At 39.1% G+C, this 71,359-nt stretch overlaps 7 protein-coding genes across 8 annotated transcripts in view; 3 read left to right on the top strand and 4 right to left on the bottom strand.

The window, feature by feature from the left end:
* The window catches only part of cracd (capping protein inhibiting regulator of actin dynamics), a 22,628-nt gene extending 22,131 nt beyond the window's left edge, over positions 1-497 (top strand). For both annotated transcript variants that reach the window (XM_054602451.1, XM_054602450.1), the window contains one exon: positions 1-497. This exon is cut by the window's left edge and continues 1,185 nt beyond it. The gene's annotated coding sequence lies outside the window, so the exon portion shown is untranslated.
* A 93-nt stretch (positions 498-590) lies between these two features.
* Positions 591-12,097, bottom strand: aasdh (aminoadipate-semialdehyde dehydrogenase). Its single transcript, XM_054602448.1, has 14 exons — positions 11,815-12,097; positions 8,539-8,659; positions 7,370-7,665; positions 7,096-7,288; positions 6,173-6,411; positions 5,993-6,099; positions 5,733-5,905; positions 5,006-5,297; positions 4,390-4,502; positions 3,622-4,291; positions 3,367-3,530; positions 2,893-3,018; positions 2,677-2,808; positions 591-1,815 (listed from the first exon to the last, which is right to left on the bottom strand). Exons 1-14 carry the CDS (start codon positions 12,051-12,053, stop codon positions 1,420-1,422), a joined length of 3,261 nt encoding a protein of 1,086 aa, XP_054458423.1. The 5' UTR covers positions 12,054-12,097; the 3' UTR covers positions 591-1,419.
* A 1,223-nt stretch (positions 12,098-13,320) lies between these two features.
* On the top strand, positions 13,321-19,701 carry si:dkeyp-117h8.4 (uncharacterized protein LOC572032 homolog). The gene is made up of 9 exons (XM_054603117.1): positions 13,321-13,484; positions 13,588-13,651; positions 14,648-14,703; positions 15,391-15,424; positions 15,513-15,538; positions 15,620-15,695; positions 16,145-17,695; positions 19,318-19,360; positions 19,445-19,701. The coding sequence occupies exons 1-9, from the start codon at positions 13,407-13,409 to the stop codon at positions 19,452-19,454; spliced, it is 1,938 nt and encodes a 645-aa protein (XP_054459092.1). The 5' UTR covers positions 13,321-13,406; the 3' UTR covers positions 19,455-19,701.
* Positions 19,702-19,750: 49 nt separating this feature from the next.
* On the bottom strand, positions 19,751-33,340 carry ppat (phosphoribosyl pyrophosphate amidotransferase). Its single transcript, XM_054602810.1, has 11 exons — positions 32,979-33,340; positions 25,673-25,739; positions 24,959-25,165; positions 23,731-23,843; positions 23,494-23,639; positions 23,216-23,288; positions 22,971-23,122; positions 22,173-22,300; positions 21,857-22,078; positions 21,308-21,428; positions 19,751-21,228 (listed from the first exon to the last, which is right to left on the bottom strand). Exons 1-11 carry the CDS (start codon positions 33,104-33,106, stop codon positions 21,053-21,055), a joined length of 1,533 nt encoding a protein of 510 aa, XP_054458785.1. The 5' UTR covers positions 33,107-33,340; the 3' UTR covers positions 19,751-21,052.
* A 103-nt stretch (positions 33,341-33,443) lies between these two features.
* paics (phosphoribosylaminoimidazole carboxylase, phosphoribosylaminoimidazole succinocarboxamide synthetase) lies at positions 33,444-39,408 on the top strand. The gene is made up of 9 exons (XM_054602811.1): positions 33,444-33,567; positions 33,663-33,860; positions 35,727-35,905; positions 36,704-36,883; positions 37,000-37,113; positions 37,206-37,289; positions 37,595-37,775; positions 37,859-38,017; positions 39,119-39,408. Exons 1-9 carry the CDS (start codon positions 33,552-33,554, stop codon positions 39,283-39,285), a joined length of 1,278 nt encoding a protein of 425 aa, XP_054458786.1. The 5' UTR covers positions 33,444-33,551; the 3' UTR covers positions 39,286-39,408.
* Positions 39,409-42,383: 2,975 nt separating this feature from the next.
* LOC129095107 (GTP-binding protein REM 2-like) lies at positions 42,384-49,823 on the bottom strand. The gene is made up of 5 exons (XM_054603484.1): positions 49,770-49,823; positions 47,629-47,941; positions 47,453-47,526; positions 44,567-44,744; positions 42,384-42,679 (listed from the first exon to the last, which is right to left on the bottom strand). Exons 1-5 carry the CDS (start codon positions 49,821-49,823, stop codon positions 42,384-42,386), a joined length of 915 nt encoding a protein of 304 aa, XP_054459459.1.
* Positions 49,824-52,651: 2,828 nt separating this feature from the next.
* Positions 52,652-61,343, bottom strand: nrl (neural retina leucine zipper). Its single transcript, XM_054602071.1, is given in 6 exon segments — positions 52,652-52,813; positions 53,013-53,228; positions 55,142-55,426; positions 55,531-55,628; positions 55,631-56,343; positions 61,339-61,343. Coding segments are annotated over 6 exon segments (1,479 nt in total).
* Between the last annotated feature and the right edge of the window lie 10,016 nt (positions 61,344-71,359).

Raw genomic sequence — 71,359 nt, 5'->3', positions numbered from 1 at the left:
ACAACCACAAAGAGACACACAACAACTACAAGGAGACTTAAACTGACTACAAAGACACACAAAAGAGACACAAAGCAACTACAAATTGTCACAAAATTACCACAAAGAGGCACACAACAACTACAAAGAGACTCAAATCGACTACAAATAGACACAAAATAACTATAGAGATGAAAAATTGCTTCAAAGTGAACATAGCCACGACCATGAAAAGGGGCGGAACGGCCACAAAGAGACGCCAATAAACTACAAAGAGACTCAAAACCATTACAAAAAGAAACTAAATGACTACAAAGAGATTAAAAATCACTATAAAGACACAAAATGACTACAAAGAGACTGAAAATCATTACAAAGACACACTAAATGACTAGAAAAAGACTCAAAATCCCTACAAACACATTAAATGACTACAAAGAGACTCACAATGACTACAAAGAGACTCAAAATCACCACACAGAGATGCAAAACAGCCACAGAGAGACACACAACTATTAGAGTCTTAACCACTATAAAGTCTTTGTCTGGCTCCTATATATGATAGGTGATGGGGTATCTTACATGTCTGTGCTTCAGGGTCCCGTTGTCTCATAATCCGTCCATGGTTGAAGCGACACTGTATCTCGTCTCTGAGCCTCGTTCATCATGTACAAAGAGAAACCTTCCTTCCTCTGTTTTGTTTTAAACTCTAATCTCACTGTGTCCGTGACGACTGTGAAAGCTGTCAAAGAGGCTATTGTACAATTAAACTGAAGAACCTGTCATGAACCACACGGTGGGGTGCACCTGAACACAGCACTGACGACCACTAGTGTTACGGGGCCTTCACAGTGAACTGCACACTGCTTCCTTTTGCTTTCTCTAACGGAGACCAACACAACACACCTGCTTGCTTGTAACATAACAATTCTCTTAGCTTGTCCTCCCGTAACACACCTGTGTTTGTAGGCCATCACTTCCAAGCATTTCCTCTATGAAAGAAGAAGAAGAAGAAGAAGAAGAAGAAGAAGAAGAAGAAGAAGAAGAAGAAGAAGAAAAGAACAAACCCCTCCAGCATTCTCATTCCCTGTCACTCACTAAATGATCTGTTTGTATGTTTGAAGTCAGAAGGTGAAACCAGAGCTTCGGACAGAAAGAGTCACTTTGTCATTTTGTTTTTTCTAACGTTGCTCGTGCACAATAGTGTCGTGTACGCAGTGTTATGTGTAACGAGAATAATGTTTGGTATTATTTGCACTTTTATTTAGTTTTTGTCCCACTTAAGAGAAAATTCTTAAAGAGACAGAAAATGTTATGAATAATGTAAATTAAATACTGATGTCTGAACTGAAGGACTCATTCTTTGATTAACATTTATTTCCCTGAAGCACCCTCTGACACAGATATAAAAGAGTTTTAATATAAAACCAGAAATACATGTCATGTGTCGTCTTTGATGGTCAGATTTAAACAATACACAAAGTCGTTGCGGCACCCGACTACGAGGGAGCGCTCATGAACCACCGGAGACGAGAACAGCTCCCCCGGCAGACGGAGCGAGGCCAGCATCCGTCCGTCTAGACCGTCCAGGATCCAGACTGCTCCGTCCGTGGAGGCCAGAGCCACCAGAGTCCCCGTCCTGCCCGCCACGGAGCCATCGAACACACACGGACTGGAGTAAACCTTCCCCGTGGTCTGGAAGGTCCAAACCAGAGAGCCGTCGGCGAGGTTCAAACAGTACAGGAAGCCGTCATGTGACCCACACAGAAGCCTCTGACGGTCCGGGGTGACACACGGGGAGGAGAAGACGGGTCCTTTTGTTAGAAACCGCCAAACCTGCAGAGGAACAGACATTTTAAAAAAAACATTTCTTGCTCAATTTGCAATCATTAAAGGGACAGTTCACCCTAAAGTCAAAAGTTCATATTTGTCCTCCTATCTGTAGGGTTGTTTATCAATATAGATTGTTTTAGTGTGAGCTGCAGAGTGATGCAGGTATCGGAGATAGAGATGTCTACCTTCTCTTTAATATGGTGGAACTAGATGTCACTACGCTTGTGCTGCTCAAAGGGCCCAAAAACCCCCAAAACATCTGAAAAACATAACAGCAATGTTTCTTTTACAGAAATCATGACTTTGTTGTGAGCAGTTTCATGTAGGAACTATTTTCTTTCTACCGAACTACACCTGCCAACCGTATCACCGCGCAGAGCGAAGCATCTCCTCATGATTGTGACAGTGAGGGATGTCAATATTGATTTTGTCCTCCATGGTGGAGCTGTAACGTTAGCTAGCTCAGTGGTGTGCTAGCCGTACCAAGTATAGATACAGACTTCTGCTCTGTGATTTAATTGGAGGGTGTAGCTCGGTAGAAAGAAAGTAGTTCCTAAATGAAACTGCTCTTGGTCATGATATCTGGAAAGAGATTTTGCTGTTTTTTTTATGTATTTTTGGCGCTTTGAGCACCAAAAGTGGAGTGACATCTAGTTCCATTATACTTGAGAGAAGACAGACATCTTTACGGCCGATATCTTTAACACTCTACAACTCACACCAAAACCATCTAGATTGATAAATAGCACCACAGGTAATAGGAAGAATATGTATATTTGATTTTGTGGTGAACTGTCCCTTTAAGATTTCACACCGTGGTCACGTGATGGAGAAACGCAGCAGTCTTTAAGTTCTGCCTCTCACCAGTGCTCCTGTGTTACTGAAGCAGCAGATGTTTCCATCCACCGAGCCGATGGCCACCTGACCGGAGGAGGCGTTTGGCGAGGAGAAGAAGGGGATGTCTTGACTGTGCGACCACAGGACCTCTCCACTGTCCTGGGACGGGGAAACAAAAAAAACACTTATCTCAAAATATCCATCAGGTAGCTGAGGTTTGATATTGTGTTTTTTTTTACTCACAGGGTTCAGACAGAGTAAATGACCTCCCAGTGAGGCGGCGTACAGCTGCCTGAGGGACGGGTGGAGGCACGGCGAGGAAAACACAGCTCCACCCCCACAGTGACGCCTCCAAACACACTGCTCAACCTAAAACAAACACACATTTACCTTTATTTATCTACAGTACCAGTCAAAAGTTTGGACACACCTTCTCATTCAACTACTTTGAAGAATCTAAAATATAAAACATATTCTGGTTTGTTGAGCATTTGTTTGTTTACCACATAATTCCATATGTGTTCCTTCATAGTTTGGATGTCTTCAATATTAATCTACAATGTAGAAAATAATAAACCCATTGAATGAGAAGCTGTGTCCAAACTTTTGACTGGTACTGTACATTTACCTGTTTATATAACGTTTATCTACACTTGTGTGTTGCCTTTTAAATAACTCCTGTTGACCCCAAGCGTGTTACATTTAAAAGCGTCCTACCTTTGGGTCCAGGGCGTAGACATGCCCATCGTGTGAGCCCACTATCACCAGACCTGTGACGGGGTCCACGGCGGGGCTGCTCTTCACGGCGTCTCCAGTCTTGAAAGTCCACCGCGTCGTCCCAGACGCAGCGCACAGGAAGTACACACTGCCGTCATAGCAACCTGGGGAAAAAATAAATCAAACCCAAATAAGAATTTATCCCAAATAGAACACAGTCGGATGTATTTCTCACACAGTATTTGGAGAGCTGACCTATAACCACGAGGCTCCCGCAGCGAGTCACGGCGGCCGAGGCTTCGATTCTGTCCCCGAGAACTCGCTCCCACAGGAGGCCTCCGTCAGTCAGGTCTAAAGCCTGGATCCTGTGAGAGTGGGAGCCGATGAACACTGTCGTTTTTCCGCCGTCTGACCTGGGATCGGTTCTGTGTTGCACTAGAAGCACCGGGGAGGCGTCCACACATCGGCCCGTGTCCGAGGACCAGCTCAGATCGAGGCCCAGAACGTCACCTCTGCGTTTCTCACGGGAGTCTTTCTCTCCGAGAGCATCAGCCTGGATGTTTGGATGCTGATTTCTGATTTCTGTCACCTCACCTGCTCGTCTTAAAACTTTCACAGCCCACGACTCCGCCTTCGGCCTCCTTGCTGATGAGCGTTCTCTCTTGGCGAGCACCAACAAGGGCTCTTCGGCGTGGCGTTTCTGTGTCGTCGACGGCTGGCTCTTCGTCAGTGCTGTTCTCTCTACGTTGCGCAGAACGTCAGAGAACGTCCCGTCGAGTATGACCTCCAGGAGCTCCGGCGAGGTCGTTCCCACGGCAGCGAGGATGTCTTCGTGCAGGCGTAGCGCTTTAAGAGAATCTCCTCCGCCCGACAGGAAGTTGGATTCCTCGTCGACGGCCGCATCCTCAGGAAGAGAAAGAGTTTCCTGTTGTGGAGTTTAAATGGAAGATCAGGAGACGAATGAAACCAGGAAGTATTTAGAAGTTGAGTTCTGTTGATAGAGTAGTGGAGAGCTGAACAAACCTTCCACAAGGACTGCAGGGTTCTCTTTAGTTTGGTGAAATCTAACGGTGAAGACTGTAAACACCGTCTCTGTGTTTGGTAAGTCTTCATTAGAGCCTCCATGTCCACTTTACCTGCAAGGAAACAAACAGAAGGACAACAGTGAAACACAATGTGGTCGATGTTGATTTTCTTTTCTTTTCTCTTTTCTTTGATGTTAAATGGTTCTTTATTATATTCATTTTATTTCGATTTTCATATTGTATTGTTATGTATAGATTTTTTTACTATATACATATATTTAACATGATTCATGTTGTTTTTATTTTATTATATTATTAATTATTTATTTTTCAATTGTACTTTATTTCTAATTATTCAGATATGTTTGTCATGATTTATATTGTATTTACTTTATTTTAATTATTTATTTTTCTTTATTTAATTGTACCTTATTTTTAATTATATATACATAAATATTTTTCTCATTCTATTTTATATTTTCTCATTTTATTTATTTTTTTATATATAAATATCATATTTATTTTAGTTTTATAATATAATTATATATTAAGGACTTCTTCTCCATGCCCATTTGAAATTTACTCTGAATGAGTGCGGTGAGTCCGATGCTCACCATGAGGAGTCAGGCTCAAGGCCGGGACCAGCACCAGCGTGTCGGGGACGCAGTGAGACGGCAGCAGCAGAGACAGCTGGTTCAGGATCAGTCTGCTCAGACCTCCATCTGGAGACGGGAGGTCCTCCCCGAGCTCGGCCGGGGCTGCTGGTTCCGCTCGCTCCTGTGCAGATGTGGGAGGAGAAGCTGATCTCTGGTCTCCAGATGTGGACGCCACGACGAAGGCCAGCAGCCGAGTGGCTCCGTGCAGACCCACGGCACAGGCCTCCACCTGAGGAAGACCGGATATGAGCTGGAGGAGCAGAGAGCAAACATTAATACTTCATCTTCTCTCTACAGTCAGTTAAAACCTCTGAACTTCAGCCCACAAAATACATTTTTTGTTTTACTTTTTTAATCTTTGTTTAATCTAGGACCCCTGGGCCATTACGTCTGAAAGATTCTGGACCTGAAATCTAATTTATATTCTACTTGTACCTTGGAAAATATTCCTAAAGGTTTTGGTAAAAGTGAAACATTCTTTTTTTAAGATTTCTAAGGTGGCAAGTACATTTTTTATTTCACAAAAATCAAGAAGAACCTTCCTTCTTATTAACATAATAAATGTAGAAACTGACTTTCGCTCTTTAAATTCTAAATTGTATATGCATAATGAACTGTACAGATGCTTTGCTTCCTTTTTGTAATATATTCATAAAATAAATAAAACTATTAAAAACTTTCTTACTTGCTGCACGCTGTCCAAGTTCACCCGTTTTCCGTGGCGTTTCACCGTCCTGTCCCTCCGTCCCAGGTAGAACATCTGTTTGTCCTTGACCTCCACCCGGTCTCCGGTGGCTCTCATCGTCCCGGCAACGACCTCCTCCTCGTCGTCAAGGAGACACACTCTGTCCTCTCCACCTGCACCAGGCATCATACGGATTTAATTGGATTTTAATTCAAGGGAAATAAGATTTAATGAGTGTGTGTGAGTGAGATGTTCCTCACCTATGAACACCTGTCCTTCACCCTCGGTAACAACGCTTCCGTGTTCGTCTCTCACTTCCACCGTTGTGTCCATCAGAGGCGTCCCAAGAGGCACAGAGGACGGCGAGCTGAAAGGAACGTAACGTTAAATAAAAGTTAACACGTAGATTTGATGAATAACTTCAAACATGGTTCACTCACGTGTGGGTCTTCAGCAGAGACTCTGGTATTTTGTAGCAGCAGGCCCAGCAGGACACCTCGGTGATGCCGTAGACGTTGTAGATGTGGGTGGTGTTGTCCTGGTGCCTCCAGCTCCTCAGCAGAGCCGGTGAGGGACAGGCCTCCCCGCCCAGAGCCAGCACCCGCAGCGAGGAGCCGGGCGACAGCACTTCCTGTTTCAGGACTCGGCGGCCGAAGCGGCTGAGCAGCGTCGGCGTGACCTGGAAACAAGAAAACGACACATTTAAAGATATAAAACTCCAGATTATCATTATTACTTTCTAATATCATAACATCAATGAAATCAAACTGCTGGAGAAAACTTTTTTATTTGTCCTGTTTTAAAATCATTTCAGTATCATGGGGATTTTTTCTATATATATTATTATATATTTATTATTTTATATATATAATATGATATATATATATATCATATATAAAATAATCATTATACTTAATCTGGATGCATGCATGAACATATTTATGCACATATAAATAATTGTGCACTTACATATGTATCTATATGTATGTGGGTGTACTTTAAGTAATGTTTTTCTTGCCCCTTTTTTAATTTGTATCGCTTTGATGAATAAGATACAATAATTAAAAAAAAAATTTTTTGTTTTGTTTTATAAAAAAATAAATAACAATTAAATAATTTTAATAAAAAAATAAGAAAATAAAAAAAGAATTAAGAATTAAAATTAAAATATAAAAAATATGAATTAAAATTATGAATAAAATTATGAATAATTAAAATAATTGCTATATTATTTTATTATAATAATAATTGCAAATACATGTCAAAAAAAAATATTTGACTTTTTGTGGCTGTACTGATTTATGACATTATTGCAATTTAAGTGTGTAAAAAAAAAACTGGAAAGAAACATCTTCAGACTCGCCTGTAGGACGGTCGTCTTGTTGTCCTTGAACAGCAGTCGAGACAGCCGACTCGGCGTTTTCTTCATCACAGTCGGGATGACGAGGAGCTGAGCCCCGGACGACAAGGCCAGGAACATGTCCACCACCGAGGGGTCAAAGGTTAAGGGCGAGGCGAGGAGAACCACGTCGTCTGCACTCATCTGAAACAAAGATCTGAGCCAAGACAGGGTTGACCTTTTGAAAAACATATCCAATAAAAATGTTTTAGAGACCATTAAAGACACAAACACCCACCTCAGATGCAGGATATTGGGGAGAATACACTTGTGCGGCACCCTCACGATCTTCGGGAGTCCAGTTGTTCCAGATGTGTGCAGCACATACGCCAAGTCCCTGAGCCCGGCCTCCTCTGGCCCTGCAGCTGGATCGCTGCAGAGACCAGCGCCACCTGCTGTCTGAGCTCTGGTCTGTTCTGGTCCTCGTTGCTCGGCGACGTTCAGCAGCTCCGTTCGTACCAGAGTCAGTCTGAACTCTGGCAGCGTCGCACAAACCTCCACGGACGCGTGTTCAACGAGAGCGGCCTGGAACCGCTGGACGGGAGGAAAGAAAAATCATTTTCACACAAAAGAAGAGAGAAAGAGGGAAAACAGATCATAAATTAATGTGTAAAATGAATGCTAAAATACAAGAAACTCAACTATAGTGTGAATGCTATGAACAGACATTATATTCTTATTTAATATATATATTAATTTAGTTATTGTTAGTTTTACGCTTTACTTATTTATTATACCTTTACTGTTTGAATATTTATTTATTATACTTTTTTACTGATGCCTCTTGTTGTTGCACTTTCCCCTTTTTCTGTTATAATAGTGCATATTCCCCGCTGTGGGATTTATAAAGAATAATCTTATTTTGTCTTCTCGTAATTGACTGGGGGAAAGAACTAAATAAACAACAGCAAATCAAATTTTAAAAGACTAAGAATTAAAGTAATAAAATGTAAAAATCAATAAATAAAAGCCAAAGGCATAAAATAAAATAAACACAGGGGATAATAATAATTATAATTATTAAAAATATTAAAGCTAAAGGACTAAGGCAATACTATTACTCCAAATTTAACTTCCTTTTAAAAACACAGAGCTAGTTATTCTTTTTATCCAGAGGCAGTGAGTTCCACCATTTAGGAGGAATAAAAACAGAAGTCACCTTCACCGCCGGCACTTTTATGGGACACACAAGGAATATTTAAATGAACATAAAATGAAAAGACATAAAATGAAAGAAAAGGTCTCTCTCAATTCTACCAGAGAAAGAGAGCCAGTGTGGAGTTTAAAACTGTGGAGTAATGTGAACCATTTACATTGTTTAAAGATTATTATTCATTGCTGTGTTTGCATAATAAATCATGATCATTATTGTTGTATCTTTACATTAATGAGATATTAGACATTAACCTCCAGGACGTCGGTCTTCACAGCGCAGAACTTGAGACCACATCGGGTCATGACTCTGGCTGTGAGGAGTCCTGGAGCTTCTGGGTCCAGAGGGACGAAGGCAGCAGGAGACTGCAGGATGCTGGACGACAACACAGGACCGTTTATCATCCTTCATATCAACACTCACCCAAGACAGCACTCAAAATGTTTAGTCAAGTCATGTTGATTTATATTTGCACATTTTATATATAAGTAGACTTATGAGAATGTGCTTCATAATTAAAGCAAAAAAAAGAGAAAAACAGGCAAAGATCATTCATGAAAGAATCATATAAGATAAGAAGATATTAGATGTATAAAGTCATAAGATAAAGAAGTATTTGTATATATAAAACATATGATAAAAACATATAAGAAAATAAGGTATTATGTGTATAAAAACATAGGAAAAGATAAAAAACATAAGGAAAAAAGGTATTACATATAAAAAGATATAAGATGAAAACACAATAAGATATCAGTGTTTCCCCCACGTTCACACATATAAAAAAATCCTTCTCCTAATAAGAAAAATATAAGAAACGTAATTGCGCAACGCGGCACATCGTCAAACCAACATCAAAGAAGAAAAATACATTCATTCTAGCAGTAAAGTCATAAGATCGAAGAAAGAAGGAAAGAGAGACAGACAGAGAGAAAGACAGACAGACAGACAGATAAAATCAGACAGAGATAAAAGACAGACAGAGAGAGACAAAAAACACAATATAAGAATATAAGTAAGTTATTAAATGTTTAAAATGACCACCAGTGTTAAAAACCCTCTGAGCCCAATCATTTTATTGTATCTATAAATCAAAATTAGTGCCGTTTTTCCTCTAGTATTGTGTGTGTGTGTGTGTGTGTGTGTGTATGTGTGTGTGTGTGTTGTGTGTGTGTGTAGGCCTATGTGTTGTCGCTCTTAATTTGGGATCACCGGCTCCGATCTTGCGGCGATGTGAAAGGGGCACCATGCGGTTGGTGTGGTCGGTTGGTAATGGTTGGTGTGGTCGGTTGGTGTGGTCGGTTGGTGTTATCCGCGTTATCCAACGCGTTTACTCGCGTTGGATAACGCGAGTACGCGCCAAACCTGACGCTTGATCATTGTGTGGTGGTTCAACGCGTCAACGCGCCAACGCAGCTAGATGAGTCCATGTCCATGCAAGTGAACGGAGCGTTCCCTCTTCGTCATAACTATCAAACCAAACATCCTTCACATTCACCGAGCGAACATTATGAAAGTAAAATGCACATTTCTCGCTACATTAGAGCCCTGGAGCTCTTCTTTAAAAAGCCCAGGAGAATTAAATGCTCCCAGGCTGGATGTAGCCTTTGTGGATGAGCAAAAACTTCACAGTTCTCCGTCTGTTGTCTTCTTTGTCCTCATCCTCCTGTCGCTCTCTTGTCCTCTTCCCCTGACTCTCACTGTCTCACAAAGGAGCTGAGCTCACCTGAGGTCTATTTGTAGTGCTAAGGCTCACACTGATTGGTATTCAATTAGCTTTATTTTTTATTTTTCATGTGTGTGAGTCTGTGTTCTTTTCAAATTTTAGTTAGGTTTATAATTTAAAAAGATGTGTTTTGCCCATTGTTGCAGGAGATTTCATTTTTGAACAAAGTGTCTTATGTAAAAAACAGTTAGTGTTTAAGCATTAGGCAAAAATCTGTAAATAAATTGTGCAAATTATATTTGCATTTTTTGTTTAAATATTACTATACAAAAATATAAAAATCTGTAAATGAAGACACAAAAGGCAAAGTTACAACACCAATAATCCCATCTACAGTAATACACAGGACTGTTTGAATAGGATTTAAGTGCATATTCTCCTCTCAAAGTGCACCAGATTCATCCAATGTAAAGGGTACAAAAAAACCCGGTCGGGGGCATGCCCCTGGACCCCCTAGAGGGTTCGGGGGCCACACCACCGCTGCTGAAAAAATTCAAGGGAAAACACTGGATATCTCCTATATATAAAAAAATAGATAAGACATAAAAGAAAGTATAACTAACATGTTAAAAACATATAAGAAAAGAAGGTATTTGTGTATAAAGTCATAAGATAAAGAGGTATTTGTATATATAAAATACAAGATAAAAACGAATAAGAAAAGAAGGTATTACATATATAAAATCATAAGATAAGATCACAAGAAGGTATCTCCGATATAAAAAACACAATATAAGAATATATTTAAAAAAAAAAGTTATTACATGTTTAAAAAGAAAAAATTAAAGCATATAAGAAGGTATTACATATATGACAAATATTAGACGTTCTTACAATAAAAAGGGAATAATATAAGAAGTTATTATCATAATTATTATTATTATTAAAAAGGGTATAATTATGATAATAATATTTCTAAATTAAAGGTCTGGACCATTAATCACACACTTAAAAAAATTAATATATATATATATATATACAGTACCAGTACCAGTCAAAAGATTGGACACATTCTCATTCAACTACTTTGAAGAATCTAAAATATAAAACATATTCTTGTTTGTTTACCACATAATTCCATATGTGTTCCTTCATAGTTTGGATGTCTTCAATATTAATCTACAATGTAGAAACAAATACAAATAAAGAAAAAAACATTGAATGAGAAGGTGTGTCCAAACTTTTGACTGGTACTATTTATATATATACACATATTATATATATATATACATGTGTATATATTTATATATATATATATATATATATATATATATTTATATATATATATATATTTATATATACATTTATTATATATATATATATTTATTATATATATTTATATATATTTATATATATATTTATATATATATATATATATACATATATATATATATTATATATATATATTTATATATATATATATATATATATATATATATATACATTATATATATATATACATTATATACATATTTATATATATACTGGTATATAATATACATATATATTATATATAACATATATATATATATTATATACTTTATTATATATACATTATATATATTTATATTATATTATATATTATATATACATTATATTATATATATATATATAAATATATATATATATATTTATAATATATATATATATATAATATATATATATATATATATATTACATTATTTAGCATTGTTACATTTAGTCAGACTCTTTTTTATCCCCTTAGAATGTATTCCATAGGTATTCATATATATATATATATATATATATATGAATATATATAGATATATATGTATGAACTCACCCCAGAATCCAGACAGGCATGAACAGATCATCAGAACAGTAGAGCCCTATCACTCCCTTATTAGGGGAGCAGTTCTTCTTTAGAACACGAGCCAGTCCACCTGCCAGTCCGACCAGGTCTCTGTACAGCAGCAGGGACGCAGACGACCCGCTGTCGTGTTTCACAGCCGTCCTGTCCGGGTGCAGAGAGGCTGCGGCGGCTACGAGCTCCTGCAGAGTCCGAGGGGCCATGCTGACCATGAGACATTCAAGGAACAACCTCTGGAGATGTCATTGCATTTTAAAGTGTGCTATATAAATAAAATACATTATTATTATTATTATTATTATTATTATTATTATTATTATTAGTGTCGACTCTGTACAAAAAAACACATTTAAATCATATTGTAATTCACTTTTTGCTCAATTTTAGACGACCTGGGGTTTGTTTTGAATGGAAGAGGCGACACGTGTTACTGTTTGTCGCATGAAAATGACGTCACGGCTGGGTATTTCAAATGCTCCTGTTATAGTCGGTCGTCCCGAAATCAGCAAATCTGACTTAATTAGTGATAATACAAAATCAAATACATATTAACATATCAAAACAATCACTCTGATTTAATATTTATGGCATATGTGATACACTGCCATTAATATTTATTATTTTTATTTTTTATTTATATATATATATATTTATTTAAATATATTTATTTATATATATATTTATTTATATATTTATTTATAATTTATTATATATTTATTTATATATATATTATTTATATATATTTATATATTTATATTATATATATTTATTTATATATATATTATTTATTTATTTATATATTTATTTATATATATATTTATTTATATATTTATTTTATATATATATTTATTTATATATATATATTTATATATTATATATATATATTTATTTATATATATATTTATATTTATATTATATATTTATTTATATTTATTTAAATATATTTATTTATATTTATATATTTATTTATATATATATTTATTTATATATATATTTATTTATTTCAATATATTTATTTTTATTTATATTTATTTAAATAATATATTTATTTATATATATATTATATTTATTTTATTTATATATTTATTTATATATATATTTATTTTTATTTAAATATATTTATTTATATTGATGTAATGTAATATATATTTATTTTCTTATTACTGCTGAAATAAATCAACAGTATATTAATTAACACTATTGATAACTGATTAATTATTAGCTGTTGTGTATATAATGCAATTAAAATAACATATCTTTGGGTTTTAGACTTTGTTTATGTTGTCACCTTAAATTATAATAATAATTTATAATATAATAATAATCCTTAATAATAAGGATAATTCATTCATAATAATCCATCATTAGTGCATTCATTGTGTCCCTTTTTCTGTCTCTGACTCTTTTGCATGATGAAGCACTTGAACGCTACATGTGCGTGATTTCCGAGCAGCAGTGAACGCCACTCCGTCCAATCAGCGGCGTCATAGAGTTCAAACCTCAGAGCGCCATTAGCAGCCCGCTGCTACGCTGCTAACGTCCAGAAACCTGCTTTTATATCCAACATGGACGAGTTCTTTGACAGGCGACTGTCTATAAATGGCTCCAACTACAAAAGCTCCCTGGAACGGATCATAGACAAGGTGTGTTAGCGAGGCTAGCGGGCTAACAGTAGCATAGCTAACGTTAGCTTGAGTTAGCCTGAAGCTGTGTAGCCCACCTGACCTGTGTTTTTGTTTCCTACAGTATTCAAAGCTTCAGTACCAGGAGGGAGGAGTGGAGGTGGACCTGGACAGCACCAAACCCCGGGGTAAGATGAACTTATTTATTTTATTTAAATATTATATATTTATTTATTTATATATTTAAATATATTTATTTATATATATATTTATTTAAATATATTTATATTTATTTAAATATATTTATATTTATTTATATATATATTTATATTTATTTATATATATTTATATTTATATATATATTTATATATATATATATATATATATTTATATATATATATTTATTTATATATATTTATTTATATATATATATATTTATATTTATTTATATATATATATATATTTATTTATATATTATTTATATATATATTTATATATCTATATATATATTTATATATATTTATATATATATTTATTTATATTTATTTATATATATATATTTATTTGTTTTTATTTATATTTATTTATTTATATATTTATTTATATATATATTTATTTATTATATATATTTATTTATATTTATTTATTTATATATTTTATACATATTTATTTATATATATATTTATTTATATATTTATACATATTTATTTATATATATTGCTCCCGAAGGCTTGCCATCGGTGTGGACTGGATGATGAATGTTAGTTAGAGTCTGATGGTGGCACCTTGCATGGTAGCCTGTCATCAGTGTGTGAATGGGTGAATGATATGTAATATACTACTGATTGTAAGTCGCTTTGGATAAAAGCGTCTGCTAAATGACTGTGATGTAATGTAATATATATTTATTTTCTTATTACTGCTGAAAAAAATCAACAGTATATTAATTAACACTATTGATAATTGATTAATTATTAGCTGTTGTGTATATAATGCAATTAAAATAACTTATCTTTGGGTTTTAGACTTTGTTTATGTTGTCACCTTAAATTATGAGGATTTGTTGGCAACATTTTTCATTCATAATAATCCATCATTAGTGCATCTGCAGTTTCTGTATTTTCCATGTGACCCTGGCTTCATTGTGTCCCTTTTTCTGTCTCTGATTCTTTTGCATGATGAAGCACTTGAACGCTACATGAAACTGTCCAGAGCAGAGATCAGCAAGCTGGAATCAAAGGTATGAACGCACACCGCATGACACGCATGACACGAAAAACAATGACCTGATTTTTAAGGGTTTTCACGATGTCACAATCAAATTCAACAATGATTCCTGGAATCATAAAGGTCCTTATTTCAGGATCTACTCCAATCCTCTGTGCTTTTTTATATTTAAATAAGTTATATCAACTGATTACAATACTGTAAACACAAATCCCAAACATGTATTCATGCTGATCTTGCACAAATAAACACTTTTTACTAAAATGTTTTGTGTATTTCTCAATTCTCAGCGACTTTAAAAATACAGAAGGGCAAGTTTAAAAAAATAAATAAAAATGCTGCCCGACTGTTACATAAATGAAATAGGCTAACTGCTGTTTTTTTTATCTCTCAGAAATTTAAAAACTAAATTGTACAAATGTGAAATGTTTTCACAGAATAATGCTAAACACAGAATGTACTTGGTATGTAGGATTACCGTCCATCAGTAGCAATATCTAGATTCTTTCTTATAAACGTACATTTTTGAAAGATGTGAATCGATTCAGATTCTTAAAGAGGAGAGTCCTGATTCTAATGTTTTGTTTTTTTTCCCCCTCCCTTACTGAATTAGCAAGATGTTTCATGGACTGCAAATCTTACACTTTAGATATTAAATATGTATACAACGATTATAATCAAACACTTATCGTCTCCTCAGAGCCTGACAGATTTAAGAGAGGAATCAATAAGAGGTAAGTATCCATAACACAAAAAGCAATTCACAGATGCTTATAAATTGTATATATATTAATCTGTTTCCTTTAATTTCTTCCACCACAGTCCAGGACATTACAAGAGACTCTCAGGTAAATGCCCGGTGTTTGTTTCAACGGTTCTGTCTTGAATATCCGGTGTATCATAAATTCATCACAGGTTATTTTCAACAGTTGGACTTCACGTATCAGGACGGCGGCGCTGATGAGACTGATGTTTCCAGCACCCGGCTGTCTGTGCAGGATGAAGGTAAGAGCAAGAAAGCAACAGGAACACTTCTTAAAACACAACATGGCAGGACACGCTTTGGCAGAAATTTGAAAGAAAAAGAGTCTAGAAGCTGTAGGGAATTTAATTTCAGTATCTTACAAGGCTGGATAAGAATGGAAAACAAAGACATGTGGAAAAATACTTGTTTCTAGACTATTGCCCCCATTCTTGTTTCTACAATGTAAAAAATCAAAAGGGCCAAAATGTTTACCACTTTTGGAGAGAGTTCAGCCAGACCAATCTTTATGCCGACCAAAGCAAAGCAAGAAGTAAAGCGTCACGATGCAATGTAAAAAAGAATTGGTTTATTTTTAGTTCTATGGGGAAATACTCATTAACATCCCCTCTGTTACTGTCTATCTACAGGGAGAGCAGTGTGGAGAATGTACATTTATTTTATGTTTCTTCTCCCGTTTTGCCTCCTACAGGGAATTCTACAGACGACTCCACTCACCTGACTGTGAGCTCGTTGGATGAGAGTCAGAGGAACGTCTCTGTGACGGAGGTCCAGCCCGAGGACCAAGACGAGGAGCTGGAAATGAGCCTGCGGAGCCACGGCAGCTCCTTGGTGGAGCTCTACCCCAGCATGATCAGCCGGATAGGGAGGGCGTGGCGGCGGCGGCATGTCTCCGAGGCGGCCGGCTCGGTGCTGAGGAGGTACCGCAGGTGGCGACAGCAGCCGGGCAGAAGCAACCTCGGCAACACCTTCGTCGTCACGCTGAGACACACCGGAAGAGACCCAGAAAACGAAACCAGCCGGACGCTGTTAGAGGAGAGCAGAAACAGCCCCGGGAAAAGGTCGTTCATGGGGAATGACTCTACCCTTCGGTCTCCCCTGAGGATGCTCCACAATGCGCAGCAGCAGTCTCCTCGGAGGACACATAGGGAGCAGCACCAGCCGGTCCTCGTGATGGACTTCTCTGGTCCCTCCGAGACCTTTATGCCAAGAGAGAGCTCTCTGAACGAGACCTTCACTGTGTCTGAAGCGTCCCGGCTGGGAGAACAGCCCTCCACGTGCACGTTTAGTCCCTCACGACTTTTCCAGCTGGCTGCAAGAGCCCCCACAGACCCGTCTCTCAGGTCCAGGAGGCTTTCACTCCCCTCACACTCGCTGCAGACTGATCTCTGCTCCACGTACGCATCGGAAACGTCCAGAGAGAGACCAGACATCTACGGCTCCCCAGTGAGGCAGAGTCCCTCACGTGCGAGGATGCTGTCCGGCCTCAGTAGATCTCCTCACGGCTTCTCCAGGAGCCCCAAAACATATTCTGGGGAAAGCCTTTCCAGAGTGTCTCCGAGGCCCAGGTTAATCTCCACCCCTCCGCAGAAGCCGGCTGTGCCGCTGAGGATGCTTCACCCTCAGGACTCTCATCACCACCTCCACCCGCAGCTGCGTTCACCTCACTCTGCAGCAGCAGAAGGTCGCCATGGCCTCCGGCGGCACCTTTCCTTTGACTCCTCCTTGCCCTCGTTCCGTGTCTCTTACTCCCCGAAGAAGCTCGACGAGGACTTTCTGAAGCTCTACCACAAGTTTGTGTGCCAGAGCAAATCCTCTTTCTTCAACGGGCTCCACTGCCGCCTCTGTGCTAGAAGCTCTGACACCAGCAGAGGCCCCTCTTCCTCTTCCTCATCATCCTCTTCCCTGGCAGCCCTCGCCTTGTCGCCCCACCGCTCCCTCCTGAGGAAACGCCACAGGGAGCTGGACTGGGACAGCCACCCGCAGTCCAAACGCTACAGGGACGAGAGCTGCCAGTCCTCCCCAGGGTCCAAACGCCACGGGACGGAGATGCTGAGGCGCTGTCTCTCTCCGTCTGAATACGGCCTCTCGTACAGCTCCAGGAAACCCAACATGTTTGAAAGGTTCAACATGCAGCAGCAGCAGCAGCAGCAGCAGCAGCAGCAGCGCTCAGCAGATTCACATCAGGAAACCTGGATGAGTCGACACAGCCATGTGTCTGCAGCTGATTATTCTGGAATGGGTGAGCTCCCTCTTTAAACATTGTGTTATGCTCCAGGAGTCTTTATTTATGTCCTGTTTGCTGTTTAAACTAAAGGAATACTTCTACCCCAGAATTATCTTTTTAATATCAGATACTCACCCCGTGTTTCCTTGAGTTCTTGAAGAAAACTATACTTGCATTCCTCTGGGATTGAAGTAACTTGAGGCATTGTATAACAGCAAAACTGTATCAAATCATCCGTTTTTTAAACTCTTAACAGAACCCGTACAGCTCAATCCAAGTCTCCTTTATCCATCTTATGCTCACTACTTCAACAACTCCTGCATCTTCACTAAAACATTATTATTTAAAGGGACCGTGTTTAGGATTTGGTTTGACCAACTGAATACTTCTCCACTCTCTCCTCTCTTTACAAGACTGAGGTAACGTGAGCCTCCGAGTTCAAAACCTTGCTAAGGTCGTTCTCTAGCTCAGAGGTCATTCATATCATAGTAACACTACTTTAGCACTCTGCAGCTCACATTACCGCAGTTTCACAAACCGGATCTAGCTGTCCACGACCAAAAACTTGTTAGTCGACTAATTAGTCTTACAAAAGCACTAATTTAAATCATGTGTTTACCTGAGATGTTCTCATAAGTTTATTGGAAATTAGTCGATTATTCGTTTTTTTTTTTTAAATTATTATTATTTTTCCATCTTTAATGACTTTAGGAAATCTTAGTTAACCAAAATGATTGATTAGTGCAGTGGTTCTCAAATGGGGGTACGTGAGATTTCTTTTTTATTTTATTATTTAAAATTAGCATCCATTCAAAAATCCTTTAAAAATAGTTTAATAAATATTCAATAAAATATAAGTGTAAGTTCATGAACTGAATTCAATGCAACAATGCAATCTTCAGTGATGACAGTTTAATAAATCAGACACTGATGGCAGAGCGCTGTGTGTTACATCTTTTTTTCAACCAAAAATGCTTTGCGCTGGTTAGGGGGTACATGGCTGAAAAAATATTTCACAGGGGGTACATCACTGAAAAAAGGTTGAGAACCACTGTGTTAGTGGACTAGTTGAATAAGAACTACGGTGGCCTTCAGGTAACAAAAAATGTGAAAGTCTCTCTTTAGACCCAGTGTTTGGTTTGTCCATTCAGGGCTACTGTAGAAACATGGCGGACTCTGTGAAGAGGACCTGCTCCCTATGCAGATGTGAACGGCTCATTCTAAGCTATATATATTTATTTATATAACGAAAACACAACGATTCTTAGTTTAAGCTGATTAAACACTGATGAAAACACAGATATGAATTTTTAAATGCTAGACTGGCATTTTAAGACACTTCCGTTTAAACAGTCTCACGCTAGCATAGGTGTTTTAAACGGTAAATTATTAGCCAATGTGCATGTTTTTGGGAGGTATTGAGTATTCGACTGGATAAATGAGATTTGGATTATACTGCACCAGTTGTGTGAGACGGATGTTTTGATAAAGTTTTGCTTTTGTTAAACGTGGCCCCCATTTCCTCCCATTCTTTCCTTTGTTCCTGGATTCATCATTTGCCGTAGAGGCATGCAAGAAAATCAGTTTGTGTTAATGTTCTTTGAATCATCCTTTACTCACGATGCTTCATTCAACAGGACGTTCACTTGAGAGCAGAATGGCCCACGGCTCCTCCCCCAGGTGATTATAATGAATTCATATGTGCAGTTTTTTGTTTTCTGACCTCAAAGCATTTTTTTTTCATAACTGTCCTCTTTTCTTCAGAAAATGGTGAAGAGGGATTCCTTCGGCCTGTCCACTGAAGGAAAACTAAGAAATGTCAGTGAGAAGTTTCTTCTCTTATTGGTCATCGTACTGTGTCAAATGTGTTTATCTTTTACTGTGCTGTCAAAACCATCTATTTGTTTGAGTGATTATGGTTCATTTCTTTTGTTTTTACTCTTTGTCATTATCTAAGTACATACAGCCTCATGATTTATTTCTTTTATCTGTTGATTATTATAATAAAAAATGTCAATGTCAAAATGCAGTTTGTGAGAAAAAAAGAAAGAGATGAAGTACTTGTTGCCCTTGCAGTTATTCTGTTTATTATTTAACATTTCCATTATATTCATGCATGTTTTTAAGGTTATGAAAACAACGTAACAAAAGAGCCTAATGTTTCATTTTAGGCAGAAAGTAGAAAAGTAAACGTGATAAGGAAGATAAAGACAATCTACTTTTTGGTCACGAGCCTTGTGCGCTTTTCTGACATGGTAAATTCCATCTAGTTTTTATAAGGCTTGGAATAAGACAAACTTTTCTGAAAAATACATTTATATATAAAACAAACAAAAGCATCATCGTTGTGTTGTGAGACATGTGCACCTCAGGATGAAGTAAACAGACTTGTACATCAGAGAGAGAGACTAACTCTGGATGTCATGAAAGTAACATTTACTAACTGTGATGTTTATCAGTGTGTCTGTATGAGGTTCTCCTCCACAGTCAGTGTTTTACTACAGCAGATGTTTAGAAACAGACAGGAGAACCAGCACGGAGCAAATCAATGTTCTGCTGTGGACGTATTTTAGAAACCTAAAAGAATCAATATCAGTTTAAGTGAACGCTATATTTAGAATATTCTCACTGCTTTATCTTTGCTCTCTTCAAAGCCACCAGACTCCATTCACAAAAACAGTAATTTAACCTTCGCAGAACACAGGAGCTACTGGTCTAACGCTGCCTCCATCAGTTAGTTTGTAATATGTGACATTGGTGAATCTGAACTAACCATTTAAGTCCCAAAAGTCACACAATAACTCGTAAATGAACAGATAGAGGCAGCGTTGGACCAGCAGCACCTGTGTTCTGCGAAGGTTAAATTACTGTTTTTGTGAATGGAGTCTGGTGGCTTTGAAGAGAGAAAAGATAACGGCTTCAGCTCTCGAACCCTGTCCGACAGCAAGGTAAAGAGGTGAAAATATTCTAAATATAGCGTACACTTAAACTGATATTGATTCTTTTTGGTGTCTAAAATACATTTACAGCAGAACAATACTTTTCTTACGTGTTGGTTCTTCTGTCTGTTTCCCCAAAACTCCATCTACTGTAGTAAAACACTGATTAAGGAGAAGTACCTCATACAACCACACTTCAGAACATCACAACTTCAGTGAAATGATCGGAGCAGGATACTGATCCTCTGTAGAGAAAGCATATGCTGTATCTATTTTAAACATCTTAGTGTCTCTGATAGCAGAACTTAAATGCCTGGCCACTTCCTTTCCAGTCTACAGAGAACATTTCATTCTCTGTGGGCACTTGCAGTAAAAAAAACAAAAACACCCACAGTGCTTCTGCTGTAAACTGGAACTACGATTGGTCGTGGCGTTACCACTCCAGCTCCACTGGGTATTTCCCAGTCAGACAGGCGGTGCAGTGGCCCACTCTCTTGCTGGTCTTGTTGCCGGAGCTGATCACCTCGTCCTTCTGCTGGAGGGAGGCGATTCCCTCCTGAACGGCGGACACCAGGCCCTCCACGGTCAGATACTTCACACTGGCTGCACCTGCACGACAAGTTCAAGTGTTTTATTCTGATATGTGAAGTTTGTCAAAGATGCTACTATTCACTGTATCGGTACTTACCGATGTATCCAGCAATGTCCTGAAACTCCGGCTTGTTGGCGATGAGCTCCTCCTTGGTTGGAATATTGATGCCCATGTAGCAAGGGTATCTGATCGGAGGAGAGGCGACTCTGATGTGGACCTGTTGAGGGGAAAGTTAAGGTTTTTTCTGGTTAGTCACAAAACATGAAATCTCTTAAGTGGCAATCTTGAAGATTTTCCATTTAAATAAATGTCTGTTAAGGAAGTAACACAATGATGATTGAGCCTATAGACCACTTATGAAAATCAGTATTATGAATTGTATTACAGTTCATTATACTTCTGACATTAGAGTTGCTCTTTATTGCATTTACTTTAAAACGCTGCTGATGAAAAGTTTTATTTGGAATAATGTTGAGGGGACTTGAAATTATCCGGATTATTATCTTAGACAATAACAGAAAGATATTGTAATTAAATATGTAATTTAGTGTAATATGAACCAAAATATTATTTTGAAGGCAAGCTTAGGCACCACTATTAAAACATGTCATGTCACCACTTAAACAACATCCTCCGTCAACAAACCTCGGTCGCCCCGGCTTCCTTCAGCAGCTTTATAATGGGGGAGATGGTGTTGCCCCTGACGATGGAGTCGTCGATCAGCACCACTCGTTTCCCGGCAAAGTTGTCCGTCAAAGCCCCGAACTTCTTGGCGACTCCCAGCTGCCTCAGGCGGGTATTCGGCTGGATGAACGTTCTCCCGACGTAGCGGTTCTTACACAGAACCTCGATGTACGGCAGCCCGGACTGAGAGAGGAGGGAACAAGAAGAGGGAAAGCGTGAGAGCTCCATCAGATGTTCGGTGTATTACAGCTTTTATCTTCAGGGTCTCTGGACTGACCTGCTGAGCGTAGCCGAGTGCAGCAGGAGTTGCAGACTCTGGGACGGTGCTGACCAAGTCTGCGTCCGTCGGAGCCTCGATGGCCAACTGTCGACCGCAGCGCTGCCTCACGGTGTAGACCATCTGCCCTGCAGCACAACAAAGTATTTAAAATACTTCTTACTGGTCAGACGACATCACACCACCCGATCCTGGCTTCTCTCCTTTGGCTCAGGCTGTTTTCACTTTTAAAGCATGTATGGGTCTGGCCCCAATATATACAGTGGGTACGGACTCCTTTGGCTCAGGCTGTTTTCACTTTTAAAGCATGTATGGGTCTGGCCCCAATATATATATATATATAAGAAATGTTATGACATGTTATGAGCAGCTCGCAGTCACTACAAAGTTGAGGCTCAAAACTAAAAAGGTGAAGGCCCCTCGACTTTGGAACAACCTTCCTGAGGAGATAAGGCTTAATGAATTAGTAATCTCTTTTAAATCACTTCTTAAAACCCATTTTTACAGACTGGCTTTTATGGGATGTCGTCTTTTTACTGCTTAATATTATTATTTACATTTTATTTATTTATTATTATTTATTTATCTATTTATTATTTAATATTTTATTTATTATGTATTTTACTTCAAAGTTTGTTCTAATATCGATTGGTTTGATCGTTTAATCTATTGCACTCTTGATTTGTCTGTCAAAGCACCTTGTAAACTCAGTTTTTAAAAAGGTGCTATATGAATTTTGTATTATTAATAAATTCTACAACGAAGACAAAACGGTTAAGATCAAACAAATATTTAAACCTTCAAAAATAGAGTCTGGTCGGGCAAAGTAGACGTATTCAAAGATGCAGAAGGCGGGGAGGTCTCCCTCAGGCCGAGGGACGACGCTCAGAGACTTGACTCCGTGCTTCGATATCTGGACTATCTCTCCCGGTAGAACCTCTCTGTAATACCTGAGAACCAGGAAGGACACGGAAACAGTCATTAACGCCCTTCAACGCTTCACTAATGGTGCAGAAGATACTACTCGTGGTAAAAAAACTGACTTGGCACCGATGGACTGGAAGCTGCAGGACTCTGATGACACAACCCATCCCTCAGTGTCCTCCTCTCCGGCTCCTGAAAGGAGACAAAGATGATGTTAATCCTCAACCAGCTTTCAAATCTGACCTCTGACAAATAAAAAAAACAATCCTCTGGCTTGAGCGCCGATAAGCTCTTGTATTTATCAGCAAAATAAGTCAGGGTCTTTCAAGGACAAACATGTCTGTGTTCAGCATCTCTGATGTGGTGGTCACATGTAAAACAAACATGTTGAGAATACCTGAGCTGTGCAGTTTAGAGACGGGGACGATGCGTCCGATGCAGAGGGGCCGGTTTCCGTAAGGGTCCCGCACGGCGTAGATGACATCTTTGAACATCACCAGCAGCGAGTACGATGTGGGGGTCTCAGACATCAGATTTTTTATTCTACAATACATTTTAAAAAGCGCATTTAAATAGGGTAGAATTTTAAAAAATATATATATTTATTAATGCAGAGTGAAATCATAACACAGACCTGGCAACCCAGTCCGGTGCGTCCTGCTCCTCCATAGGTGGAGTCAATGCCAGCAGCTGGGTGATGAGCTCGCTGTCTGAGCTGGTGGAGAGGCCGACACCGTGACGCATTACCTGCACAACACATTTACAATGATTCATTCACAATATAGAAAAGTGTTATTTCATGCAAGCCGATATACATTTCCGTACATATATTTTATTTATGATTTAAGGAGTAACTGAACCCCCAAACCTGTTATACAAAATGTATATGGATATTTAGTAGTGTTGATGGATTCAGAATCTAATCTTGACATTTTAGTTTTAAAATGTATTTAAGTATTTGAATTATACATGTTGTGATACAAATATGCATTGTTATTGCCCTCTATTGGTCAAAACCGAGCTGATCTGGAGTCAGCTTAAGTCACCAATGTACCGCCACTCTCAACTCTACAGACTGTGGAATGAGGTTTTTGAGAAGTAACTATAGCAGTTACCCTTCATTTAGCCCAGAATCAGTTATGCTAATCACTAGCATACCCATAGTTAAGGCGAATGCTAATCGCTAGCATACACTTTGCCCATCCTTGCATGGTAACTTAAAATTCATAAATGTTTCTAAGAGTTTATACTGCATCTTTTCGTCATAAGACTAACAATCATCATTACAATAGTCAAGACGCTATAAATTAGCATAAGATAATAAAAAAGGGCAACGGCTGTCATGACTGATCATTTAAAAACAGTAAAGTTCTGTTAAATGTTAAAGTAACGTAGTCCCAAGTCCAGCAGTTCATGTAGCATGAAAGCATGGTGGAATTAGCGAGCTAGCTAGCTACCTAGCCAGCCGCTAAATGAGTAAAATGGAACAACTTAATGCTACATGCACACACACGCACATCGCCATCGTCAGATAATCAGTCGTTAACTGTGATTCACCAGATTTTGTGATATGCTGATGACTTCATTTGTTACATTCTGGAGGAATATTTTTGATTTACCAGAGTAGATAAGATAAGATAAGATAAGATAATCCTTTATTAGTCCCACAGTGGGGAAATTTGCAGGCTTACAGCAGCATAGAGTAAAGGGAGGTACTTCTGCAAAACTCTGGGGTTTAGTTTCTCTTTAAATAAGAAAGTTATTAAACACACAAGACAGATTAAATAAATGTTATGCAGACTGTGTAACCAAGGAGGAGCCGTCGTTCTGCACCAGGCTGTGTGTTAACGGGCCGTCCTCACCCTTTTCCGCAGAGCATCAGCGTTAACCAGCTCTCCGTTGTGAGCCACGGCGATCTTTCCATGCAGAGTGTCCACCACAAAGGGCTGACAGTTCTGCAGCTCTGAGATCCCAGTGGTTGAGTATCGTGTGTGACAAATACCCAGGTTACCGTAGCGCAGTTTCAGGAGAGCCTCGGGGGCAAAAGCAGTGTTCACTAACCCCATTCCCTAAAAAAAAAAAGAAGAAATGTTTCCAGTTAGACAATCTGCAAAAATGATAAATTAAGGGTATGCAGTAACAAACAATATGTTAATTTCTGTATATATATATATATTTAAAGAGGGGGAAATATATATAAGATCCAGCGGAAAGACTGGCGTAAATTATAATAAAGATCATAGGAAGATTAAATGTGGGTTGGAAAATAATAAATAATGAACTGTAATCAACTATTATAATGCATTTTAGATCTCCATAATTTATGTAAAAGGTGGATGAAAAGGTAAGCCAATACAAATAAGGTCACAAATTATAAAAGTAAATACTAATCTGCAGCTATCATGATGTTAAGAGCAACCAGGGTCACAATATTTAGAGCAAACCAGCACAGCTATAAATAACTATTATAGTAATATAGGCAAGTGTGTTTTGACTGTTTTTGATTGACCTTTTAATGGAAAGCAGCTAAAATATTCCCTGTATTCAAACTAAGCTTCAGTAATGATCAGTGTCACCTTGTGGGCTGCGTATGTGGGCGGACTGGCTCCATTACTTGTGACGATCCCAGCACTCTCCTGACCCCTGAGTGGACACAAACAATCACATGTGAGTTAATTGTGCCTGTGTGAATACCAAATCAGTGGGAAGGGAGTTTATATTTATAACCAACACTCTCTCAGTCTCTTTTCTGCAAGATCAAATATGAATTGTCAGAACTGGATGTGAGCCGTGAGGCCAAACTAAACTGGTTTGAAGCAGGAATGAGGAGCAGACAGAAAACCCCAGAACCGTCTGGTTCTCTGCTGTGGAGCTCCTTCATACAAGGAGAGTCGCCTCGCTGCAGTTTTTCAGCCAAATACCAAGCTGCTTCTCGGATTACCGTTGGTCCCGCCCCCTCGGCACACAGCTTAAGCCAGTGGTGAGGCTGCTATTCAGCATGGAGGCGTTGCTTTCAGGCTTAGCCGCCTGGTTGCCTAGGGAACCGGGCGGCAGAGACAGAGGGATTGGGGAAAAGAAAAAAAATAGAAGAAAGCGTTTCCAGGTCAGCTCCGAACATGGAGAGAGGAGCAAAGAGACAAAGAGGAGGTGATAGTGAGGTGGCCGGGAGGAGAGGAGAGAACGAGAGGCAGTGGGGGGAGGCGGAGGTGATGGCCCTGGTGTCGGCGTGGGACGAGGTGGGAGCCCGGCGCGCCACCGCCGAGAGCAGAACCACCTTCGAGTCGATCTCAGAGCGTCTGAGGAGGCTCAGCGTAGTGCGCGGCTGGTGGGAGTGTCGGGCCAAGTGCAGGAGTCTGGGACTCCAGAGCAGGAAGACAGACGCAGGAGAAGCAGGAGGAGGAGGAGGAGGCACTTCAGCAAACTACAGCCCAGGAGTGGATGGGAGGCTGGGGGAGAGCTGGGAGGAGGAGGAGGAGGAGGAAGATAATCAGAGAGGGAGCTACTCCTCAGTCCCTATCTCAATGGAAGGTAAAAGGTTTCAACAATTGTGGCGCTGATGACGACGACGCTCCAAATGTTTTTGTTTCTGATCACCTGACAGATCAGACAAGTCAGTCAAACTGGTTTTAGACTCAAAGTGAAGCAGAAAAGTTTTACCTGCTCTAAACGTTCTGAACGCAGTTTGAAGTCAGATTAGAATAAAACTATTTGTTACTTATTTTAACGTTTCCGTTTTTGTGTGGACCTCAGGAAGACTAGAAGCTGCTTGTGGATCCGAATAAAAGAATACAAGCTCCAACTTTTCTGTTTTTTAAGCAAACTGTGTTCATGTGTGTTCAGGTATGAAGGGTTTAATCCATCGGGCGGTTCCTTACACCGCGACCGAAGAGGGCGGCCGCCACTGGACGGACGACGAGGTGCGAGCGCTGCTGTGCGTCTGGGCCGACCGGCGCATCCGAGAGCAGCTGAAGTGCACGCTGCGCAACAAGTCCATCTTCCAGGAGATGGCCCGGCAGATGCAGAGGACCTTTGGGGTGGTGCGCAACTGGAAACAGTGTCGGACTAAATACAAGAACTTGAAATACGACTACAAGACGGCTAAAAGCGCCCACGCTGTTGGGGTTGGAGGCGGAGGAGGCGGCGCCGGGGGCCCGGGGAAGTACATGAAGTTCTTCGATGAAGTGGAGGCCATCATGCTGGACCGTGGACTGGAAAACGGGTCCACGGAGATGCAGAAGAGGTTGTACGATGGAGAAATTGGAGCAGGGCGGCTGCAGGCATCGGCCTCAGAGAGCGAGGTCGTCATTGAGATTGATGACGGTATGTTTTCAGTCTGCAGGGCTTTTATTAGTTTAGTATTTAAGGATAAAAGAGCAATTAATTCCTCTACCTTTTTTTACATTTTCAGACGACAACAGTGATGATTACGATATGGACGGAGACATGGAAGCAAAATGGAGAGGAACAGGTACGCTGCATAAAGAACCAGAGCAGTCATGGTTCAATGGGCTGCTGGGCAACAGACAGACTTTATAGTTGTTTAACCTCTCTTTGTTGTCATTTTGTGTCTCTTTGTAGTTGTTTTGTGTCTCTTTGTGGTCAATTTAGCTTCACTTTATGGACAACTTGTAGTCATTTTGTGTTTTTATTTGGATGTTTTGTGCCTGTTTGTGGTCAATTTGTGTCTCTTGGTAGTTTTATGTGTCCATTTTGGGGTAATTTTGCATCTCTTCAGAGTTAAGTGTCTCTTTCTGGTCATTTTGAGTCTCTGCCTGGTTGGAATGTGTCTCTTTGTGGTTATTTTGCATCTCTTTGAGCTCATTTTGTGTCACTTTGTGGGTGTTTGTGTGTCTTTAAAGTCATTTTGTGTCATTTTTTGTGTGTCTTTAAAGTCATTTTGTGTCGTATAATGGTCCACTTTGATTCTCTTTTGGTCATTTTGTGGTCGTTTTGTGTCTCTCTGTAGTCGTTTGTGTGTTTATGAGGTAGTTCTGTTTCTTTGTAGTTTTGTGCCTCTTTGTCGTTGGTTTGCGTCTCTCTGTGGGCCTTTTGTTTGTTTTGTGGTTGTTCTGTCTTTGCAGTTTTGCTTCTTGTTGTAGTTTTTTGTCTTTGTGGTTATTTTGCATCTCTTTCTGCTCATTTTGTGTAACTTTTCAATTGTTTTGTGTCTCTTGGAGGTCATTTTGTATGTAAAGGCCAAGGGGCCCCTGACACTTCGGGCCTCATGTGGTTTACAGCACATGTAATCTCTTCTTTTCTCTGTTTCTATTCGCTCCAGATGCCCATCTAACGCTCACGGATCCATCCAGCTCCGAGCAGTTCCACGTGGTCACGGTGTCGGACACGGGCCGGAACTGGAGCGACCAGGAGGTGCGAGCGCTGATTCAGGTCTGGTCCGACGAGCGAGTGTGCCGGCAGCTGGAGAGCTCGACCAGAAAGAGAGACATCTTCGTCCAGATCTCCAACCGGTTGATGCAGCAAGGCATTGAACGCGACTGGAAGCAGTGCCACACCAAGTACAAAAACCTCAAGTACCTTTACCGATCCCTCCAGAGAGGAAAGAGCGAGGAAGCCGACCCGAGGCGCCTCATGAGGTTCTACGATGAGGTGGACGCCATTATGAACCGCACGACTAACGGTTCGCTGTATGACACGGGAGCTGCAGACATCCAGGTCGATTTAAGTAGACTTATGATGTTGGAGGGCCGCGAGGAGAACAAACATGATCAGATGAACACAGTGAGAACGATGGCGGGACATTCGGAGGACCGAACTTGTAGTTTGGATTTGGTTTCGTCTATAAGCCTCGACGTGACGCCAAACAAGGAAGAACCGAGGCTGCATGCGGTCCAGGAGCTTCGCTTGGATCAACAGCACAGATTAATGAGTGAGTCAAATGTCATATTTTATGTCTTCAGAAGTTCTTTAATCCAATTTTTAATCTCCCAAAGTTCAACCAATAACTGGCATTTTTAAAGGATAGACACTACTAAAAAAAAAAAAGAGTTGAGAAAACGGCCTTTAAAGATATGTTTTTGTAAAATGACATGCACCAGAGGTGAATGGGTTAAATATTTTAACTAATAGATATCACCTTGAAACTTTTCCAATTCTTTACTTGCATAGAGACAATCATTTTTCGTATTAGTTTTCTGAAAATGCATGTTTGAATATGCAAATGAGGCATTATCTTATTAAATATGTGCTAATTTGCATACATTTTGAGAACATACATTTGATCATTGGATAAAGCCTGGCTCCAAATTCTTGAAACAGATGGAATTTAGGACATCTCTTTGGATCACTCCAAAGAGATCTAAAAATACTGTCAACAGCCGTTAAATAAAAAAAAAATGTCTCCAAGTAGTTAGTGGTAAAATGGAGTGCATGTTTTTGCCTTTAAGGGTTTGTTCATTCAAATTGCCAAGAAACCTTTTCCTCACAGACGTCCCTGTGAACTGGTTTCATGGTGACAGTTGGCCTCGTTCACAAACCGTTCTTTGCGTTTTGCTATTTTAGAATAAATAAACAATGCCTTTCCAAGTATTTTAATTGGGAACCATGATATCCAATAATTGGTGATTGATCGTCCAATGCATATTTTTGTGTTATTTTATATCCACAACTAACAAGACTAAATATGAATGTGGGGTTGGCGTTCACTTCCTGCAGAAGTACCTCCACTTCAGAACTATTGAAGGGTTTTATGTATTTATGAGTCCGGTGCTTTCACTCCTTTAGACTTTTCTTTCGGCCTTGTTCATTTGATTCTCTCAACTTTTCTTTTTCAATTTCTGTGTGTGCACACGGCCCTGAGGTCTCATGCCCTTTAATGTGGATTTGCGGGGTGTTTACCTTTCCTTATTAGGATCAACTGTCTTTTAATTTATCAAGAGCTTTTAATTCACAATGACAATGTGATCTCTCCAAGAACGCGGGTACAAACAATTGTACATATTTAAAAAATAATAATTGAGATATAGGTGAACGAAGCCCATCTTTTCAGTAGAAAGTAATTCAAATGTGTATTAACATTATCATTATTACTATTATTAAAATGCATTTACTTGGAGAGGAGTAGAAATCTCAGACATGGCTAGCTAAAATAATAAACAAGAATTTTCTTTAAATATTAATCCAAGAAAATCCAAGAAAATAAACAACCTTTTCCAAAAGCCTGAATAAAAACACTGACCATATTTATAGATATATACACAGTGCTTTCTTAAAGAATATCCTGTAACTGTGAGTGTTGTTTGCAGGCTCTTCTGAAACTTGTGTAAAGAGAGAGGAAATCCATTCAGCAAACAGAAGAATAAAGAGGAAAGCTGCAGATCAAGGTTTGAACCGTCCCTCTGTTAATCTGTTTGTACGTCACATGATGTCCACGATTGACCGATGCCTCTCTAATGTCCGACTCAGCGAGTCCCATGATGGCGCCTCCTAATTAAATTATGCATAAAAGGTACGGTTGTTCCGGCTAACAGGAAGCACAACTCATGATGACGTCGACCGTTAGCCCAAAAGAAAAAGAAACTTTTCTCATCCATGAAAATCTAAATTGTTGTCTGCTTTTAATACATTTTAATCTCCCCCCTTTGTTTTCAGACCTCACACTCCAGACACCCGCTAAAAAACTGGACGCCGGCTGTGATAACGTGGAGGCCCAGTGTAAAGAGGAGCAGGATCACATCCCGATAATGAGGATCAATTCAGTCCGATCGATCAGCTCGCCCAGTCCGTCCCCAGAGAGAGAGGTAATCCATATTGATCCCATGAGATAAACTGGTTTACGCAAACCGAGATAAACGCAAGAAAATATCAATCAGGAGAGACGTGATGTTAACTTACATTATACGTCCACAAAATAAAGAGAAACATCTCATACATCTTTCACACATGTGATAAACTAAATACTCGTTTTTTGATTATTGGCTTAATAAAACAAGCAATTTTAATATAATTTATTGGGATTATTAATTAAGCAGCAGATTTATTTATAAATAAAATAACTTCTACATCTTTTAATATTTTAGAGTAAATCTGTTACTCAGTATTTAGTTTATGCTGACATTTATGCAGCAGTGGAATGTAACTAAGTACATTTACTCAAGTATTGTGTTGAGTATTTCCATTTTATACTTTATATTTCTCAAATATTATACTTTTTACTTCATTTGTCCCACAGCTTAAGTTTCTTTGCAGATTCAGATGAGTGCCTCAAATTATAATCAATAAATCAATTTATTGATTGGAAATTCCAAAACCACCCAGCAGATTACAACACCAACACATTGATGCATAAACCTTTGTCACTCTGCATGAAGAGTACTTTTACTTTAGGTACTTTCGTCACATTTCCAATGCAGGACTTTTACTTGCAACAGAGTATTTCTACACTGTCGTACTGATACTTTTACTAAGTTCAAGGTCAGAGTACTTCTTCCACCACTGCATTCATGAAACTTAATAAAGGGAGCTCTACAGCATTCCTGTCATTCATTACTTGTTTATTTTTCTTTCCCACTTCACTTTTGGACTCATTTTTAAAGTTACATTAAAAGGTCAAATTTATTGTTTCATTTTCTGGAAATATTAGAGTCAAGGGTTCAGGAGAGAGTGTTTGATATCGGTTTGTATCACTCCATAATTCAGAAAATACTGTCCATAAAGAAGAGTTTCTAGTAATAAAATGTTATGTTTCAATATGCAAATGAGGAATTTTCTTATTAATTATGTGCTAATTTGCATTCATGTTACAGAACAAACCCCTCTGTGTTAACCTTCAGAATATAGAGAGGAATGAAACTGTAAAGTTTGGTGTATGTAAGAGCTACTGAAGTGGAGATTTCTGGATCAGAGTCTGAGAAAAAGTAAGTTAGTTAAATTAAATTACATACATGTTGAAGACACTACAGGTGAATAGGGTAAACAAAAGAACTAATAGATATCAACATGAAAGTTCACCAGTTGATTACTGACATTAAGATGATTATTTTATATTATAACTTTTTTTAAATGCATGTTTAAATATGCAAATGAGGCATTTTCTTATTAATTATTATTGATAAAGCAAGGTTCAAAATTCTGGTTTCATTTTGTTGTAATATTAGAGTCAAAAGTTTATCAACATGAAACTTCACCAGTTGATTAACAACATTAAGATGATTAGTTTTACATTATAACTTTTTTTAAATGCATGTTTAAATATGCAAATGAGGCATTTTCTTATTTATTATTATTGATAAAGCAAGGTTCAAAATTCATTTTGTTATAATATTAAGAGTCAAAAGTTTATCAACATCAAACCTCACCAGTTGATTACTGACATTAAGATGATTCATTTATATTATAACTTTATTTTTAAATGCATGTTTAAATATGCAAATTAGGCATTTTCTTATTATTATTGATAAAGCAAGGTTCAAAATTCATTTTGTTGTAATATTAGAGTCAAAAGTTTATCAACATCAAACTTCACCATGTTGATAAACTTTTGACTCTAATGTTACAACAAAATTAATTTTGAACCTTTCTTTATCAATAATAATTAATAAGAAAATGCCTCATTTGCATATTTAAACATGCATTTAAAAAAAAGAAGTTATAATGTAAAAATAATCATGTTGTTAATGAAACTTCACCAGTTGATTAACAACATTAAGATGATTATTTTTACATTATAACTTCTTTTTTTTAAATGCATGTTTAAATATGCAAATGAGGCATTTTCTTATTAATTATTATTGATAAAGCAAGGTTCAAATTTAATATGCAAATGATGCATTATACAACAGTAACTTTCAGTGAATTTAGGAGAAATTTCCAGACACAAAGTAGCAAAATAAATGTTTTATTTAAAGCACATGTTCCATAACTCACCTGTGCTGCAGAGCCACGAGTCCCAGAGTCAACACCTGAGCGACCTCCAGCTGAGTGGGCCACTCTCCGGCCGCCACGCAGCCGAAAACCCCGCACTCTTCCCCGATACCGTTCTCCTCAAACTCCATCCAGCCTCCGGTTCTCTCTCAGTCAGACATATTGAAACCACGTGGTGTTGTTTAACAATGAGGAATTCAAAACCTGATTGATTGATTCGGTCTAGCAGATGATTGATAACTCTTCTGATAAGTTTGTTTTCTTTTCTGATCAATCAATAAATCAATACTTGTTGTTCAGAGAGTTTAGTTTAGAGGACAAAAAGTTCTTCTCCGCATGATTAAGAGTTGGAGCATGTCTTCTAGCTCCTCCCCCTTCCCCAACACGTGGTGACGAATGCGCTGCTCTGATTGGTCGCCCGGGAGATCTAAGCGATGTGATTGGCTCACAGAGCACGTAAGAGAGCTCTCACTTCCTGCCTGCTGCCTGCACGCCTCCTGCTGCCTCTCTGCAACTTTGTTGAGTTTTACTTTTGTGTTTCAGGATTTTCTTTTGATCCAGAACACCAGCATCATCATGTCCTCCACACCAGGTATATTAATGAAACTTTTAATTAATTTAATTCATATTTAAGAGTTAAAATGTGCAGAGATTCATTCTGTGTTGTTGTTGTTGTTGTTCTTGCAGAGATGAACATCGGCCAGAAGCTCAACGAGGGGAAGACCAAGCAGATCTTCGAGCTTGCAGACCAGCCTGGCCTGGTCCTGGTCCAGTCCAAGGACCAGATCACAGCCGGGAACGCAGTGAGGAAAGACCAGATGGAGGGCAAGGCTGCCATCGCCAACAGGACCACCAGCTCTGTGTTCAGGCTGCTGCAGGACTCTGGTGAGGGGAGAAGTTATTGTTAATAATATTATTTATTTTTTTATTTATTTATTTATTTATTAGTATTATTATTATTATTATTTGTATTATTTATTAATTTATTTTTATTATTATTTATTATTATTATTAATATTATTATTATTAATTTATTATTATTAATATTATTATTATTATTATTATTTTTATTTATGTATTATTATTTATTTATTTATTTATTATTATTATTATTTTATTATTATTTTTATTTATTTATTATTAGTATTATTAATATATTATTATTATTAATTATTATTATTATAGTATTACTATTATTATTATTTTTATTTATTTATTTATTATTATTATTATTATTATTAATAGTTATTATTATATTTTTATTATTATTATTATTATTATTTTTTATTATTATTATGTATTATTATTATTATTAATAGTATTACTATTATTATTATTTTATTTTATTTATTATATTATTATTAATAGTATTATTATTATTAATATTATTATTTTTATTTATTTTATTTATTTTCATAGTTATTTTATTTCATTATTATTAATATTTATTATTATTATTATTATTAATATTATATTATTATTATTATTATTATTATTATTATTATTAATATTAATAGTATTATTATTATTATTATTTTAATTTATTTATTATTTATTATATTAATAATAGTATTATTATTATTATTAATAGTATTATTATTATTATTAATATTCATCTAGTTGGTGGATCAGTTTGAGATGCCAGGTGCAGGTGTGTTGCAACGTTGCTCCAAAGCCCCTGAGGCAACTTTCTCACATGTTGGGAAACTTTCTTTGTAACTGGGTTAAAGCCAGAAAGGTATAATTACTGAAGGGTTGAGGTATTTATTATATAAGAACTCCTCACGCGCAACTTTTTTTTTTGTATTCTTAGAGACAGTGATGCATATTGATCAGCATAACTGTAAATGTCCAACATTTTACATTATTTTTGCTGTGAATCATGTACAGAAAGAAAAGAGGAGTCACAGTTCATACAATAGTAAATGTGTAGTTTTTCAACCAGTTACACTGCGAGAAAATCAGTGTTGTAATTTTAATATATTTTATTATAATTGATTGGAAATTCCCAAGCCAGCAAACAGATAACACAACCAACACATTAATCTATAAACCAATCATAAATATTATTACATACGTTTCTCATTCCACACTTGGAGTACTTTTACTTTAGGTAGTTTAAGGACACTTTTGAGGCCAAAATATTTCGGACAAACATAAAAAAACCCACAAGGATTTAATTTAATATTGCTGAAAGCAAAGTTTACTAGAAAATACAATTAATTTTCTTTTAAGCTGGAAAGCAGATTTTTTTTATTGTAAAATTGCTGAAACAAAATAGTCAATGTCAACTGATATATTGTTTAATCTCTACTGAGAACACATTATCATGTAAATGCATTTTAACCCTTTAATGACAAAATTCAGTTAACAATTTAACATTTTTATTATCAAACACTTTTGTACTGATCTCATGCACGTCCATAACCGACTGATCCACACAGTCACATTGACCTGCAGAAGTGTCATTGTGCGTGCATGTTTTACATTTAGGGTCTAAAATTATTCTCCTCGTCGCTTTCATTTAAAAGTAATTGGGATAAGTGTAACCCACATGCCACTCGTGAGTGAAGTCGTGAGTGTCTTGTGACTTGGGACCTAACTTTGTCACTTTTAATTCACCAGAACGTGACCAACAGCATTCAACCTTTTTTAATTTTAGGGACATGACATGACATGATGAAGTGCTGCTATGATTTTCAAAGGTTTTTTTTTTATGGCTGATTTGTGATTATCTACCCTTTCTTCCAGGCATTAAGACGGCCTTTGTGAAGCAGCACTCTGAGACGGCGTTCGTCGCGGCCCACTGTGAGATGATTCCCATCGAGTGGGTTTGTCGCAGAGTGGCGACCGGATCCTTCCTGAAGAGGAATCCGGGGGTCAAGGAGGGCTACCGCTTCTCCCCCCTGAAGATGGAGATGTTCTTTAAAGTGAGTCTCAGATCTCACCATCACTGCTTTTTTATGTGTTTTCAGTTTTTTAAAAGGTAACTTCTGTTTTCAACCTCCACAGGCTGCAGTCAATGTTCGTCCACTAAAAGTGCTTGTTTTTGCCGCTGACAGGCTCAGATTGGTATTCAAAGTGTCTGACCACATTATGGAAAGAACCCTACAGAGAAATAAAACCGTTCTCTTGATCTGGTCTGTTTGTTATCGTGTCTAACCAAGGAAAAGTAGAGGAGAAGTCTCGTTCTTAACTCTAGCGAGAGGTAACTTGTTTCCGAAAGATAATGGTGGAAATGAGAAAGTGAGACTGCTGTAGTTGTCAGAGTTTGTTGTGTTTGAAAGCATACCTTGTTGTTAACTAAAACATTTACAATGTTGGCTTATTCCGTCAATGTGATTTGACAAAAGATTTTTCGAAGGAAACTTCTGGAGCAAGACGCATGGATCAAGAAAAAGTAAAAAGAAAAGAGGTTTATTTCTCTGTAGGGTTTTTCAATAGTGTTGTCAGACACTTATAATAATAACAACCTGAGCCTGTAAGTGGCAGAAAAAAACCCACTATTAGTGGACGTACGTTGACTGTGAGGAGTTCCTTGATATGATTACATTGCGGCCGGTTTAGCAGCTGCTGCCTTCTCCTTCAATACCCATTTAAAAAATTGCCTCTTAGACACAAAAAGGGGTTTCAAAATACCGAAGTTACTCTTTAAGTGCTGTAACTTGACTCAAAGCCTCCAAAATGTCCCCTCCCATCTTTTCATGCAATCCGTTGCTTTCCGATAGGACGACGCCAACAACGACCCCCAGTGGTCGGAGGAGCAGCTGCTGATGGCGAAGTTCTCTCTGGCCGGCCTCACCATCGGCCAGTGCGAGGTGGACATCATGAACCGCAGCACTGTGGCCATCTTTGAGATCCTGGAGAAGTCCTGGGCCACTCAGAACTGCACGCTGGTGGATATGAAGGTATTTGGTGCAGCGGCGCCCTCTGCTGGTTAAACCGATAACCTAATGGCAACACTTTTCATACTGGACTCTTCCAAGCTGATTCGCAATTTTATAATCATCTTCCTTGGTTTTAGATCGAGTTTGGGGTGAATGTGAAGACCAAAGAGATCGTCCTCGCTGACGTGATCGACAACGACTCGTGGAGGCTGTGGCCGGCTGGAGATCGGAGCCAGCAGAAGGACAAGCAGGTCAGGACTTCTCTTTGATCTTTGAGCCTTTTTTTTTTTAACAAAATAAATAATATAAAACCTGAATGAACCTGTTTCCCCTTCTTTTCTAGGTGTACAGGGACCTTAAAGAAGTTACCCCTGAGGCCATGCAGGTGGTGAAGAGAAACTTTGAGTGGGTCTCTGAAAGGGTCAAGGTACGCTGAACCTAAATCTACTCTGTGTTATCTGGTCGAGCTGTTGTTTGCTTTTCATCAACATGTTGTAACAGACACACACAGAAGAGAAAATTATAAACTCTTAACTAGAGAATTGTTAGTTCTGCCCTTTTTAAAGGTGCTGGTTTTCTTTTTGCATTTGGAGCTCGTCATGGTTAAATGTTGTGTGATAGTGAGCATTTTGATTCACTAATCAGAAACCTAGGTTGGTTTCTAGCTAGAAGAGAACCTGTGGAGCCTCACTTTAACTGGGAGCTAACCAGTGCTGTGTGTTGCGTCTCCAGCTGCTGCTGGAGCACCAGGCCGGCGGCAGGGTGGTGGTTCTGATGGGCTCCACCTCGGACCTGGCTCACTGTGAAAAAATCAAGAAGGCCTGCACCTCCTACGGGATCCCCTGCATCCTGAGAGTCACCTCTGCTCACAAAGGTCCAGACGAGACGCTCCGCATCAAAGCCGAATATGAAGGTTTGTCTCATTTCTGGAGAAAGGAGGATCTGGTTCCATCTATCATGTTCTTATGTCCGTCTGCTTTTTATTTTTTCCCTCAGGTGACGGCGTGCCCACCGTGTTCGTGGCCGTGGCCGGCAGAAGTAACGGCCTCGGCCCGGTGATGTCCGGAAACACGGCGTACCCCGTCATCAACTGCCCTCCTCTCACTCCAGACTGGGGGGCTCAAGATGTCTGGTCTTCTCTGCGTATGCCGAGTGGTAAGAACAGCACTTCCTGTCTTAAAATAGTTGGTCCACATGTGAGTTTTATTCCCTCATAGGTCAATTATGTGCAAATACAAGACAAAATCAGAGCTCTATTGATAATGAAACATTTTTAATGCCTGGGTACAGTTCTGGACTCCCATGTTAACTTCCTTGAAAATACAGAGTATATTTTTAAAGAGATCCTCACAGCAACTTTGTCAGGATTTAAAAACTAGTGTACAAAACTATTATTCAGTGTTTTTAACTTTTCACCTCCCTGCCTGGTACGGCACATTTAACAAGTTTTTAACAATTTGTCAATGGCAAGTTAAATATTTGGCAGACCACAAAAGCCCATGACTCATCTTTTTTTTTTATAGAAACAACGAGGAAGAAAGGGAGCAGTTTGAGCTCTGGGAGGCGCTAAAGAGTCCCTCTGGCAACTAAAAATGTATTTAGGAAGTATTTTATCAAAAGAGCCATAAATATTAACTTAACTGTTTGTTGAGCCGAAGACAAATTTCCACCCTGGAATAATAATAATGATTTATTGTATCTAGGGATCAGTATCGTTAGGATTTTATGGATTCTATGGAAAATCAATTAAGAAAAGAATCAACATTGTTTTATTATTCTAGTATGTAAACAAAAAGTCTCTCTTGAGCAGCAATACAAGAAGTTCCTGAATCTTTAAAAAAACATTCACAGCTAAACAGTTAGCTTAGCGATTAGCTTTCATTGATGATTCTGTTGTTCTGATCAGACTAACGTTCCCTGCAGTGGACGAGGATGGACGGCTGATCTCCAATCAGTAGAACACTGATCATTTGTGCAGACTGATGTTCTGCTTGTTGTCCAGATGTTGAGATAAACTGCTGCTGTTTCCTCCTTAACTTGTGAGAGGTGTGTGTGTGTCAGAGTAAAGACAAAGAGACAGAGAGAGGACGTTTGAGACGGAACTTCTAAAGTACCGATAGCAGAACCGTTACCTCCGGACCGCATCAATACTCCGAGTTTTACTCATTTAGAACCAGTTCCCATTTACAGAGTTTTTGGGGGAATCCCTGATTGAATTATTGTTCAATAACCAGGCCTTCCTCTGTTCTGGTCCAGGTCTCGGCTGCTCCACAATCCTCTCCCCCGAGGCCGCTGCTCAGTTTGCGGCGCAGATCTTCGGGCTGACCGATCACCTGGTTTGGTGCAAACTGAGGGCCTCCATGCTGAACACCTGGGTGGCTCTCAAGCTGGCGGACCAGAAGCTTCAGGCCTGCAGCCTCTGAAGTGTCAGCGAGCCCAGTGTTCTGGTTTAGGGCTCTGCTCCGTCAGTGTCTTTTTGTTTACCATAAAATCTACATGTACTTTCTCACGCACAGAAATCATTCCATTAAAATAGAAACTAATTCAAAAAAGCTTCTGTGGTTGTTTCTTCTCGTTATAAACCGTTTTCACAGCATGTCAGAGCAGGAAAACATTCCATGGTAGAGCGTGTTTCAGTGTCCTGGTATTTGTGCTGCTGAGTCACTGTCATGGGTTATTAAGAAAGCCATCGTTAACTAAATGTTTCAGTTGTGCTTTTACTGCTATGAAGAGTCAAAATGTCTGCAGTTGACAAGGTCTGGTTCTGCAAATTGCATTATTTATTATATATATATATATATATATATATATATATATTGCATATTTATTTTACGCAATAGCTAAACATTTTGGGGTATTCACTTATTTGCCTTAAAATAAGAGTTTACAGCGTGTTATCTATCCAGGCTTTGTCCAATGATATCGATTCACCGATCAGCACTTTTTTTAAAAACTCTCTAATGAACTCTAAAAACAGAATCCAAGAATTTAGAGTTGTAGACTCAAGTCACAACTTTGATGAGTTATGACGCGACTAAATCAAAAAAGACTTGAATTTTTAACACCAATGACTCGTGACTTTTGACTTAAAAAGACTTGATAACGTCCCCCAAACCCAAAGATTAGCATCCCGTCATTACCTGACTCGACTAACGTTAACGCTATTCACTACCTGGAAGACGACACTAAATTTCCCAGATTTTTTTTTTCATGATTGAGTTCAGTTGTTTTAACAGACTTATTTTAACAAATAAATGCACTTTTAAAAAATAAATATATTATTACTCTGTTAAAATGCCATTACTCCATTACTTTTGATGAAGAGCACATGAGTTGTTTAGGACTAGAAACCACATTGACTCAACGTTTAGGACTTCAGACTTGACTCAGGACTTGCTGGTCTTGCCCTAGGACTTTAATCAGGACTTGACTTGGGACTTCTCTGTCTGGTCTTGGATATGGGGACTTGCCGGTCTTGTCTCGTGACTTGTCTGTCTAGAATTGGGTCTTGACTCAGGACTTTTTTTGTCTTGACTCAGAACTTGACTCTGGACTTGACTTGAGTCTTGTCAGGCTCAACTCAGGACTTACCTGTCTGGCACAAAACTCCCCTTAAAATGGTAAATGTTTTGGGGTTTTTTTGTACGTTAACTTTGGACCGATCTCGGCTAGCTGTTTCCCTCTGCATCCAGTCTTTATGCTAAGCTAACTAACTCGCTGCTGGCTGTATAACTCCTCCCATTTTTACCCAGGGCCGTAGTTATGAGGACTCAAGGTTTACATTCTTAAATTACAAAATTGCATTGGAAAGGCTTCTGATGTTTTTTTGATTCTACATACAGTATTTCAATTGTTGTTTCTGGTAATTCGAGTATTTCTCCACCAGAACTATACTTTTTTTTCTTGCCAGTGGTGAGTCTGTGAATTTATCCTTTTGAATAGGATTTGAGCTGATGAGGTGTTGACATGTTTATATATGCAGTTTGTTTCACTGACAAAGCGTCTCCAAGAAATACAGGGATAAAGATGAAAATCAGCAAACTGAAGAGATTAAAAGAGCGGTTCATGTGCATATCATGTATGTACTGGACCCATTTTTAATAGCTGGAATGACATTCATAGTGTATTGATTAATTTCCATTTTTCCATGCATAATCTCAATGCATGCTTCACCAACAACTGCACCGTTTTAGAAATTCAGACGACAATCAGAGCTCCTCTCAGTGACGTTAACTCTCTTAAAAACACCCACAAATCCCGTCTTCTCTTGTATCGATTATAACAGGACTTCAGGATGAATCTGACAATCTTTCCGTTATCAAGTGCAAACCAGGAGCACTGCCTCTGAGTGAAATGGGTGCTCTGCTGTATTCATCATCTCCTCCTCAGTTGTAGGACCTAAACTCGGCCACAGGAGGGAACCTGAACCTCACGATGAACGCTTCCAAAATCTTAACCTTTCAATCTGTTCCAGTAGTTTGCAGCCAAGCAGGGATGAGTCAGAATATCATTTCTTTCTTTTTTTTTTTTTTTCAACTTCTATTATAGCTCACAGCTCTCCCTTTGATAACAAATGATGGGTATAACGACCTATGATGTGCTAAAATCTTTGTTCACGTGTGGGAGGAAGAAGTGGGAGGATTGGAAGTGAGCTGAGGGTGGAGAGAGCGTGATACAGATGAGTGTAGTGAAGCTGATTTCTGACACAAAAAACCCAAAATCCTCTGCATTTTAATTTGGAGATGAATTTTACACGTTAAAAAAAGAAATAGCGATTTCAGTGCTTTGGAATCAGCCTTCCCATCTGAAATCCTTCTGCAGCATAAAGAGCTGAAATGGTCTTTATGTGTATATGTCTCCCTGACTCCAGGTCTCCTTGACAACTGTAACATGGCAACAATCACTCTATATACAATAATCTGTTTGTTTTTTCTTTCTCCCTTCTCTGCTTCGTCTCATATTGGCCACGCTGTGCTCTGCAAATCCAGTTTAAATCTCCCTTCATTTGATTTCTCTCCTTGCTGGCATTTTCACTTGTTTTTCTATATCGCTCACCATCCCCATGGATATGGGATGGTTGTAAATGAACACATCATGATTCAACAGCAAAAGTCTCTTAACCCACTAATGAGTTCCTGATTGTGTGTTGGTCATGGCTTCATCCTGAGCTGAAGTGTTAAATGAGATCAATGCCCTCCTCTTAAAAAACAATCGGTTGACTTTAGAGTAAAAACAGAAACCGGAGGCAAACAGACTTTCTCAAGACTCAAAAAAAAGCAATTTATTGAGCTATGATGGTGGTATTATGTGTCACTACTATAGTTTATTTACATGTGTTTCTACAACTGTATTTCATCTTTGCTGCTTGGTCTTGTGTACAAAATTTCTATTTCTTCCTATGGATAACATCAACTTTTAAATTGTCCTGCCATCACTCTGGCACCTTCTCATCTTCCTCTCTTTTTCTTGGTACACTACATCACCTCCAGCTTAACAATGTAACCCCCCCCAAAAAAAAAGATCACAGGGCCCCCAGGTCGTGGCACGAGCGGGACTTCTGCCTCAGGAACTTGCCCACCTCTCTCTCTCGCTGGTACCGGGGCACCAGGCTGGACAGGAAACGTTTGGCCCGGGAGGTGATGCTCTCACGCTGCCCGCCGTCGCCGCTCATGTCCTCCGCGCTGGTCCCCGGGGGCCACGGGGATTGGCCCCTGGCCAGCCGCACCGCGCACTCCAGGAGCTCCGGAGTGCGGTGGTCCAGAGAGGCCGAGATCTCCAGATACAGACAGTTGAAGAGGGCGGCGCTGGACATGGCCTCTGAGGGAGAAGGTGAGTAAAAATGAAGCTTTGATGGCTTTTTAAAGGGACAGATTGGGACATTTAAATAGGATTAATTGGCAGCAATGGAATATAATATTCATAACTGTGTTTTAATCAGTGTATAATCACCTGAAACTAAAAATCATAGTGTTTTAGTTAGCTTAGAAAATGCAATTTATATCTACATAGCCAGCGGGTAGCAACAAGTGTGGACATGTAAAGGAAAGTGAAACCTAATTCAATCAGCTCTATCCACAGTCTCATCCACAGATGCTACTTTAAAGCTCTGAAGCTTTGTAGTTAGTTTGCATGTAATATCAGAAAAACACCATGTGGTACCTCTGCTGTACCACCAAGACACAGAGTAACACAAACGGGGGTAAAACACAGTTACAGTGTTGAATTTCAGGGTTATTTCTCAATTGTAGGCTGGTGGACAAAATAACAGAAACAAGGGGCGACAGAGAGAGATGTGTAACATGAACCAAGGGCATCGAGCTGGAATCAAACCGGGGTTGATGCAAGTATATATAATATCAAAGACGCACTGTAGCAAAGATGAAGAAACATAAGCGCCACCATAGGTTTGAAATAATGTAAACTTTCTGTCTGCTAAGTGGGCGTGGTTATGGCATCTCCGAACAAAGTTGATCTTTTTCTGATTTGTGTTTGCAAAAATGCCATTTAAGTGTTAGACTGTTCTTAACATATGTGTCGTGTAAAAAATGGTTCCAATATTCATTTGGGAGACTTTGGAGTTCATAGACTCACAACCTGCCAACGCACACAACAGAGTTTTAGCTCTGTGCTGGGATGTTTCTTGCAGAAATGCATCTTGGGAATTGTAGTTAACGTCTCGCCCAAAGTTTTTTATCTACAAAGGCTTGTACCTTTGACTTTTTAGCAAAAAACAACGGGCGCCTGAAATAACTACGGATGCTTTTTGCACATGGGAGAAAGTTTGTTCTTTTCTGCCAAAAAGAAAACCTCCTTAGGTTTAGGCAACAAACCCATCAGGGTTAAATCAGCCTCAATAACAAGAAATATAAAATAAAGGAAACACACACAAATGCAATAACGAGCAGTTTGTGAATGCAGGTTTGTATAGAAATGTAACAACAAAATATGTTTTTGATGATATTTTCAAATCCTTTAAAATACATACATTTATGGTTTTCTTTTTACATTCAATTAAAACAAGAAATATTTGTTTTTGCATCAAAGATATATTTGATAATCTTATTTTTTCATATTTTGTTTACATTTATATATATAATGATAACTATTTTTGTGTGCGTTGAAATCGATTTTGGTTGAGAGAGTCATTTATGTATAAATCACAAACAAATTGTGAAACCTTCTGTGTGCATTCATCAATATTGAGACTCATCTGACCAAATACAAACCTACTTGGTAAGGTCTTTGGAAAATATCTTGATTTGGGTTTAAATAAACACCTTTATGGCAGAATGCTCCGAAGACAAAATTCTCTTTTTTCTCCAGATTTTGATCGTTGTTTATTTAGTCAGGTATAATTAATATTGTAGAGAAAAACTTAAACTTTCAGGCTTTAAGTTGGGAGGAATGCCATATACATGTTGTGTTATAATACATAACTGCACAGATATTCAGCTGCATGAACATCCACTCACAGTGAATCCTCTCCTGCTTTAACTGTAACTGTAACTCCCTTCATGCTCCCACACTGCGAGGAGGCTGATGACACTGGCATTTTTACATTTTCACATATTTCCCCCGACGTCGGTTTTTGCTGACAGACGCAAAGAGCAAGAAAATGTCGACACCCACTGTGAGGATGAAACGGAAAGTGAGGGAACCACAAGACATGTGAAGATGAGAGATATAAAAAAAGGTCCATCGCACCTTGAGAGGTGACCTCACGGGTGCGAACGAGGTCGCTCTTGTTGCCGACGAGGATGAGGGGAGTCTGGGGCTGAGTCTCTCTCAGGAGGAGCCGGAGTTGAGCAGTTCGGTGGAAGCTTCGCCGGTCGGTGACTGAAAACACCAGGACGCCGACCTCACACTGCAGAGCTGACAAATCCTGAGGGACATGAACACGCCGTTCGTTACGAGACCGTGGTCGACGTTTAAGAAAACTATATATCATCATAATTGTACTATAAGATAATGACTATAATAGAGTTATCACATACTGAGGCACTTTGCAATTATATTAACATTTAATATTATACTTTTATATAGATAATATTATAACATAGTAAACAACTTGCAGTCAAAAGTCAGACAATCATCACACATTTACAGTAACAGTAATCATGAGGTGTAATGAATGATGATTCATCGCGGGGGTAAAGGGACTGCTGAAGGGAAAACAACTCTTAGTCATAACACGGATTAATCATATGCCTATTACCATTTTTACTCTTATATTCCAGTGGAACTATTAGTTTTCTAAACATATTCAACCACAATTTTATGGTGATGAACCAAAACACATTTCAATTTGCATCATGTTAAGATAAGATGAGAAATTTGCAATGTAAACTGGGACGTTTCAAACGTTATTTGAACGTTATTTGAACGTTATTTGAACGTTAATACCACTTTTATACCTTTAAACAGACGGTTGTTTTATTCAAATTGCATTTAGACTAAACCTTCCAGCATGAATATCTTAAAAGCTTTCAAAAAATGAACAGTAGCAAACCCGGCTTAATCCTAATGAATCCAGATATGTAAATTAACTTACAATAATGAACTTTCGCTGCGTGTCACAATCATATCAGAGTTTCTACCACAGCTAACATGGGGGTGAGTAATCGACACTATATGCTTGTTTTATAGCTAACTATTTAGCAAACAGACAAAACAAATAGGCTTTACCATATGGTTATTTCATATGGAGTAACTGTTTATAGAATTAGCAGAAAGCATGCTATATCCTGATCTATGACATACATCAGGATAAAAGATTATGGCCATATCACCCAGCCCAAACTTTTGTTTCAAAGCCTTGTAAAACACTCCACGGTATCAGAACGAGCACCAACGTTATACTTTCCATTGCTCTCGTTTATATTTGTGTCAAAGCTTTATGTGCAGAAAAGCAGTGGAAGTGCTCTATCTATCCCAAAAAAACTACTACTGTAGAAAGCACAAACTGCTGAACACCTCTAAATCCTTCTGACACACACACACACACACACACACACACACACACACACACACACACACACACACACACACACACACACACACACACACACACACACACACACACACACAGTCATCGCCTCTCCAAGAGAGAGAGAAATCCTTAATATCTAGACCGCTGACTAAACCTCCCAGCCTGTCAGAGCTGCCATGGTCCATTGACTTTTCATTTAATTTTGATTAAGAATTGTGCACACAGACCAAAGGCACTTCCTACCCTCTAATGATAGACACAGACGTAACACAATTACATAAGAACATTCCTTATAAGGCGTCACAGTGTTTCTCACAACAAATATAGCTCAATACACAAAGAGTAACACATGTGAATCCCCCACATCAACATAGACAGATTGTGTCACGAGTGTGTGTGTTGTTTTTTTTCTTCATTTGGCACATCTGCTCTGTGGGCAGCTCTCTCTCTCTCTCTCTCTCTCTCTCTCTCTCTCTCTCACATCAACACACAGAAGCCTCTGAGCTGCACTCGAGGGAAAAGAAGATAAATTGTGCAAAAACAACCTGATAATGAGCTTTACCTCCGTCATGCAGATGCAGATGCAGCAGATTTATTGTCCCCCTTTTCGCCACAGCGGTTCAAGTACAATAAACAATGCAATGTGCTCCAGATATCTGCTGCCTACACAGTTAGCATCTGGGTAACGCCTTATGTCAAGGTTCTGGTAATAAACAATAGCTAATTAGCATAGTTAACTGTAAATAGGTACACAATTAAAGATCAATTTACCTTGCAAAAAGCATAATTAACTGCTAATTAATCCTGCAGAAAGCTTAGCTAACTGCTAATAAATGCATAATAGAGCAATAAAGCAACAAAAAAAGCTTAGCTTAGTTTAACAATGACACAATAGGTGCCATTTGTATCTTCAGTCCTTCAATCCATCAATAAAAATGTTTACGATCCTATTATTAACACTTATATGGTTTTATTAACACTTAATAATGTTAATAAGCATCTCATTAGGGCCTTTTAACTATAAACTAAGGCTTATTACAAGGACCTTAATATAAAATGTTACCAGAATCGGTTTATGTATTGTACTTTATTTCATTTTCTTTTTTTGTTTACCCCTTTCAATTGTTACACCGTATGTTAGTTTAATTAAAAACCTGTCCAAGTGCATGCTGGGATACGCTTGAGTTCTAATTTATGCACGAAGGGATGAGTGCATGGATGAAGTAGTTTTTTTATCTAATTCTGCTAGAAATCCAGGTACTGTTTCCCCGGCTTACCACCTGATAAAGCAGACAAATGGCTTCAAATAAAGAGAATAGAATACAGCTTTAAGAAAAATAAAGTAAGAGTTTAAACAGAAAAGGTATACTTTAAAGCAGTCTGTGGATCCTGCAGTCCTCTGGCCCTCTGACAAGACCTGATGTGTGTATATATAGACATATATATATATATAAATATATATATATATATATATTTATATATAAATACCACAGTGAAATGCCAAAAAGCAGCTGAGCCCATTGTACACCGCTGCAGCGAGGGCTCAGTGGCCTAATGAGGGAGCAGTGAATGTGGGGTCGTGGACGTGTTGCTTGGCTCACCTGTCTCCAGTTGTCAAAGATAATGATGGTGCTGTCCTCATCGTCCACGGTGACGGTTCGCACGTAACCCTCCCCTAAGGACAGGCAGAGCAGCGGTTAGGCCTCACCTGGGACACAGTTTGTTCGGGATTTATTTACCGTACGTTAGACCAGTCCAGACACACTATGCTTTGCACCTTCAGAATCCACGGACGCAGTGCTGTCCACGTCTCCGGCGAGGGCGACGGCCAGAGAGGACTTCCCCACGCCGTTCTGCCCCAGCAGGGCGATCCTCAGGGGCCCGTCGGGTCGGCCCTCCACAGCCAGGGTCGGAGGGTCATCCAGCAGGGCCGGGCTGAAGCTGATGGGTGGAGCAGAAGGTCCGGCCGCGCCCGATGTCCAGTCGCAGTCATCGTGGACGGCTTCCTCTCGTCGGAGCTGGTGCTTTATGGGCAGAGGGGTGCTTCCTCTGCGGACGGTCGGGGTGGTGGGCAGAGTCATACTGTCACACTGGAGGAGAGGGGAACACATTTAACGTCTATATTCAGATATAATGTTTGTCATATAATACAAAAAACAAACAGCACCCAGAGCCCGATTAGCGTGAAGGTGTGATTCTGCAGCTATTTAGCATTTAGCACCTTCATGATGTCAGGGGACTTGCGGCAAAGGCCAAGATATACTATCTTTAAGCTTCAAAAACACTGGATCCTACAAATCCCATGGAAGGACTACAACTCAATAGAGTCGTGCGTTCCATTTGAACTGGGAAGTCAGAATTTGCGATTTACAAGCGAGAAATTTCAACTTGAACACCGCCTGCAGTTGTATTTCCGACTCAGTAAGTCGGACGAATTCCAACCGAACCCCAACCTCAAAATCCAAGATGGCTGCTCCGCGTAGCAACCAGGCGGCAACCTCCAGTTCTGCCGAGTGAAGCCTATGCGGAAGTGTCTTAAAGCTGCATTCTCTCTAATGTCCATCAGGGGGCGACTCCTCTGGTTGTATAGAAGTCTATGAGAAAATGACTCTACTTCTCTCTTGATTTATTCCCTCAGTAAACATTGTAAACATGAGTTTATGGTCTCAATCTCTAGTTTCAAGTCTTCTTCAATACAGCATGATGTTCATTTAGTAAATGATGCTCCATTTAGAGTCAAACAGACCATAAAGCAGGGGATGCTTTAGGGCGGGGCTACTGTGATTGACAGGTCTCCACCAGAGACGTATACGGCATCTCTACGTCACTCCTCCTCATTCCAAATATGGTAATTTATTTTCATTGGTTGCAAAAAAGCCAAGATGGCGACGGCCGTAATCCAAGATGGCGACGACCAAATTGAGGATTTCGAGGCTTCAAAACGTCAGTCCACAAACACTTCCTATTTACTCGTCTTGAAGTCAATGTTTTTTTTTAATGTGATTTTGGATTGATACCTTAAAAAAGGTCTGTGTTTAACACAAGTTTAAGATATTTTAACATTTTGTTCCGCCACATGAATTAAGTAAATTGAGCGTGTTTTGAAAGGCGGTTGCTAACAAGCGGCTAAATGAAACTACGTCGATTGTTGGAAGCTTAATGATGGTGACCTTGAAGTTGTGCGAACATGGTTTAGTTCCTTTATAGTCTAATGTTAGCTTTTTTTCATATGTCGAATGAATTTACGCTAGTATAACTTCGTGTAAATCGGACGAGTGCTTCTTTAAACCTACAATAACCGAAAACCGTAAACACAACACCGACCTATTTTACCGCGTCAAGCTTTGCGAAACTCTCTCCAGTGAGTCTCGCGAGAGTTTCACAACTTGTTCGTATTTTCCAGACGTAACCTAGTAACCTTAGTTAAAGGATGCTATGAAGCTGCATACAGGCTGACGGGGGACTAGTCATGTGATAGGAGACTTCTGTGTGGGTTTACTACACCTTTCACATATCACATTATGTTTTTATAGAAAAAATACACACTTGAGCCATTTTAATGACGTTTTAATGAGCAAAATTATATATATATATATTATATTATTATATTATATTATTATATTATATTTGGATTAAATTGGATTTAGTGATTAAAACGACTAAAAATGAAATGCAGGACACCACCTTCCTGCTGCACCACCTACCTAATAAACACACACACACACACACACACACACACACACACACACACACACACACACACACACACACACACACACACACACACACACTGGTGGCTCAATAAACCCTTATATTAATATGTCAATCAGAATATCAAACATCACCATCACACCCCACACCTGACTGGCACATTTTGGCACAGAGTCCCTCCACCTCCACCCCCTCCATGCACCTCACCTTGGCCACCTTCTCCTCGATGTTGAGCCTGTCTTCGGGCACATCTGTCGGCATCTGCAAACTGAAATCAAGCAACCAGCAATAAAGACTCCAAAACTCCTCACCCCACTTTATGATGATGCCCCCCCACCTCTCCAAAAGCTGTGCGTAATGCTCTCTCACCTGTCACGCAGCTCCCTGCAACCACAAAGTAAGCACTCTCTCTTCTCTTCTCTCTCTCACACCCTCAACTGATCTCTCTCTCCCTCTCTCCTCAGGTTAGGGTCCAGGTCCAGTTCTGCAGTCAGCACCGTCATTCATCACCGCTCCCCAAACTAGACTGTGCCTCACTGGACTTGACGCGCAAAAAAGACGCTCCTCTGGGGATGCTTTTCTTCCCCTGCAGAGGTGAGATGGAGCCGACGGCCTCTCTCTCTCTCTGTGTGTGCTGGGTGTTTTGCTGCTGCAAGGTGCACGCAGCTCCTCGGCAGTGGAAGTGGAGCAGTGCTGCAGGAAAGGGAGTGTGGGAGAGATGCTCAGTGTCACGAAGCGCTCAGCATTGACCCATAGGAAGAGCTATGGAGCGACATGGAACGTGGCCACTAGGAGGCAGCAAAACACAAGCATTCTCCTCACTAATTGGCTCTGTATTTGTGTGTGTGTGTGTGTGTGTTTATTTGTGTGTGTGTGTCATTGGGGGATATACTGTATGTTTAAATGTGTCATTTGCGTATTCCTTTGGTAGACAGAGGCATGACAACATACCTACCTGTCTGGACGCTCCATCAGTCGGTTTGTAAGTGGCTGGCTCATGTGTAATTGCATTAAATCAAGTCGTTTTCTAGCCCCTTATCCAAGGAGTGTGTTCGAACATGTTTTCTGTCCAAATGTGAGCGTGTCCGCGAGCTGTGGTGCGTCCCTCCCACACAAAGCCACAATAGACTCCGGCAGTGAACAGCCAGGGCGCTATTATAGCCCTAATCCTGCTCCCATTATACAGGCCGGAGAGAGAGAGAGAGCGAGGGAGAGAGAGACAGAGGGAGGGGAGGTAGAGCTGAAGATGAGGTCATCCCAAACAGTGCACACCCAGGGTCACTGCCTCACTATAGAGGGACAGAGATAAAGAGAGGGGTGGAGCGGGGGGGCTGCAGGGCGAGCTGCAGAGAAAAAAGGGCCTTGCGGAAGAACTGATGCTCAGATAGGTGAATGGGAAAGAGACGAGGTCAAAACCTGCATGGAAAGTGCACAAAATACACACAGCAGCACGACTGGGATGGTAAAGTACTTCGTTTATTTCATATGCATATGAAACCACTACAACAGGAGCAGGAAACCACTTTGGATGGCCATCATGTTTTGCAATAATGTTAATTCTAATCGCAATTTGGAATAAAATAATGAACTGTAAGAAAGTAAAAATACACGCTAATGGAATAAACCCAGTAAAGGAAAATAATTGTAATCAGTACATAAATAAACAATAAATACTGAATAAATAAGTGAATAAATAAAAGAACAATTTATTTAACCTACACCCAAACAAAATAAATAGCTCTAATGCATGAACCCTGGCAATGATTTCATGGGACAGTTAAGAAAGGGTGTCTCCACGGAGAGAGTTTTTTTTTGCATTTTGTTATTTTATTTTCAATCCCTGCACCTTTAATTTCCTGTTGCATCCGTATAGCCCACAGTATCCGAGTCCACAGTGACCAGCTCTGTGGTGCCGCCATGTTGCATTAATATTGTGGTCGTCCACGTTACAGAGGTGTTCAATCTGCTCCCAAAAATAGCTTCTCTGTGTTCGTTAGAACCGGACACAACCACACAAATCATGCCACACTCTTTTATCCTGCTGCGATGGGTTTCCTCTCTCTCTCTCTCTCTCTTTCACCATATGCAGTCGCTTTATAGTTCAGCACACTACCAGCTCTTTGTATGTTAAAAATGAGCAAACAGCAAGTCACCGTTAACGGCTGAAAAAAGTTGCCATTTTTCAACTAGCAAAAGGTTGATTTTTTTGGTTTTGTTGCTAAAACACAAGAGCAATATACCCCCCACTATTCATTTAGCACAATCACTGGAAGATTCCCATGAAAGGTATCCTTGTACATTCTTTAATCTATGATTATTCAACTTACAAAGAATAACAAGTCTTGGTGAGCTTTAACACTTTGGTAGGCAACTGTGAAATATTAGCTGGCAAACACAACTGCATGCCGTGGATACTTTATCCAAGCCCATACCACTCCACATCCAGCACCACTGCACTACTCAGACCTCTGCAGCTTTAGCAGCTTATTATAAAAATAAAAACACACACACACACACACACACACACACACACACACACACACACACACACACACACACACACACACACACACACACACACACACACACACACACACACACACACACAACTACATTTTGAGCCTCAACCAGTCATTTGGAGGATACATTGCAGCTATATCATATTGCATAGATAAAATGCTCAGCAGTGTCAGGGATTATTGTTAAGTTTTAATGCACGATAAAGCTGTTTTTTTATTTCGATCTATTTTTCACAGTCTTGTTTGTCCACAGTTGCACTCTGGGCAAGTTTTTGTGCAACTATTATTCACAGTGAAGTCCAATAAGCAGCCCAGAGCCGAGGATAACTCTACAAATTAACAGTCGATTCCCCTTTAATCACTCAAGAGTGGTTTTCACAGTTGTATTGCCTCAAAAACTGCCTGCCAATGTCTCTCTGTCACACTCACAAATACACATTCACACACACACACACACACACACATACACATCCTTGTTTTCCTCCCCAAGTCTGATTACTCATCATTGATTGCTCCACGTTGGCTGGTTTCTCATTGGTATTGCTTTCTTCCTCTCCCTGTGGGTTTAGCTCAGAGGAAGTAGTCAGGGGGCGGGGAAGGTGGGTTGCTGGTGCGGGTCGGCGGGGCGTCGCCACCGATGCTGTGGTTCGTGCTGAGGAGCTTCTCGTAGCGAGCCTTGTAGGCGTCTCGCTCCCTCAGCACTCGAGTCAGCTCGCACTGTAGCTGGTCCAACTGAGGAGGAGAGAAAAAGCTTTTGGTGAGCCACAGTGCAGAGATGTTCACTTATTATTCATGCGATAAAATGTCAGCAATGTAGGGAATTTAGTCTGAATTTCCAAATCAAAAATGAGATTAGGTAAGTATTTGGGGTCAAATAAAGTTTATTGCATTAAAGATAAAGCTTGTCAGTGTGACAGAATCGACCGTGTACCTGTTGTGTGAGCACATGTTTCTCCGACTCCAGGGCGTGGCGGTGCTGTAGGCGCTTGTAGCGGCAGGACTGTGCATAGCCGCGGTTCTTTAGCGTGCGGCGTTTCTGCTTCAAGCGCACCACCTCGTCCTTACTCACTCCCCGCAGGTGTCGGTTCAGCTCGCGCACCGACAGGCTCACCAGCTGCTCGTCGGAGAAGCGGTCGTTCACCCCGCACTGCCGAGCAGACGGAGAAAACACACATTGAGAATATGCTGCAGTTTAATGCAAATTGGCAACGAGACGAATGCTGAAAAATGATTGATGAGTAGGATGGGTGTGAAGTGGATTTAACATAAATATATGACTGTGATATGACTGGTGGCAGTGGTGGACTCCAGTGGAGAAAGACACGATAAAATGCTCTGTTTTGTGCAAAGTGCCCTCTATAGTACCCTTCCAGTAGAGAAAACGGGATAAACTGCCCTCTAGCTAGCCCTTCAAGTAGAGAAAACATAATAAAGTCCCCTCTAGAGGGCCTTTCTATTAAGAAAAATGCGATAAACTGCCCTCTGGAGAAAACATAAAAACGGCCTTTGCCTTTTCAGTGGAGAAAACATGAAAACGTGCCCTCTAGGGCGCCTTTCCAGTGGAGAAAACATAAAAACGGCCCTCTAGGGCGCCTTTCCAGTGGAGAAAACATAAAAACGGCCCTCTAGGGCGCCTTTTCAGCGGAGAAAACATAACGATGGACCCTCTAGAGTGCCTTTCTGTTAGAGAAAACATCATACACTGCCTTTAAGGACATAAAAACGGCCCTCTAGGGTGCCAGTGGAGAAAACATGGTATGGACCCTCTAGAGTGCCTTTCTGTTAGAGAAAACATCATAAACTGCCTTTAAGGACGCCTTAGTGGAGAAAACTTTATCAAGTGCCCCTTAGGGCGCCCTTCCAGTAGAGAAAACGTGGTAAAGTGCCCTCCAGGCTGCCCTTGGAAAAAACGTTGGTGTCCTTTTAGTAGAGAAAACGAGATACAGTGCACTAACGGTCTACCTAATATGGAGAAAACAGGATGCAGTGCTATATTGGATTCCCTAGATGCTAGAAAACGTTTTGTATGCAGCTGGTGGCCTTTTTATGTTTTGTCGTTTCTGTCCCTCAGACAGCCTGAGTCTGCCACTGACTGGTGGACATGTGATGGGTTGTACTGTGTGTATGTTTGTGTGTGTTTGTGTCTGTCAGGGGGCACATTTCAACACCACATGTCGATAATCTGTCATGTAATCTGACTAAGTGTGGGTGACAGTTATCAGGATTACGCACAGCAATAATAGCAGATATTATCATAATAAGCTCAGGCTGTGCTCCACATAGAGATCCAACCAGACATCTTGATCGACCACAACTTAGACTTCAACGTTAACTCACCAATTCAAGTTACACTCAGCATTCAAGAGTGAGTTTAATCAGCAGCATGTGTTTTCCTCTAAACACGTAAGTGTTGAAATGATTCTTAATGGGTTTAAAGACTGGCTTGTGTGAGTGTTAGAAGTTCATTATGAAAAGGCTATAGTGGAATTTTGAAAAACATCTAAAAAAGAACCCCCTTTTTTTGCATTTATGTTTAATAAATTGTTTATAACACATAGTCATACTTCCCCTGTGGGTACCAATAATTGGAGGCTTATATATGAACAGATATTATTTAAAAACAGCTATATTTATTTGTAGGAGAAGTGATTTTTGCAGGCAAATACCATACATTTATACAAATTTAAAGATGTCTTTATACATGATTATAACTACTTTATAGTGTGTTATAAAGCATCCAATACATTTTAATATGGTTGCATTTCTTTTCATTGCAAATCAAGACTTTGCGCCGTAACAGACAAATATTTAGCTTCTCCAATTGTTGCCCTGCAGAGAGCGATCCTTAAAGCTACGCTTCAGATAGACACCGACATTAATAACCACGTTCTAATATCCTAATCTTAATCCTTCACTGCACGATCCCTCTCTCCATCCTCTCAGCCCTCTTATGCGACAAGTGTCACGCTTCAATTCTTTCACCTCCAAAAACATCTCCCCGCGTTCCTACTGCCGAACGCTTCCTGTTGAGCGTTCAATCACGGATCGATGAGTGTGTACCTGATTGAGTTGTGGGTGGTGATGATGATGGTGATGGCTGCCATGCATGGGATGATGTGGGTGGTGATGGTGATGCTGGTGGTGATGAAGGCGGCCCTGGGGGCTGAGGGGTTGCGGGTAAGGGGCCGAGGCCGAGGCGGCGTTGGGGAGCGAGGGAGCGCCGGATGAGAGGAAGACGAGCGGGCGATGGCACATGTCCGTCCCTTTGGGGCAGGAGATGTCGGCGCCGCTGTCGCTGCTGGAGTCTCCAAGGTTGCTGCTCGAACTCTGAGAAAGACCTGGAAACTGAAGAGAGGAGGAGAGAAGGGAGATGATGAAGAGGAGGCAGCGTGGAGGAGATGAATCCTGTATGAGAGAGAAGAATCATGAAGTAGAAATGATTGTTTTACCTGCGAGCTAACAGCAGCAGCAGCAGAGTTCAGCAAAGCCTCCACAGCGTCCTCGCAGCCCAGGAACCCGTTGACCGGCCCCCTCTCCCGGTCCCCCGCTCCGGCACCCCACCCAAGGCCCCCAGCAACGTGGCGGGCCCCGTCACCTCGCCGCCAAACTGCTGCTGCAGCGCCGCCAGCCAGATCAGGTCCTCCAGCGAGGCCGGGGCGGGACCCGGAGGCCCGCCGTGGGTTGGGCTGCCCTCCACGTTCCCCTGAGAGCCCGAGCTGATGCCCGAGGTGAAGCTGTTGGAGATGGAGAGCGGGAAGGAGATGGAGGAGGAGGACGAGGAGAGGGAGGAGGAGCCCGAGGGTGGCGGATGGGCGTCGCTGAGCGTCGGCGAGGGCGGCAGCGAGTTGTAAGGGCTGGAGCTCAAGCTGGAGTCCTGCGGGGGTGGCCGGTGTACGGGGAGCTGGAGGGGTCGTGGGGAGGCTGGATTTGGGGTACACGCACGGGGAGCGAGCGGAGGAGTGTCCGGTTTCACCTCGAACTTGAGGAGGTCAAAGTCGTTTAGGTACTCCATGGCGAGGGGGCTGGGGGGGAGGGAGGGCATGGGGAGGGAAGGAGAGGACATGGCGTCTGCTGCTGATGCTTCTGCTGGTTGGAGCTTCAACAGGTGGTTTTTTTTTCCGTGTGTCAGGATCGTAGTAAAGTCCAGTCCTCTGCCTCGGTGCAGCTCATAGACTGCAGTGATGACAGGAAGTAGACCGGTGGGTGAGTTTCCTCTGTGAGACACTGTGCGTCCTCGTGTCCTTGTCTCTGATTCTCTGCTCCTGAAGGAATAAAGAGAAAAGGAGGTTTGGGATACAGGGACAAGAGATTGGAATAGTGTTACAAGCTTTCCAGGTATAAATCCATCAAAAGGTTATTTTTTAGTAGCACTTTGGGTACCACTTCCTTATGAAGCAGCCTTATTAAAGTGTTTATTAGCTGTAAATAATGGCTTTATTAAGTGTTATTAAAAGAGCACTACAATGATTTAGCATAGGATTGTCAGCCTTTGAATGGACAGAATCAAAGCAGCAGAATCAAAGATGTTGTCTTTTATTTTATTCCCACGCATTCTTCTTCCATGTCAAAACCTGCCGCCGACATTACCCACAATGCAACTTAACCACAGACAGTTCAGTTGGAGATTTGAGAGTCTTATGCTAGTAGTAGCTAGTGCATGTGATGTGTCAAATTCCCCTTTAATCATTCACTAATACTTTATAGATCCATAGGATACAAATAGGAACAACTTTCTGGTTGCCAGGTTGTGGATAAATCCTCCTCTAGCTTCATACTTGCTTTGCCATTTTAGCTAACTCTTAAATCTATTAGAAAGCGCCCTTAAATGAACTGTTCGACCACCAAATATGTTTATTAAATGCATAATTTAAGCATGCAACATTTTAAAAACAGGATTAAGAATCCTCAATGTAGTTGTCCTTTTTATAAATGCATTTGCTGGTTTGTTTAAAGTCTATTGTCTCTTTAATGCAATTTTGTTTTACGTTTTCATGTTTTTCACTTTTACTGTTGCTGAAACTTTTTCCGCTGCCATCTTGTCCTAGACCCCTTCAAAACATCGACATATTAACATCAATTTATCACAGTTAGTTTATGTATTTAGTTTATTTAAGAGTTATTATTATGAATTAAAGAGTAAACTAAAAGAAAATGGCTGATAACTGATCTACAAAGCATAAATAAAGATGCATTAACCATTAATTAAGCCCTTAATTGCATTTTATAAAGCCTGATCAGAAAGTGGTACCCATTATTTATGTAGATCATTTGTTTAATAAGATCATGTCATGTTGTATGGAATATTATACAAAACACCTTTCAGTTAGATGTCTTAGTGTGTTATATTAAGACACTAATCTGCAGCAACCCCCCCCTCGTCCACCACATTATACAAACCCTTGTAGGACTATAAACGCTTGTGACGCTTACAGACGAACCAGAACTTCTTGAGATCGTAAAACTTTGACAATATACTGAGAAACGTCATCATTTGTGCGTATGCATGTTCAACAAGCGACAAACAAGAATCGTTGAATCTAATCTGTGAACGGGAGAATTAAAAGAATGCCTCATCTTGTGTGTGACAAAAAAAACATAGAAGAAAAAATGTTTTGTTTATCTAAACTTTTATAAAAATGTCTTCCGCCTGCCATGTGTTTGAATCCATCTCCATGTAGAAATGATTGCCCGTTATTGCACTAATGTAATCACACACAGACACAACAGATATTCCATAATATTTCTAGAAAGATCTGCCTACTGGACACATAACCGACCGAAGAACAAGAATTCAGAGGGCTTGAATAATTGTTTGACAGAAAAAGATCCACAAGTCTCAGAGACAAAATCCAATTATGGACATGTTCAGGCTTTAATCCAGAGACATTCTTTAATAAATCAGAAAACATTTTTAAATATACAACGTTACTTTTCCTCCTGGTCCATTGAGATTCAAGATCAAAAACTTTTGTTTCTCAATACTGTAAAGAATAACTTGTTTTAACAAACTTCACAAATATGTTCAACAATCATCTAACAATTAAAATCATTCAGCGAAGTGTAAAAGACAAAGTAAGTCCTCATGATATCAATAAAAAGTTCAATATTTTCAGCATAGCTATTTCCCCCAACAACAGTGATTAGAGGCCTCCAGATGTAAGAGTTATTAATATGAAAATGAACATCTCATTAAAAAGTCCACCTCTGACTATACAGTGCCTCGGCTGCACAGCTCATTAGTTACGTCCCCCGTGGCTCAAAATGGACTGTAAAAGAAAGCGAACAGGGCTCCAATGGAGGCCTCAATACGGCTTTGGACCACAGTCACAGCTAAAAAAAATAAAAGCCCACGAGCAACAGAAACATGAGAGAAACAATACAAACAAAGTGTAATGACAGATAAAGACCCTGGCGTGAGAGTGAGTGATTCTTACCGTCGGTCATAGAGATGAAGGATGGTCTCGAGCTCTCTTCGACATCCCCACCACCACACACACACACACACACAAATAATCAACTGACTGGGTTGACCGACACGTTTGGAATGAGACGCAGAGGAAACACAGAGTGTGTGTTGGTGTGTGTGTGTGTCTGTGTGTGTTGGTGTGTGTGTGTGTGTGTGTGTGTATAGCACTCTGTCACTGAGTGCCACTGCCCCCTTTCTTTCTTTCCCCTCTGCTGCAAATCCCTGTTTGCAACAATCCCCTCTCTCTCTCTCTCTCTCTCTCTCTCTCTCTCTCTCTCTCTCTCCCTCTCTCTCCCATATCCCTCTCTCATGGTTCACAGGCATGTTCACACACTCTGGTAATGTCTCTCTTTTTTTTTCATCTCTCGCTCTGTCTGTCGTTTGTGTCTTTCTGTGTTTCTATTTTCTTTTCTTTTTCTTTTTCTTTTTCTTTTTCTTTTTCTTTTTCTTTTTCTTTTTCCTTGTCCCTTTCTCTTTTCTCTTAATGCAACATGAGCATAACAAAGACAATATATAATATATTTATTTATTTATTTTTTTATTTTAATTTTTTTTTTTTATTTAAATTTATTTAATTTAAAAATTTTTTATTATATTATTTTATTTATTTTATTTATTTTATTTTATTTTTTTATTTTATTTATTTTATTTATTTTATTTTAACAGTTTCTTAGCTGTACCAGAGTTAGCTATAAGCAGATTTGTACATCTGTATTCCCTGGGCAGGAAACAGAGAATCAGACATCTCTGTTCAGAAAATGAACACTGTAGTATAAAAAACCACAATTGCAAGACAGTACATATTCAACACCAGCAACATCAAGAACAACATAAAGGAAGCACATCAAAAACCACACTGACACACGTCAAGTGTTTGCATCCATGGCTGATGAGGTACACGATTGGGTTGATTTTTAGGCATAATCAGTAAGGCTCTCTTATATGACTTGGCAGGCTGACTCAGTATATATATATATATATATATATATATATATATATATATATATATATATATATATATATATTTGTTGGTCGTCCTAGTTATCCTCCGGTTATCTGAGTGTCGTGATACAAACTCTTTTAACGGGAGAGGAGCCAGATCATTGATAACTTTGGAAACAAAACTAGACACACAAAGCTGTCAAAGGTCAAGAGTTTATACTTGATGATGATGATGTCACAATGATGGAAACTTTTTTTGTCCAGCGCCTTGAGTGTTTGTTCTTGTAGAGAGTATATAACCATTCAGTATTTATTTATTTATTTGCACAAACTAACAGAAAACTTGACTTGTATATAGATGTTTTAATTTTATTTTAGGGTTTTTATAATATAATATAATATATATGAAATTTTTTTAATGAAAAAGGTTTAATTCATAAATTCAAGAAAAGAGCAGAAAATAAGTAACCCTGTCTGTGTGTGTGTGTGTGTGTGTGTGTGTGTGTGTGTGTGTGTGTGTGTGTGTGTGTGTGTGTGTGTGTGTGTGTGTGTGTGTGTGTGTGTGTGTGATGATGTGTGTTTGAGTTGATGGTGTCACACACACACTGAAAATCCTCTCTCCCTCCGAGGCGTCATATTATTTCTCGTAGAAAAGGTCAAAACATATCACACTTGTTGCTGCGAGTTTCACACACACACACACACACACACACACACACACACACACACACACACACACACACACACACACACACACACACACATGAACTGCCATAAACATCAGGCATTTCCTCACGTACTCAGTTTGTCATCATGAAAGTCAGATAAGAGTGTAAAACAACAGCTCTAGTTGGCCTGTAGACTCCAGACTGCCTCACAGTGGACACTCACAGCTACTGAACCGAGCCTGATGGCAAATGATGGTCCACAAAATAAACCGGTAGTTTGCAGCACTCAAGAATCAGTGGACGTTCACGCTCATGTCCTCGAAATCAGCTGATGTTTCTCTATTTATCACATAATAACTGTGCTTTCATTTTATTTATTCTAATCCATCTGGGGTCTAGTTATTGGAAATCTCAATCAAAAGTGTCATTCACTGACATCAACGTTGAATTTATCACTTTTAAAAATGCATCAATAAACAGCAGTCTAAATAACTTTTGTCTGCACTAGAACTTTTTTTTCAGCTAAATTCCCGGCGTTGTGGCTGAAAAACCCCCCAAAACAGAGCAGCTGTCGAAAAGATTTTAATAATTCCACAAAAGGGGGTTTGTTTTTGTTCTTAAAACACCACCTGTGTCTCCACACTGCACCGCTCTTGCAGTTAGGCTCAAAAACTGTGAATTAACTCTGTTTTTTCTTTTTTTTCTAAAGTCTTCCGATGAGCAGAGAAACGCACAACAAGCATTTCTCGGTGCTCCTTAAAAGCTAAACGTGTTAATCCGGAGTCTCTCTGTGTCTTAACAGTGTCTCGTTAAGGAATCAGGGAGTTAATAGTGCCGATACACAAATCTGTATTAGACAGTAAATAAAACCCTTTAAGGGCAACCAGACACGCTGACTCATGGAAACAGCTCAAGTCTCAAAAGCAGGATTTTATTTTGCAGTAAAACAAAAATTTGGGAACTCTGATGAACAGAACATTTATTGGCGAATGAGGGAAATATGACAACTATTATAACTGTTTCTCCTCCCTCCTCTCAGTTTCCCGTCCTTCTCTTTCTCTGTTTTAACCTCTCTATCTGCCCATCACTTGTGTTTCCGGGGGGAAGCTTAGCCGCTAAACCAACAGGGCCTCCCATGAGGGTGAGGGACAAAGAGAGGGGGGAGACACAGAGGAACTTACCTCATGCTTCATGCCCAACGCACCACCAGCCCTCCTGCATCTGCACACACACACACACACACACACACACACACACACACACACACACACACACACACACACACACACACACACACACACACACACACACACACACACACACACACACACACACACACACATTTGTCCCCACGGCCACTTAGATGCATCTCTTGCGTTCAGGTGGGAACTGGATTCTAGTGTTCAGCGCTCTCCTGCAGCCTTATTTCCAGAGGCGTATTTAAGTAATTAGCCCGTTAGGATCCAACACTGTGATTATCATAATGGGTAGCAGTAGTGAGTAGTGGAGGCTGTAGTGGTTGTATTCTGATTGTTCTATACTTACTATGTTTTAAATTAATTTCCCACAAATTCCCTGTGCTCATGTTTCTGGAAACAATGAAAACACTTTTGTGTCTTTAGGCAGTGGTTGTCAGTGGGATTTTAAAGGGCCAGTTCAACAATTTTGGAAATATGTGTATCTAAAAAGCTACTGTGCCTAGCAAAGAAATAGTGCACATACACAGTGACTATTTTTACTTGCACAAAAAATTCATGCCCACATTCCGAAAAAGAAATATTCCTACTAATATGTTTAAATGGCTAATAAAAAATGGATAGTCCACTAATATTCCTGTTTACATGCAGTCGTGTATGTTACAATCAAAATAGGATTTTCAAAATTTCTCCAACCACCTTGAAACGGTCAGCGTTGCTATATTTTTGGCGCCTGTCCAGAAACCTGTTGCTATCCTAAGCCTTTCATATATTTAGTATGTGTTTCTCCTTCCGAACCAGAAATGTGGGTTTTTGTTTTTGGCATGCATCTCTACTCCACCCTTGCAAGCTGTTGGCTTGTTAGCTTGAACATTGAATATTGAGACATTCTAAATGTGCTGTATTCATGTCCAAAAAATGCTCCAAAAACCAGAATAATATCGGCATATCTAACATGTCTTCCTTGGAAAATGCTATATTAGGAATAAGTCCAAATTTGGAAAATTCAAATGGCATCTCCTGTTAACGTGGCAGCGCATGATTTGTTTGTGCGACATTTTATGAAAGTTTTGCCTTAAAATTTGCTTCATAATTGAATGAAAACACTATATGAGAAGGATTTCAGGCCCCTTTAGCACCGGCAGTTTTGGGAAGTATGCAAAGTTTTGCTTCGAGATGACATGTTGTCACGAGAAACCAACGGAGACTCCAGGAAGTTCAATCCCCCGACCAACAAATAGTCCATCGTCATGTTTTAAACAGGCCCTATTATGCTATTTTTCCGGGTGCATATTTTTATCTCCAGTTACAGTTACAACATGTTTACATGCGTTAATGCTCATTATCCGCCTTGTGTTTCTCAGCCAAGCTAGCTACTTCCCCTTTGCTTCCTGTCTCCCTGCTAAGCTAAGTTAACCAGAGTGGTGTCGATCTTCTCAACTGACTCAGAAAATAAGTCTGAATACATTGATATGGATAAAGAGAGATTTAAGTGAATTATGCAGAGGTTTTGAAATGTCATTTTTCAATGCCGTGAGCACTTTAAACTAAATCCCATCCTCTTCCATTATATTGGGGTCACAACAGAAACCTCAAAGGCAGATATCCTAAAACCTCAACTGATAAAAACGAAACTATCTGCATGGGGAAGAAAAAAAAAAATAGGGCTTGGTGATTTGGGTGAAATTGATCCTTGAAACTAAATCTTCTTGCATCATCAGCCAAACACCAGCAGTGTGAAGCTGACCCCTTCCTCACCTCGTAAACCCACATTTCATAGACATACATATATATACATTTATCCTCTTGAGAGGCTCTAAGGGCAACGTGGGGTCACGAAACGGGAGAAACTCAGGATGAGCCTGAAGCAGATTTGAGGGACCAGGACAGAGGGAATGAGAGAGTGACGGAGTTGAGGACCGGCCTGGACTGTTTGGACAGATGGTGTGAGGTGGAGGCCTGTAGTTGTCCCACTACACCGGCCTTATCCCACAGATACATGTCCTAATCCCCACTAACTCTACCACATGCAACAGGCTTACACGTCTCACTTCAGGACCCCCCTCCCTAACTCCCCTCCCTCCCTCGATCTGAGGATCTGCCTCCTTCACTCTCTACACACACACACACACACACACACACACACACACACACACACACACACACACACACACACACCAAATATGGTGAATAATGACGGATAAACTGCACAAAAATGCAAAAAAAAACTTGCCAGCGAATATAATATGTTAAGGGCTTTTATTGTGAAAGTAAGAACAGAAGGAGTTAATCTGGTCTGGTTGTCAAGGTTGAAAGGAGCAATAAAGTTTGCTGTATGTAGGTTTTGCGTAAAATTCGTGCTTTGTGTGAAAGTATTTATGTCAAAAACAAACGTTAAAACAAACTATATTGACGTGAAGATTAATCAAACGTCAGAAAACAGTGTGTAAAAAGATAAAATATATCGCTTTCGACAGTTTGATTTATCTAATCCTGGATCAGTGTGATTATTTTCGTAAATGACAAAATTTCAATGGAATTGGTGAAAAAGTTTGATAAATGAATAAAGGGCTAGAAAGAAAACAATGCAAACACTGGAATAACAATTTACTTCACAGGGTCAGTTCACCTAAATTAAACACAACAACTTTAACTCTATCTATTCAGTTTTGGTTTCATTTGTCCAAGCTTTCAGATTTCTGCCTCTACAGAAATAAAACGGTTCCCCCACAAGGCAGCTCGATTCTGTCAAGTACTGCTCAGGTCCTACATTATGTTATTTTCCCTTTGTTTCATGTTTCATCCATTGGATTTTAGTGTTTCCTGTTTTATTTTGAAATACTCACCTTGTCTCTAGATTCACATACTTCACGTCCTGCCCGGATTCGTTTTACCTGTCCCTCATTTCCCTTCCTCCCTGTGTATTTAGTCTTTGTTCTCCTCTTCTCTGTTGCTAATGCGTCTTAGTTTTCATAGATTGTGTAAAAGTTAAAGTTATGGTTTGAACGTTAGGTGAGAACGTTGATCCGCCGTCATTGTCTGATCTTCACATTGAACTCTCACACATTCCCCAAAATGTCAAACTACTATTTAAAGTCTTCCAACGTGTTTGCATTATTTTGCCTACCCACCATTACTTGAAACATTATTGTAATATCAGCAGCGTGCCTCAGGGCTCTTTGATTTCATTACTCTTATGATTGATTTTAAGATGTAATCTATAAAGAAAACAAACATGCTGTGATGTTTTTATTATAATTAAATACATACAGACACACTCTGTTATATTCTCTTCATCCCTGAAGTAAAACATTTGTTTATCATCTAAACTTCCATCGCTTCTTCTAATCTCAGTGTTTTTGTAACAGTCATCTAATCCATCACTTCAGCTGTTAAACTCTAAACTGCCCATTGAAGTCTGACTTTGAGCTCATGGAGCTATGAGATTACGCATTGTATACCTCTTAAGCTATTTGCAGTCTTTTATTGATTTTCATGCCAGACCATCTTTACCCGCGACTGTGTTGTTTGTGTTTATGTCTGTGGGCGTTAAGTTTGTTTGCTTGTGCTCGTCCACACGTGTGGTCTCACTGTGATCGGACTTATCAGGCTAGTCACAGGATTAGCGCTGATTCTCCCCCAGAAACTAGTGTCAGATTAACAGATACCCATGCGTTCATAAACCATCTGTAATGTAGACATAAGCTGTCAGTACCCCTGCTATTACCTCACCCAGCCTCAAGCGTCTATCCCCATCTCAGATCAATGAACGCATTTAATCGTGATCATATCTCTTCCATTTGCTCAATGGTAGGTCTATGAGTGCTGCTGGAGGTTCGGACATTTAGGTGTTTAATCCTTTGGGGAAGGACCATAATTCGTTGGGAAAAGGGGCATCAGTTGCCAGAGAAAATGTTGGCATTGTCCATTTTTGCAAACCAATACAATACATCTGAACAAAAAACACATTTCATGAATACGTTTCGTATGAGACTCATATCCATTTGCAGGAACGTACAAAGACACAGGGTTGAAAGTTGTGAAACAATCGGTTAGGTTTCGGCAACAAAAAGTACTTGAGGAAAGAAAAAACTACATGGTTTGTGTTTAAAATTACAACTGTACAATGTAACGTAACAATGTAACATCAAAATGTAACGAAACAACGTAATGCAACAACGTAACGTAACAACGTAACGTAACAACATAACAACGTAACGAAACAATGTAACAAACTACGTAACAGCGTAACGTAACAGCGTAACGAAATGAAACAATGTAACTTAACAATGTAACCTAACAATGTAACTTAACAATGTAACCTAACAATGTAACTTAACAATGTAACGTAAAAATGTAATCTAACAATTTAACATAATAAATGTAATGTAACAATGTCAACGTTAACAACGTAACAATGTAACGTAACAATGTAACGTAACAATGTAACTTAACAATGTAACGTAAAAATGTAACCTAACAATGTCACTTAACAACGTAACGCAACAACGTAACGCAACAACGTAACGCAACAACAACAACGTAACGCAACGCAACAACGTAACGCAACAACGTAACGCAACAACGTAACGCTATCAGCGTAACACTATCAGTGTAATGCAACAGCGTAACGTAACAAAGTGACATAACAACATAACAATGTGACTTAACAATGTAACGTAAAAATGTAACGTTACAACAGAACGAATTAAAGTGACATAACAAAAAAACTTAAAAACGTAACGTAACAACGTAACATAACAATGTAACATAACAACGTTACAAAATTACAACGTAATGTAACAACGTCACTACCGTTAATAAACGACAACTGCCCTTAACAGACTTGCTTAACGATGCTTACCAACGTTGCGTAATGTTTGTTGCTTGTAATACTTGTTATTATACCACGTTACTTTTATTAACGGTCGCTCGATAAACTACGCCACTTGCTCTGAGATGATGTAAAAAACGTCCTCATTCAACGTATCCATGGTTTGCAGAAGAATACAATTCAAACTGGGGATGGGGCGATATAAAGGTTGATATAAAGGTTCATATAAGGCTTTATATAGCAGATCACAATTAAAAACACAATAAATTGATCGTGGTGAATTTCCATTATTGGGATCGTTGATATCGCCATGAATGCCTTGAAAAAACCGCCACAAACTTGTCATGGGTCATGAGTGATGATTGAGAGGGATTATGTTTGTCCATACATAGTTTTTTTTTAAGGAAGAATGCTGCACAGTATGAATATTTTATGCATTGACACCTTAATTGACATATTTGAGATTGTTTGTTTTTTACCTAAAAAAAAGTATTTTCACTACCAAAAGATGTGTATCCCATGCAATAAAAATATTAGTTTCTTAATAAAATGTAAGGTAAAGTTATTGCTGTATGTGTAATAGCAATTTTTATTATCTGAATAAACGTCCTCTGCATAATGCCCCCAAAAGAATCCCTGGCGTCTAGGCGGAAAGAATTATACATATCATGACTCAAGTTCTTAATTATGTTGATGCAAATGTTGCTTCACTGTTTGTCATGTTATTTGCCATCACACTGATGAAATTTCACTCGCAGCATGTTTGTGACGTATCCAATGAATTAATCTTTATTTGCCTTCATAAATGACAAAATCGCTGCTCATAAATCATCACGACCCCGCAACCATCTCTTTGTGTAATTCATGTACAGCAACAGTTAAATCGCTTGAGGGATCTGAGTCTAAACAGGTGGCTTAAAATGTCCAAACACTGACACATACAACCAAACATGAATAATAGACGACTTTAATCTTGAAAACAAAAATAACAAAAAACACACACAGATGAACAGAGATGAAAATCAGAGGGTGGCAGCAGACAGAGAGGTTAGTGAGGATGAGGAGGAGGAAGAGAGGGATGAAGGGATTAAGGTGGTCGATACTTTGGACCCCTCCCAGACTGAGACATGACCCTAAATCTGTTAATTCATTCCCCTCTGCTGCCCTCCCTCCATCCTCACACACTGTCTTAGAGTCGCTGTGATTATTATGATTTAGAAAGGAGGGAACTTGTTAAACATTGTTAAAATCCATAAATATACAGGAATGATGAACTTCAGTTAGAGGAGGCGTTAAAAATGAGGCTGTAGCTCATCCGCAGAAAAAATCTGCAGTTATGTTCAGCTATTATTATGCACACAGATGGCATTTTAGATGAAATGATTTATGTGTGCTTCTGTCAAATGTAAATGCATGTCTGCATGTTTGCATCAGTGTGAGTGTGTGCTAAGGTGTGCATGCATGTCAGAAAGTGTGAGCGTGTAAGTGATCTATAAGCATTCATGATTATTCATTGTGTCCCTTTAAACAATTCTTACTATTGTGTTGTTATAAGATTGTACAATTGTTATTAATCATACATTTTTATAAAATGAACTTGAATTTGCACATTTGATCAGTTGTTTTGGGGGAAAAAATAACACTTGAAATGATGAAGGCACTTACAAATGACAAGGTAGCAAAAAAATATACTTTGGTGTTTCATTTTTACCTCTTTACTTTAGATTTCATTGAACTTGTTTTATTTTCTTTTTACAAAATGTACCAAAACACTTGAGTAGATCATAATGACAATAAATATGACACAAAATCGAAATCATAAACTAAGATTAAGATTTCCTCCAATAGTTTTAATGCAACCAAAACAACTCATATGTGAAGTCACTTGTTATTAGACACTTTTTTTTTATTAATAAATATTATACTTAGTATTATTATCATGGCAGAGAAAAAAATACTTTCAGAATATATATATATATATACATATATATATTTTTTTAATGCATGAGGGTCCTTCTGCCTGTAATTACATGACATAATGACATAATCCTGGTTCTCTGCAGCCCGTCGCCCTGCAGGTCGCTGCTACCTGTTGATTTAACAGCCACACATCTGTGACTGGTTCTGTTTCAGTCCCTCCGTCTAACAAACAGACTGCCGGGCCATAAGGTGACTCCGACGGCAGGCGTCCCTGTCAGCCATTAGGGAGACAGTTCCCATGACGACCTAGCTGAGCAGCTCACTCATGACCCTTTTTTTTTTTTTTTTTTTTAGTAGACATGGTTATAATTACATTAAATTACACAGCATCTTATCGTTGTCATTTCCAGTGTAGCTGCTGTAGCAAGAATATGATCCAGCAGGCCCGCTGCGAGGAGCCACATGCTAGTACGCTCTCACAGCTTGTTCATGCTCCAACAACAGAGATGTTTAATTAACAAACCTCATTCAAGATGCAATACTTATCTGATTTATTAACATTTTTGGCAGTGTGACACAGTGCAAACATGTTACAAATTAGACTGACAAAATATACAGTCCATAACACTAAACAACGTATAAATCAACGTTACAATTTGAATATGGAACTGATTTTTAGTTGTTTTTGTTAGAGGGAGTATTGCAAGTGTCTGTGTGCATGAATGAAAAGTGGGTTGCGTAAGCGTGTCATATATATATATATATATATATATATATATATATATATATATATATATATATTAAAATCATTAATAATAATAATCATGTTAATATTAATAATGCAAAAATAAGTAAAATCACAATAATATTATTAATAATAATATTAATAATAATAAGTGATACTAAATAAAAACAATAATAATGTAATATTAATAAGGCACAAATATGTAAGTACTAATGTTAATTATAAGGAAAAATAAACAAGGATAAAATTAATACTAAATAATAATAATAATAACAATGAAAAATAAATAAAAATAACAATAATATTATTAATATTCTTATTAACAACACGCAAAAAAAGTAAATAATCATGTCAATTATAAGGTAAAATAAATAAGAAAGAAAATAATACTAAATAATAATCATAATATTAATAATAAAGGATGAGGATAAAGATATAAATAGGATAAAAAACTTATGTCAGACAAGTTCAGTATATTTACTGTGTGTAGAAATAAACAGTTTTATTGTGTGTTTTTGCACTAAAAGAACTGAATCTGACCTCTCAAGTCATTATGACTTTTTCTCACACACGGAGGATCCTCCTTCGAGCCGGAAGGAAGAGGAGAGTTATTGTGTGAGCACAGTCGTGCACATTGCTGCGGACTGCCTGCATCCTTTTATTATTTTTCACGCATCTTTCTCCTCTACCCACACATGTTCTCTCTCTCTCTCTCTCTCTCTCCGGCTCCCCTCTTCCCTCGGCCTTTATGCGATCATGTTGCCTGGTAACTGCAGCAGAACGATGTGAGAGGAGTAGGATGTGTTCGGGTGCCTCCTGCGTGATGTGATGTGTATTTCACATCAGCTGTAAAAGAATACAACGACAGCCGGAAGGAAACTTACTGTAAAATATTTCAGGTCAGATTTCGGGCAAGGATGCAGGAGAAATTCTCCTTTGAATTAAACTTAAATCTAAAATGTCATCACTTTATGGCTGGAGTTGTTAGGGAAATTGTGTTTTTTGCTAAAAATAATGATGCTCTTTAATTATTTTTAAGAAAATTGGATGATTTGCAAACTATTTATCAAAAAAATGTTGCTTGAAAAGTGTAATTCTTTAAAAAAAAATTGAAATTATCTTTATTTTTGTGTGTAAACTTTCAAGGCATAATCTTTGTTATTTAAACTTTGTTATTTAAACTGTGGGCACATTCATTTTTTCGAGGAGAATATGATTCCATGAGAGGACTCACCACTGTGGTTTCCACATTATTCAAGGTGGAGTGGGAGTGATGGTGCAAACCACCACCAGGGTTATATTTCACTGGGATGTTATGAAGTCAAGGCTGCCAATACACCGCCTGTGATCTCACCATAAATCAGAATATGAGATGTTAAATTGCTTCAGGAGAGACTTCACTGCGGCTCACACACTGAGAGTGGATGTGGGACAGGATATTAAATCATCTACTATCTGGGAAACTGCAGTGATTAATTAACGAGGATATGGAGGCTGAATGGTTGAATAGATCAATTAAAGTTCACACGTACTGTTTCTCCCTCAGTCTAGGGGAAAAGAGAAAACTGTTATTTGTTATGTTTTGTGAACACAGCCATGTTTTCATCCAGTAAAATAAAAAAAGAAAATGTAAAGTCTCCTGTAAGATCCTGCAAGTCAAAATAAAGACTTGCAAAAAATGTACATTATATTGCAAAATAACAAGAAACTTTTTGCGATTCAAAGTCATTATTTTGAGATATAAAGTGATTATTTTATCACAATAAGACTTTTTTTTTAGAGAGATATCATTATTAAGAGACACTGAGTCATTATTTAAAGATAATAAGTAATTATTTAGAAATATTAAGTCATTATTTTGAGATTCTTAATCAATACTTTCAGATACCAAGTCAGTATTTTGAGTTACTAACTCATTATTTTGAGGTAATAAGTCATATTTTGAGATACTAAGTCATTATTTTGAAAAATATAGTGATTATTTAAAAAGAAAAATTCCATTACTTAGAGAGAAGTCATTATTTTGAAATATTCAGTCATTATTTTGAGATAATACGTCAATACTTGAGATACTTAATCGTTATTTTGAGAAGGCTTCTCATTATTTTCCAGTATTAAGTCATATTTTGAGTTACCATTTCATTATTTTGAGATACTAAATCTTTATTTTCAGAGACTAAGTCATCATTTTAAGATTCTAACTCATTATCTTGTTGTATTTAGTCATTCTTTTTAAGATACCAACTCATTATTATGAGATATTAAGTCACAATTTGAGAACATTTTTAGTCGGTTTCTCGTCATAATGACTTACAGGATTACATTTTTCCTCACATTGCCAGAAACGAGTCGTCTTCAAAGAACCTGCTTTACATTTTCCCGGAGGCTGTTTGCTCGTTAAGAAACACTGACTTGGTTAAATAAAAAAACTGCCTCTTTATCTACATTTGAACAAACTGTAAAGGTTTCCTCACTCTGGCAGTAACTCGTATCTGACTCATTATTTT

Source organism: Anoplopoma fimbria, chromosome 8 (assembly GCF_027596085.1).
Source record: "Anoplopoma fimbria isolate UVic2021 breed Golden Eagle Sablefish chromosome 8, Afim_UVic_2022, whole genome shotgun sequence".
In the NCBI taxonomy this organism is placed as follows: domain Eukaryota; kingdom Metazoa; phylum Chordata; class Actinopteri; order Perciformes; family Anoplopomatidae; genus Anoplopoma; species Anoplopoma fimbria.
This window is presented reverse-complemented; position numbering and strand designations above follow the sequence as displayed.

Coding starts and splice junctions, on each gene's coding strand:
- aasdh (XM_054602448.1), bottom strand. CDS start 12,053: ATGGTCAGCATGGCCCCTCGGACTCTGCAGGAGCTCGTAGCCGCCGCA. Junction 7,289..7,369: donor CCCAATATCCTGCATCTGAG/GTGGGTGTTTGT, acceptor GTCTTGGCTCAG/ATCTTTGTTTCAGATGAGTG. Junction 6,100..6,172: donor TCTCTGCTGAAGACCCACAC/GTGAGTGAACCA, acceptor CGTTCCTTTCAG/CTCGCCGTCCTCTGTGCCTC.
- si:dkeyp-117h8.4 (XM_054603117.1), top strand. CDS start 13,407: ATGGACGAGTTCTTTGACAGGCGACTGTCTATAAATGGCTCCAACTAC. Junction 13,652..14,647: donor GGACAGCACCAAACCCCGGG/GTAAGATGAACT, acceptor TGCATGATGAAG/CACTTGAACGCTACATGAAA. Junction 15,425..15,512: donor AAGAGAGGAATCAATAAGAG/GTAAGTATCCAT, acceptor CTTCCACCACAG/TCCAGGACATTACAAGAGAC.
- ppat (XM_054602810.1), bottom strand. CDS start 33,106: ATGGAGTTTGAGGAGAACGGTATCGGGGAAGAGTGCGGGGTTTTCGGC. Junction 25,740..32,978: donor CTCGTGGCTCTGCAGCACAG/GTGAGTTATGGA, acceptor GTGTCCACTCAG/GGGTCAGGAGAGTGCTGGGA. Junction 23,640..23,730: donor GCACCGGACTGGGTTGCCAG/GTCTGTGTTATG, acceptor AATGTATTGTAG/AATAAAAAATCTGATGTCTG.
- paics (XM_054602811.1), top strand. Junction 35,906..36,703: donor AGATGGAGATGTTCTTTAAA/GTGAGTCTCAGA, acceptor GCTTTCCGATAG/GACGACGCCAACAACGACCC. Junction 37,290..37,594: donor GGGTCTCTGAAAGGGTCAAG/GTACGCTGAACC, acceptor TTGCGTCTCCAG/CTGCTGCTGGAGCACCAGGC.
- LOC129095107 (XM_054603484.1), bottom strand. CDS start 49,823: ATGCCGACAGATGTGCCCGAAGACAGGCTCAACATCGAGGAGAAGGTG. Junction 47,942..49,769: donor TCGAGGAGAAGGTGGCCAAG/GTGAGGTGCATG, acceptor CCTCTCCTCCAG/TGTGACAGTATGACTCTGCC. Junction 42,680..44,566: donor CCGTGAGGTCACCTCTCAAG/GTGCGATGGACC, acceptor CTTCTCCCTCAG/AGGCCATGTCCAGCGCCGCC.